We start from the raw sequence: 72,089 nt of genomic DNA, 5'->3' as shown, positions 1-72,089 counted from the left end.
CTTTGCTCGGAGACTAGTAACTAGAGACATACCGCCACTTGCAGGGCGTCTCCTGAGATGTAGTGAGTGCTGAGCGTTGCTCGGAGATTAGTAACTAGAGACATACCGCCACTTGCAGGACGTCTCCTGAGATGTAGTGAGTGCTGAGCGTTGCTCTGACATTAGTAACTAGAGACATACCGCCACTTGCAGGACGTCTCCTGAGATATAGTGAGTGTTGAGCGTTGCTCGGAGATTAGTAACTAGAGACATACCGCCACTTGCAGGACGTCTCCTGAGATGTAGTGAGTGCTGAGCGTTGCTCGGAGATTAGTAACTAGAGACATACAGCCACTTGCAGGACGTCTCCTGAGATGTAGTGAGTGCTGAGCGTTGCTCTGACATTAGTAATTAGAGACATACAGCCACTTGCAGGACGTCTCCTGAGATGTAGTGAGTGCTGAGCATTGCTCGGACATTAGTAACTAGAGACATACAGCCACTTGCAGGACGTCTCCTGAGATGTAGTGAGTGCTGAGCTTTGCTCGGACATTAGTAACTAGAGACATACCGCCACTTGCAGGATGTCTCCTGAGATGTAGTGAGTGCAGAGCGTTGCTCGGACATTAGTAACTAGAGACATACCGCCACTTGCAGGATGTCTCCTGAGATGTAGTGAGTGCTGAGCGTTGCTCGGACATTAGTAACTAGAGACATACAGCCACTTGCAGGACGTCTCCTGAGATGTAGTGAGTGCTGAGCGTTGCTCGGACATTAGTAACTAGAGACATACCGCCACTTGCAGGATGTCTCCTGAGATGTAGTGAGTGCTGAGTGTTGCTCTGACATTAGTAACTAGAGACATACAGCCACTTCCAGGACGTCTCCTGAGATGTAGTGAGTGCTGAGCGTTGCTCTGACATTAGTAACTAGAGACATACCGCCACTTGCAGGATGTCTCCTGAGATGTAGTGAGTGCTGAGCTTTGCTCGGACATTAGTAACTAGAGACATACCGCCACTTGCAGGATGTCTCCTGAGATGTAGTGAGTGCTGAGCGTTGCTCGGACATTAGTAACTAGAGACATACAGCCACTTGCAGGACGTCTCCTGAGATGTAGTGAGTGCTGAGCGTTGCTCGGACATTAGTAACTAGAGACATACCGCCACTTGCAGGACGTCTCCTGAGATGTAGTGAGTGCTGAGCGTTGCTCGGACATTAGTAACTAGAGACATACCGCCACTTGCAGGACGTCTCCTGAGATGTAGTGAGTGCTGAGCGTTGCTCGGACATTAGTAACTAGAGACATACCGCCACTTGCAGGACGTCTCCTGAGATGTAGTGAGTGCTGAGTGTTGCTCTGACATTAGTAACTAGAGACATACCGCCACTTGCAGGACGTCTCCTGAGATGTAGTGAGTGCTGAGCGTTGTTCGGACATTAGTAACTAGAGACATACCGCCACTTGCAGGACGTCTCCTGAGATGTAGTGAGTGCTGAGCTTTGCTCTGACATTAGTAACTAGAGACATACAGCCACTTGCAGGACGTCTCCTGAGATATAGTGAGTGTTGAGCGTTGTTCGGAGACTAGTAACTAGAGACATACAGCCACTTGCAGGACGTCTCCTGAGATGTAGTGAGTGCTGAGCGTTGCTCGGAGATTAGTAACTAGAGACATACCGCCACTTGCAGGACGTCTCCTGAGATGTAGTGAGTGCTGAGCGTTGCTCGGACATTAGTAACTAGAGACATACAGCCACTTGCAGGACGTCTCCTGAGATATAGTGAGTGCTGAGCTTTGCTCTGACATTAGTAACTAGAGACATACCGCCACTTGCAGGACGTCTCCTGAGATATAGTGAGTGCTGAGCGTTGCTCTGACATTAGTAACTAGAGACATACAGCCACTTGCAGGACGTCTCCTGAGATATAGTGAGTGCTGAGCTTTGCTCTGACATTAGTAACTAGAGACATACCGCCACTTGCAGGACGTCTCCTGAGATATAGTGAGTGCTGAGCGTTGCTCTGACATTAGTAACTAGAGACATACAGCCACTTGCAGGATGTCTACTGAGATATAGTGAGTGCGGATCGTTGCTCGGAGATTAGTAACTAGAGACATACCGCCACTTGCAGGATGTCTCCTGAGATATAGTGAGTGCTGAGCGTTGCTCTGACATTAGTAACTAGAGACATACCGCCACTTGCAGGATGTCTCCTGAGATGTAGTGAGTGTTGAGCGTTGCTCGGAGATTAGTAACTAGAGACATACAGCCACTTGCAGGATGTCTCCTGAGATATAGTGAGTGCTGAGCGTTACTCTGACATTAGTAACTAGAGACATACCGCCACTTGCAGGATGTCTCCTGAGATATAGTGAGTGCGGAGCGTTGCTCGGAGAATAGTAACTAGAGACATACCGCCACTTGCAGGATGTCTCCTGAGATGTAGTGAGTGTTGAGCGTTGCTCGGAGATTAGTAACTAGAGACATACCGCCACTTGCAGGACGTCTCCTGAGATATAATGAGTGCTGAGCATTGCTCGGACATTAGTAACTAGAGACATACCGCCACTTGCAGGACGTCTCCTGAGATGTAGTGAGTGCTGAGCGTTGCTCGGAGATTAGTAACTAGAGACATACCGCTACTTGCAGGACGTCTCCTGAGATATAGTGAGTGCTGAGCGTTGCTCGGACATTAGTAACTAGGGACATACCGCCACTTGCAGGACGTCTCCTGAGATGTAGTGAGTGTTGAGCGTTGCTCGGACATTAGTAACTAGAGACATACCGCCACTTGCAGGACGTCTCCTGAGATGTAGTGAGTGCTGAGCGTTGCTCGGACATTAGTAACTAGAGACATACCGCCACTTGCAGGATGTCTCCTGAGATATAGTGAGTGTTGAGCGTTGCTCGGAGATTAGTAACTAGAGACATACCGCCACTTGCAGGATGTCTCCTGAGATATAGTGAGTGCTGAGCATTGCTCTGACATTAGTAACTAGAGACATACCGCCACTTGCAGGACGTCTCCTGAGATGTAGTGAGTGCTGAGGGTTGCTCTGACATTAGTAACTAGAGACATACCGCCACTTGCAGGATGTCTCCTGAGATGTAGTGAGTGCTGAGCGTTGCTCTGACATTAGTAACTAGAGACATACCGCCACTTGCAGGACGTCTCCTGAGATGTAGTAAGTGCTGAGCGTTGCTCTGACATTAGTAACTAGAGACATACAGCCACTTGCAGGATGTCTCCTGAGATGTAGTGAGTGCTGAGCGTTGCTCGGAGATTAGTAACTAGAGACATACCGCCACTTGCAGGACGTCTCCTGAGATGTAGTGAGTGCTGAGCGTTGCTCGGAGATTAGTAACTAGAGACATACCGCCACTTGCAGGACGTCTCCTGAGATGTAGTGAGTGCTGAGCGTTGCTCGGAGATTAGTAACTAGAGACATACCGCCACTTGCAGGACGTCTCCTGAGATGTAGTGAGTGCTGAGGGTTGCTCTGACATTAGTAACTAGAGACATACCGCCACTTGCAGGATGTCTCCTGAGATATAGTAAGTGCTGAGCGTTGCTCTGACATTAGTAACTAGAGACATACAGCCACTTGCAGGATGTCTCCTGAGATGTAGTGAGTGCTGAGCGTTGCTCGGAGATTAGTAACTAGAGACATACAGCCACTTGCAGGACGTCTCCTGTGATGTAGTGAGTGCTGAGCGTTGCTCGGAGATTAGTAACTAGAGACATACCGCCACTTGCAGGACGTCTCCTGAGATGTAGTGAGTGCTGAGCGTTGCTCGGAGATTAGTAACTAGAGACATACCGCCACTTGCAGGACGTCTCCTGAGATGTAGTGAGTGCTGAGCGTTGCTCTGACATTAGTAACTAGAGACATACCGCCACTTGCAGGACGTCTCCTGAGATGTAGTGAGTGCTGAGCGTTGCTCGGAGATTAGTAACTAGAGACATACCGCCACTTGCAGGACGTCTCCTGAGATGTAGTGAGTGCTGAGCGTTGCTCTGACATTAGTAACTAGAGACATACCGCCACTTGCAGGACGTCTCCTGAGATGTAGTAAGTGCTGAGCGTTGCTCTGACATTAGTAACTAGAGACATACAGCCACTTGCAGGATGTCTCCTGAGATGTAGTGAGTGCTGAGCGTTGCTCGGAGATTAGTAACTAGAGACATACCGCCACTTGCAGGATGTCTCCTGAGATGTAGTGAGTGCTGAGCGTTGCTCTGAGATTAGTAACTAGAGACATACCGCCACTTGCAGGACGTCTCCTGAGATGTAGTGAGTGCTGAGCGTTGCTCGGAGATTAGTAACTAGAGTTGTGTTTTGGTGGTTCATGTGTTTGGATTGGATTTCTCTGATGTCTTTATAAAGGCAGTTTGCAGTATGTACCTCTATTGTGGCAGTGTCTACACTATATTGGACTTGGAACAGGTATTTTATTTGCACATAGGGGTCTCATCCTGTATATTAGATGGATGGCAGGTTGGGCACCTTTATATCATATGATGTATTCTTGGCTGATGGATTTCTCTGTATATTATGCCTTCAGTATAACATTGGATGTGAGTGTGAGGCTTCCCCAGTGATCTATATTATGAATACACATGATGGTGTTTTTTCATACAGGTATCTAAGTGTTTGTAGGGGGTGAGAGCACACGGACTACCTATAGGCACCCCATCTTTGCTTTTAGGGTGGCTGGTATTTTCGGGTTAGTGGAATTTTCCAGGGACCGGTGAGGGTTGTGCCGATAACTGTAACTATTGTCCATTACAGATGAAATTCTACTCACCTTTGACATGATTGAACATTTGTCTCGATGTGTCACCTGTCTTGAGAAAGGTCTGTGAACAGACCGAAACGTTGACAATAAAGCCCTGGTGACATGAAGTCTTCTTGAATTATTGACTAGGGGGACCCTTTTACCTCCTCCCCGTAGTAGCCACGCGAACCAGGAGAGCGTCTGCGACTGTGTGTCTAAGCCGGGACGTCTCCGTTGCAAGTACACGGGAACTGAGCCGCGGGAGTATGCGACGCCACTTGGGAGGTGATGGAGCTGCAGCGCGGAAGTGTCACCATGACATACAGCGCTGACAGTCCAGTCTTGAAGAAATTTTCTGTCAGAAAAAGGTTTTTCAGGGCCGCGCAGTGCAGCCCTCCTATCATGTGACCTGCTGCTGCAGCACCAACTGAAACTGAGCTCACAGTACCCGGAGGCGGGGTTATAGATGAGGCCCCAGTGCATCCTGGGACAGCCTAAAGCTTTAGCCTGTTGGTGCCTCTGGATCAAGATCCCACTCTACACCCCCGATGTTTCCCTGTGGAACCCAATGTGCCTCCCAGAAAGAGTGTTAACCATGGTAAGTCTACCATAACACCTTGTCTCTGTGTCTCTCCCTGTGTCATGATCCGGGTAATTCCTTATCAGTATTTACCTTCCAAATGCCTCCTGAGACTGTCCCAGCGTTCCAAGTCTGGATTCCATCTGCGCTGTCTGCGTGCAGCACGCTGCATCTCATTGTCTCAGGTCTCTTCATTGTGATTCTGGCAGCTTCATGGTTATTAAAACTCACATCCAAGTTACAAACAATCTTTCCCTCCAAATTCAAACATGGGCGCAGCCATGTTTGTTTACATTACATGTTACTTTTCAGCCTATCAGCTGCACTCTGCTCTCAGCCTGATTACCCAGCAGCTGCACTCTAGACTCTGCTTGATCAGCCAGCCAATCCCTGCTTCCCAGCAGGTATAAATATCCTGTTCCTGGGCTGGAAAGATGTCAGTGCTTCAGTTGTCAATCCCAGGGATACAGGTCTCCCTGCTTTGTGGTTGTTTGCTGTCACCAGGTATTCCAGCTCCTGTCTTCAACTCCACTAGAGACCCGCACCAGTTAAACATCCAGCGGTGCAGCCTGACTCTGCAGTGTTCTAACATTGCTCCCTGCGACTGGCAGTGTCTATCACCGGCTTTCCAGCCTCCAGCGGTGTCCTGTGTCCATTCACCATCGTTGTTCCGCCATCGATCTCCAGTTGCCATCGGTGCTCCGCCATCTATCTCCAGTTGCCATCGGTGCTCCGCCATCTATCTCCAGTTGCCATCGGTGCTCCGCCATCGATCTCCAGTTGCCATCGGTGCTCCGCCATCGATCTCCAGTCGCCATCGGTGCTCCGCCATCGATCTCCAGTCGCCATCGGTGCTCCGCCATCGATCTCCAGTCACCATTGGTGTTCTACCATCGATCTCCAATAACCTTCGATCTCCAGCATCACCAGTGTCGCTTCATCTACTCTCCTGCTACATTGGTGCACCAGCACTCTCTCACAGTTCACCCACGGTGCACCTGTCTTCAAACCATCACTCCATCTGGTGAGCTCCATTGCACCTCCACCATCTGCTCCGGTTTCCACCCGGCGTACCCGGCAGTTATCTTGTGCTCACCCAGAACCAGTGTTCAACAGTACCTTCAGCTTCTAGTGTGACATCTGCTGGTCAGTTCCTATTCTCATTTCATTAATCAGCGGATGGGTGCTGGTTAAGGACTTACCACCTCCAGGTCTCTCAAGACTGTATTGTGATATTACCGCACCCAAAGGCATCTTAACCACTGCTGCCTGCTAGGAACTGTTTTCTATTCCTGTTTGTTTTATCATATACCTGAGCACTGCTACTGCCGATGTACAACTTGAACTGTTCTTAAATAAAACTCATTAACTTATACGAAGTTGTCTAGGTCACGCCTTCGGGCATTTGTTCCTGTGGTACACAGCCTTCTAAGTTCTTCCACACCTCAGCCCCTACAACTGAGGCTTCCTCCAGTCAGCCTCAACCCTCAGTTGTGACCATAAGCACTGACCTAATGGATCCGGCCGGAGACCAGGCCCAAGCGTTTAACCCGATGCAACAACTTGCAGCCCGCTTAGAACATCAGGAGGCTGCACAGGGTAAAGTTATTTGCTGTCTCCAGGACCTTTCCACCCGGCTGGATGGAATCCAAGTAACCCTCCGTGGTTCAGGGGCGTCCACCTATTGAATGTGTTAGCCTTCCAGTTCAAGACAATGCATCTCCTCGCCAGTCAAAATTTTCTCTGGTTAACTCCATTTCTGTTGCTACGAGTGATTCCCAATCTTCAAGTACACAGAACTTATCCAAGGCTCCATCACCTGTCTACTTCGATGGAGATCTGGAACAATATCATGCGTTGGTGAATCAATACCTTGCCATCATGGAGTCTAATTTATCATCTGATATTACTCCTGTCAATATTGTGAAATACCTTTTCCTGTCTTTTAGTTGAGATGCTCTAGAATGGGCTAATTCACTTATTGAGTCAAAGAATCCTATACTTCAGGACTTGTTGACCTTCAGTGACGCTGTAGTTAAAAAAATTTACTCCAAAAATTTTGAATTCAACTTCTCCAAAGAGGTTCTCTAGTTCTCTACCCTCATCCAAGCACCATCCATCTCATTCTCCTGCGAACAATTCTAACGTTCTTACTCATTGGCATCAGAAGTTGAGAGCAATCCACAAATTACACCTGATACTCCTCTTCAGGTATCTGATTCAAGAGAACTTTCTGACATTCTTGTGAAAGACATTCCTGTTGAGGGGATGAGCTCCTCTGTTCATCATTCCCGTTCCTCACTGTTCCCGGTCACTTACAAATTTGAATATTTAAGGATTTTCAGTCAACTGTTGGGACAGTTACAAGACCTTCTCTCTAGCATCATTCCAAATATTTCAAAGTGTCTCAGGGATACTCCTAATATCTCTGCTCCCATCTCCATGAAAGCCTTCCCACAGTCTACTGAGAACAGAGATGCGACAGCTGCCAATCTCCGTATGTCTAAGTCGTTTCCCCTTGCACCAAGTAAAGATAAGTTCCTGAGTAAACCGCGGTCTAGACTTTTGTAAATACCAAATTGCTTTGTAACAAATATTAAAATGCCCACTCTAATATATACTGCAGACGCCAGGCGCATCTTATTACCATATACGATAAAAGTGCGCTGTACATCTCAAAACACTACATCCCTTAAGAGAAAAGAATACACCCACACATTATCTGAGTTCCAAAGCTCATTGATGTATATATTTGTTATTAAAAGGATATGGATTCAATATATTACAATGTACAGTATACATATAGTTTACAATTCATACAGTAAGCAGTTAATACATACAGTTACAGGGCAGCATACAATTACCATATCTTTCAATGCATCCTCCTCTTAATATATCTCTTTCAGCAAATAAATACAGGAACTGGTCTGGCAGCAACTCCATTATCGTCTGGTACAAAACAGCAACTCCCAACTGTGTGTCTCTGTAATGTGTTATCTAGTTTTGGGGGAGGGAACTTTCTCATTCATGATGAGTCACTAGTCTGTTCGTATGCTAAACAGGTTCAGCCTTGAAGACATCAAAAGGGGCTGGCCTGAGTTTCCTGTCCATTGCCTGTTTCTGTAAATGCCTATTGTCCTAATAAGAGTGATTTTAGCTTTCATACATTTAATCATAACTATTTGTTGCTATGTCCTACAACTTAATAAGTATCAAATGAATCTACACATTAATCTGCTTGCTTTAATACCAAATATGACAGGTCTATCTTGCTTCGTTCCAATAATACACATACATGACATTACTCCATTATATAATGTTACATCATTATGATGTCTGGCGCTTGATATTATTATAATTATGTACTGTATGAAATAAGTGTCGAATCCATCTCTGTGGCATGTCCGTGTAAATGCGTGTGTTACCATATATTGCTGTGCTCGCTGCGCGTATTTGCAAGTATAGCGACTTATATGTGTAGAGTTTGTATGTTCTTTCTATGTAATATTTTTGACTTGGACAGTCCAGCCTTTGGCAGTAAACATTAACTGCCATCAATTATTAACATAAGAAAAAAATATTTCAGACAATAATCGGTGACCTAGACACAAGTATGTATTCATTTCGCAAATCAGACACTTGACTATATTTGGGGAAGACAGGGAGGAGGAGGAGACATCCTCTATATGCACTCGGCGGTCACGGGACCACTGGTTGGGTGTGGAACAACATTCAACCTATAGAGTATGCTGGGACAGTGCTTCGGCCTATAATGTCTGATTTGCGACGAACATTTCACACATACATGTACCTACGTCTTTGTACACTGATGTTTGGATTCGATTGAGGTTCTGCTGGGTAGATGAAGAAGACACAAACAAATCGTGAAAGTGACATATAAAATTTTCATGATCTACATATTCCTATCATTTTCAGAACATTGTTTCCATTTCTGGAACGTATGCTAGGTCTGTTTACTAATTGAACAAGGGTTATAAGTAGTGTCCTTCCTAAATAATATAAACCTTCGGAGTTCGGGGAGAGCCACTCATAAACCTTTCTTCCACATATATTAATGAGCTCTTTATCTGCAATGTGTGAATAGCCATTGTCTGATTGTTCCTGATTACCTCTGAACTCCATAACTACTAGAACTTTGATTTTTCTATGACTTTAACAAACTGATCGGCTAATCCTGGGATCCTATAAGGAAATCACTCCTTCCTACAGAACCAGTTCCAGTCCCACACTCCACTCCTCATAAAAAAAACCTCGCCAAAATAGAATGTCCTGAAAAAAAATGTTTGTCAGCGGGAAAGAGAGAAAAGAGAAATAGAACAAAACAACTCTTGTTCATAACAAATCAATTACAATGACTGGTCTTTCTGCAATCCTTTAGTACGCTCAGGTAGTGTTCAACAGTGCCGCCTCTCAGTCTTCACGGAACAGAGTCTCTGGTGATACTTCTGCGATCTCACTCCATTTACGAGTTCCTTCCGGACTACCGACTTTCCTGCAATGGGAATCGTGGACCCAAGTCTCTCTCTCGGCTACTTTCACTGGGATAGTGCTGTCAACAAAACTTGGTATGGTCTTTCCCACCTGTCTGTTAGGCAACCTGAGCGTAAGAACAATCACACAGTCTCTTGGTTCACAATCAAGATAGTTAGCATTTGGCATACCAGCAATCAACAGTTTCAAGTTCTTTTGTCAAGTTCTCAAATGCTGGCTCATCTCAATAATGTACTGTACTGTCACCTCATTGGTGTATTTCTGATCATTGTGCGGATCAATCATTACATGAGGTTGTCTTCCAAAAACAACCCAAAAAAGACACAAATACCAAAACCAAACCAAAAACAAATTTCGAAGAGGGTCATTCGTTAAGTGAAGATCTGGGAGTGGTTCCGTTGCTACATAATACTAGTGGCAGTATCTATGATCACAATAGTACAATTTCAAGCTTTGCTCCTACTTCTAGGGGTACCATTATCTACACACAAATTTCTGCACAATTTTTCTTTGCGGTAAACACAGCAGCATCCGTGGCGGCAGGAAATGCCTCTACCCAGTTTGAGAAAACATAAGTGCACACCAATACATAACAATAATTCCTAAAGGGTGTTAACTGTACAAAGTCGATTTGTATTTCCTGAAAAGATCCATCTGCAGGAGGGATATGGGATGGCTCTGTTGGTATTGCCTTACCAATATTCTTCCTCAAGCAAGTAAGACAGGTCATTGCTCTCTTACCTGCATGAGAATAGAATCCTGGCGCACACCAGTAGGCTCTCATCAGCCTGCACATACCCTCTTTGCCTAGATGAGTCAGACCGTGTGCCACCTCAGCTAGACTTGGAAGGTATGCTGTGGGGGCTACTGGCTTACCGTGTCCACCTGTCCACCTGTCCACAGTCCTGAGGACTCCTGGCCATACCCCTTTGTCCTCCAGACTGCCTTTTCCTGTAGGGAACACAAATTTTTCATTTTAATTTACTATCGTGTGTTTGCAATGTAGAGTACCATGAGCATAACTCAAAAAAAAAAAAAAAAATCTCTAAAGGAGAGAAAGAAGAAGAAAATGAAAAAGAAAATGTCAGGTTTGCCATTCACCAACAGGCATATCAGTGTCTATACAAAATTTCCCTTCACCAGTATTCCCATTCTCCACCCTTTGTGCATGACAAGGCACACTGCAGTAATACTGGTGTCATCGTGCTGGTGAGATATACTGGGTTAGGGCAGAACTCTGAAGGACCTAGGCATGTGGAGTTTGAACTGTACTTGGGTTCATGTATTGTACCACCCTGTGTGAACGCAAAAGATGAAGAGAAAACTGTAGAGAAACAGAATAGAGGTTGGTGACAGATGAGTTTGTAGAAGATTTTATAAAAATTTGACAACTGGATTGGGCACTACGGAGAAGTGATTCTCTACTTGGTCTACTCCCCTTAAAAAAAATTCTGTGTTTGTCGTATCACTATTGGGACTATCCCAGCCATCAATCCAGTGTCCTGTCCATCCTAAGTTCATAGGGAACCCGGTATCTGTGAGATAATTTCCTCTACCTGTGATGGACATGCATCTAGAACAGTGAAATGTAACATTAGTCTTCGTGGGTGTCTAACATACTTTGTACTTCCTGGGCGGGAGCACAGTATATGTATAGCATATCTAACAAAATTAAGTTAATCAGGGGCCATTTCTGCTAGGAAAAAAAAGCAAAAGTTTAGAGGCCCCATCTTAACCCCAGCAAGTTTTGTCAAAGGGTAATGTATTTATTTTGTTCTTCCCATTAGCCGAATCTGTGTTTTTTATATGGCTTATGATTCCTTACTATATGTCCCTTGGTCCCGTCTATGTGTTTAATAATGTGGCTTGTGTTTTCTGTCTAGGGGGTCTATATTGACTATGTGTCCTACTACTCCTACAATCTCCGGCAAAATGCCCTTCCTTCCTACAAGTGTAACATATTATTGACCATTAGGGATCTGGGGTTTGGACTGATGGGTCTTTCCTGTATGTTCCAGTATAGTTACCGTCCTCAACCTCTCCACCTGTTGTTCTCTGCGCCTAGCACTATTCTTGTGATGTTCAATAGCACACTATCTAAGATTAGCTACTGTGACCCCTTTCCAATTTTGCAAAGAAGTCTGCACCCTACCCTCAATGCCTTATTGAGCCCATCCATTAGCACAGAGACGGCCACCTCCCATTTGCCGAATTAGTGTTTACCAGGGGTCTTATCCAGATGGAGAGTTTTCGATTACTGCAAAAGACAAAAAAAAAAAAAAAGTTTAATAAGCTTCTAGGTCATGCGAAGTATTTCATTCCATCCTTCTCATACCGTATTAAGGGTCTGTACGTGGTCCAACAAACATTTCCGAACTCATCTTGACTAGGGGCATTACTAGGAACGAATACTTCTTATATGGTAACTGAAAGAAATACCCTGGGGTTACCCTGTCTCTGTCCGCTTTCCTACTGGTAAATACTAATGTGTGGACAGGTTTTTTCTCCATTTCTGATGTTACTTTCTTGATTTTTTTGTTTTATGTTTGGGTTTTACTATATGTGTACACAAATGATACCATACTTACCAGTTCCACTGGTCTCAGCCACTTCCCCTGCAGGCTACTGCTCTTCTTTTACTGGTTGGATACTCCTCTGAGTGCATGAGAAATGGCTGAAAACGATCAGGTCACCTTCTCCTCCTAAATAAAACTTCAACATTCATTAGTACATATATGGGTTACAGTCATATTTTTTCATATTTTTATTATTTTCTATAGTTTGTATGCTGGCCGTAACTGCTTCCACATCTACATAAGGCGGTGTACTTGCATTCTCTTTTTTCTTCCTACTTTGTTTATTGTTGCTACAAGTTCAAACAGTTCTTATATTTACATTCTTGTCTTATATGACTTTGGTTAGACATACCACCTGCAATACCTTAGGATAAAACTCACCAACCCCTCTTGCTGCCACAGTTTTAAACAATTTGTATGTCTGACCATTTGTTTTCAGGATTTTATCAGACATATTTTAATACCTACATTCTGCAGTACCTCTGGTTCAAAGCTGCCCACCCTAGGGAATGGTTCCCTATCTTTGTCAGTCATACGTAACCATTCATTGCAAAAAGCCTCCGTGTGTGAACCATAAACCTTGCTGGCCCTCTCGGTCGCAATTCTGACCTTCTTGGTCCCGAGTCTGACCTTCTCGGTCCCAACTCTTCTGCCTGAACCCTGGCTACCATACGTCCCTTAGTTGAGCAACTGGCTCCCATATTTGTGGGTCTTTTTAATAACTAAAAAAAATTCCCACAAACGCCAAAATACTCAATGTAAGTAGACGGTGAAAGTATCTCAGAGCGCCTTCAACTCGCTCTCGTCCACATTGGCCGGTACTACCATACACTGTCGATAGCGAAGGCGATGTACCCAACGTAGGGCTTCTATCAGACCTTACAGCACCGTAATTTCTTTCGGTGGAAGTTCTGATGGAATATTTTCCTGAGAGAGGCAGCGAAAAATTCCTTTTTGGTATCTTTCAACTGGAATTGTTTGTAGGGTGAAAAACGGAGAAATTAGATAACTATCCTTCACCCTTTCCAGTGAAGCCCACCAGGGAGATTTCCTGACGTTATCAAAGAAAAACCCCTTTGTCTATACAATCACGTCTGCGTATGCTCTTCCACAGTGCATATGACACAATGGTATCACGTTGTGCTGTGCAGAACACACGGACATGCGATGCAATAGCACAGCCTATAGATACTAGTTATCTATATGCCTAGACCACTCCAGATCACCTAGTTGTATGGGACACCTAGACCACTTCAGATCACTAAGACCACTTAGTTCTAATCATGCATGATAGCGAACCCTACGCCACCGGGCCTCTACTAACCCAGTGTTACCACTCCAGCCACTTAGACCACTTCAGTTTCTGGATTCAGCTCCACTCACTCTGCTTTTGCTCACTCAGATATACTTTGTTTTTCTGTACAGAAAATTTTCACTCGTTCTGATTGGCAGCTTTACCCCCAGAGGCAATACAGTTTAAACAAAAGTTTTATACTAATCTGCTTTAGAAACCGGTTAGTTTTGTGCTATTGTAGCATGGCTACTATCCCACCTTAATTGAACAAATATCGTGTGGTTTTATTATGCGCACACAATCCTACGCAAGCTTGCGTAATTACGCAACCGTGCATACCCCTATGCCACGTGTGCGGCCTTGCTCCACGTGCACGTTTTTGTATGCTATCCTCACGTTCCGTACCACGTGTACCAATGCGCATACGCAATAAAACAAATCACACAACTCTATAAATGTGAGCAATACTAACTATAATCGCTCACTTAACACAACACCCAGTTTTTTTTTTAACAACTAGGTCAGAACTGCGTTTCATGTCTATAATTACTCCCTTAAATACATTTATTTCAAATTTACCTATATAGCAACAAATGTATCCGATTTTCACACAGATCTATAATGACTGCAATAATCTATAATTTAAATGATATGATTCAGATTGGACAGCTATCTTGCAGAACATACACTGATATAAATATACACATAATTATAATAATATTATATATATGTATCATTCACTGGTCTCCTATGAGACACCTTACCTCTTATTTGCATATCAAAGCTATTTGCTTTTCACTGCTAAAAAAAAAGCAGTTACACAGATTAATTTGCATTTCAATGGCTATCCTCCCTAGTAAGCAGATTCTACAAGTCTTGGAAGGAAAAAAAACCAAAACAAAACCTCTTTCCTTTTTCTATCTGTGTGCAACCCCCCACTTGATGTAAAGCAATTACGCACAGACAAGAGGGGGGAAAAAAAAAACTTATCTCACCATATACTCTCACTAGGCCCAATTGAAACTATTTGTAATTGACTATGGCATGGGTTAAATAAATGCATTGGTAACTCATAAATGGTGCTTGATGTGACAAAGGAAACGGATTGTTCTGAGCAGACTGAAAATCAGCTATTTGGAAAATGACCTTCCTAAAATGGCCACTGCGCCTCCCCCTTCCACATCCATGAGGTTAACACAAGATGGTGGACAGGCCATGTGGTTAGTCCAAAATGGAGGACAGACCATGCGGCTTCCTTTGTCACAAAGAAATCACACATTATACAAGCACCAGAAGTTATTTTAGGCCTGAGTTTAAAAAAAAAAAAACTATATCAAGGCTATGTAGCAACTTTTAAATGTACTTTTAAATCTACTTAACAGATAAACAATCCAATCTGAATCAAACACAATGGGGTATATTTACTAACATTCGTAATTCTCCCGATTTGGTGGGAGAATAATCACGAATGACATCGAAAGTGTAAAACTGCAACTTTTTGAATTTGTTACGACTAATTTACTAAGCTGCCGTATTCTGCATTTTCGGGTTTTCCGATGTCGGTCATTCGTTTTTTTAGGCAGTGTTTTACGTGAGTGACTTGTAAAACACTGCCGACTTTAATACAATGAATCTCGGCCGGATCTGAGAGATCCGTGCTGGCCTTCATTGTGCACTTTGTTAAAAAAAAAAAAAAGTTTAAATGTTAAAAAAAAATTGCGTGGGGTCCCCCCTCCTAAGGCAAACCAGCCTCGGGCTCTTTGAGCCGATCCTGGTTGCAGAAATATGGGAAAAAAATGGACAGGGGTTCCCCCATATTTAAGCAACCAGCATCGGGCTCTGCGCCTGGTCCTGGTTCCAAAAATACGGGGGACAAAAAGCGTAGGGGTCCCCCGTATTTTTAAAACCAGCACCGGGCTCCACTAGCTGGACAGATAATGCCACAGCCGGGGGTCACTTTTATACCGTGCCCTGCGGCCGTGGCATCAAATATCCAACTAGTCACCTCTGGCCGGGGTACCCTGGGGAGTGGGGACCCCTTCAATCAAGGGGTCCCCCCCCCAGCCACCCAAGTGCCAGGGTTGAAGCCCGAGGCTGTCCCCCCCCCCCCATCCAATGGGCTGCGGATGGGGGGCTGATAGCCTTTTTGTAAAAGTGATTGATATTGTTTTTAGTAGCAGTACTACAAGGCCCAGCAAGCCTCCCCCGCATGCTGGTACTTGGAGAACCACAAGTACCAGCATGCGGCGGAAAAACGGGCCCGCTGGTACCTGTAGTACTACTACTAAAAAAATACCCAAAAAAAGACAATACACACACACCTTGAAAGTAAAGTTTTATTACATCCATCCACACAAACATACATACATACTTACCTTATGTTCACACGAGGGTCGGTCCTCTTCTCCAGTAGAATCCATGGGGTACCTGTTGAATAAATTATACTCACCAGATCCAGGGTACCAGGCTCCTCGGATAATCCTTTTGTAATCCACGTACTTGATTAAAAAAATAAAACGGATACCCGAGCCACGCACTGAAAGGGGACCCATGTTTTCACATGGGTCCCCTTTCCCCGAATGCCAGAAACCCACTCTGACTGATGTCTAAGTGGGTTTCTTCAGCCAATCAGGGAGCGCCACGTTGTAGCACCCTCCTGATCGGCTGTGTGCTCCTGTACTGTCTGACAGGCGGCACACGGCAGTGTTACAATGTAGCGCCTATGCGCTCCATTGTAACCAATGGTGGGAACTTTGTGGTCAGCGGTGAGGTCACTTTCGGTCAACCGCTGAGCAGAAAGTTCCCACCATTGGTTACAATGGAGCGCATAGGCGCTACATTGTAACACTGCCGTGTGCCGCCTGTCAGACAGTACAGGAGCACACAGCTTATCAGGAGGGTGCTACAACGTGGCGCTCCCTGATTGGCTGAAGAAACCCACTTAGACATCAGTCAGAGTGGGTTTCTGGCATTCGGGGAAAGGGGACCCATGTGAAAACATGGGTCCCCTTTCAGTGCGTGGCTCGGGTATCCGTTTTATTTTTTTAATCAAGTACGTGGATTACAAAAGGATTATCCGAGGAGCCTGGTACCCTGGATCTGGTGAGTATAATTTATTCAACAGGTACACCATGGATTCTACTGGAGAAGAGGACCGACCCTCGTGTGAACATAAGGTAAGTATGTATGTATGTTTGTGTGGATGGATGTAATAAAACTTTACTTTCAAGGTGTGTGTGTGTATTGTCTTTTTTGGGGTATTTTTTTAGTAGTAGTACTACAGGTACCAGCGGGCCCGTTTTTCCGCTGCATGCTGGTACTTGTGGTTCTCCAAGTACCAGCATGCGGGGGAGGCTTGCTGGGCCTTGTAGTACTGCTACTAAAAACAATATCTTACACTTTGACAAAAAGGCTATCAGCCCCCCATCCGCAGCCCATTGGATGGGGGGGACAGCCTCGGGCTTCACCCCTGGCCCTTGGGTGGCTGGGGGGGGACCCCTTGATTGAAGGGGTCCCCACTCCCCCAGGGTACCCCGGCCAGGGGTGACTAGTTGGATATTTGATGCCACGGCCGCAGGGCACGGTATAAAAGTGACCCCCGGCTGTGGCATTATCTGTCCAGCTAGTGGAGCCCGGTGCTGGTTTTAAAAATACGGGGGACCCCTACGCTTTTTGTCCCCCGTATTTTTGGAACCAGGACCAGGCGCAGAGCCCGATGCTGGTTGCTTAAATATGGGGGAACCCCTGTCCATTTTTTCCCCATATTTCTGCAACCAGGATCGGCTCAAAGAGCCCGAGGCTGGTTTGCCTTAGGAGGGGGGACCCCACGCAATTTTTTTTCAAAAAATTAACACTTTCCCACCCCTTCCCACTGATATACATGCACGGATCTCATGGATCCGTGCATGCCTATCCAATCACGGCTCAAAAAAGCAGGTCTGTTTTTTTTTAGCACTTTTTTACGAGTTGTATTTTTTCACGGCAGTGTTTTTTTTTTTTTTTTGCTTTGCACTTCTTAGTAAATGACCGAGATTCATATCTAAACAGCCGCGTTTTGACCGATGGTGTATTCATTCGTATTTTTATTCTTGGACTTGCAAAAAAATACGAATGGCCTCATCACTGCCGTGATTTCTGCTTAGTAAATTCCCGAGATGACACTTTGAAGAAAAAACGGCATCTCGGTCAAAATCGGGACCTTAGTAAATATACCCCACTATGACTTATTTGAACTTTGTTTTGCAACAATAAAAATACATTTTAGCATCTTAAATATTGTGAGAAACACATTGTCCCTTAAATTTTCATATCATTGGCTTACTGATAACACAACAATACACGTGGATGTTATTCATCAGCGTCGCGATGCGTCCATCGGAGCCGGTCGATCACAGCCGCGTTTGTAATGTACAGTGCATCATTAAGACCTTGATATCGCGTAAGAGCCCTCATCTGTAAATACCAATTTGCTTTCTAACAAATATTTAAAATGCCCACTCTAATATATACTGCAGACGCCAGGCGCATCTTACTACCATATACGATAAAAGTGCGCTGTACATCTCAAAACACTACATCCCTTAAGAGAAAAGAATACACCCACACATGATCTGAGTTCCAAAGCTCATTGATGTATATATTTGTTATTAAAAGGATATGGATTCAATATATTACAATGTACAGTATACATATAGTTTACATGGTTACACTCACACAGTAAGCAGTTAATACATACAGTTACAGGCCAGCATACAATTACCATATCTTTCAATGCATCCTCCTCTTAATGTATCTCTTTCTCTCAGCAAATAAATACAGGAACTGGTCTGGCACCAACTCCATCATCGTTGCTGCCAGCGGCTAAAGTAGAAACTGAAAAACTAGTAGCAAAGGAAAGCAAAGCGAATCCCAAAAAATTATTTAAATACATTAATAGCAAGAGATTAAAGAAGGAGAGTATAGGACCTTTAAAAGACAAGTTGGGAGTCTTAAGCAAAAATGATAATGACATAGCGGACACACTAAATTAGTTTTTTTCAACAGTATTTACTAGAGAGGACCCAATACAGGGACTAACACATAATCTCAATAATGAGAATATCTCACTGATAGGTACTTATTTAAGCGAGGAAGTAGTCTGTGACCGATTAAAACATTTAAAGATTAATAAGTCACCAGGTCCCGATGGTATTCACCCAAGGGTTCTAATGGAGCTTCACTCTGAACTTGCAAAATTGCTATTTTTGATCTTTAAGGATTCAGTAATATCAGGTAGGGTTCCCAAAGACTGGCGTATAGCGGAAGTAGTGCCTATATTCAAAAAGGGAAGTAAAGCTGAACCAGGTAATTATAGACCAGTTAGTCTTACATCTATAGTGGGGAAAGTATTGGAAGGTATTCTAAGAGATAGTATTCAGAAGTTCCTTGAAGTCAATAAGGTCATTAAAAGGAATCAACATGGGTTTATGAAGGACAGATCCTGTCAAACCAACTTACTTGGCTTTTATGAAACAGTAAGCGCAAACCTAGATCAGGGTAAAGACGTGGATGTAATCTTTTTAGATTTTGCCAAAGCGTTCGATACTGTACCACACATGAGACTTATCTACAAGCTACAAGAATCAGGGCTGGGAAGCACAATATGCACTTGGGTCAAAAACTGGTTAGATAATAGGGAGCAGCGCGTTGTGGTTAATGGATCTTTTTCAACTTGGACTGAAGTGCTAAGTGGTGTGCCGCAAGGCTCAGTATTAGGACCGCTATTGTTCAATATTTTCATTAACGACCTAACAGAAGGTCTAGAGAGCATGGTGTCAATTTTTGCAGATGATACCAAATTGTGTAAAGTTATAAATGCGGAGGGGGATGCTGAGTCACTTCAGAATGACTTAGTTAAATTAGAAGCATGGGCAGCCAAATGGAGAATGCGCTTCAACACAGACAAGTGTAAGGTAATGCACTGTGGTAACAAGAACAAAAATTACACCTACCTACTAAATTGGGTAAAATTAGGGGATTCTGTATTGGAAAAAGACTGTATTTCTGTGAATGTTTTATTTGCAGCAAACTCTCCCACAATATTGAAAGGGACTTAATTATGTGTTCATGATTACTCGAATTTTATAACATTCTTACTGGAGATACAACAGAGGAGTCATGCCAATGTAATTATTAGATCTTAGTTATTTGAGCTGGGATTTAGAAGGATATACTAGTTTATGTGCAGATTTTCTTCAGCCACAGGATCTGACGAGCTATAATGTATTATGTATGCCGCCTGCTAGAACTTAGACAGATGGCTGTCTTTTGAGCTGTGTATGAATTATATGCTCAAGTTTTATGATTACATATGATTTTTGATAATTTTTGCCACAAGGACGAATTTTACGTCCAACATTATATTTCTAGGGGAATTCTTTAAATACTATTTGAATTATATTACCCCATGTATTTTATAGTCTGATGTTGAAAAATAAAAGTTACGTTTTAACTTTGAACAAACATTTCATCATCACATATATATTACCAAAAAAGAGTGCTCCAAACAGGAATTTTCTTTTATCGGTGAACTGTGGGTCCTACCACATACGTCGATTAACTGTGTACTTGTTACATTATTCCTGGAGCACCTCCAACATAACGGATAGCCATCCATTGGGGTCTATTTTGTGCTAGTTGGTTTTTTCTCTGACGTCCTAGTGGATGCTGGGAACTCCGTAAGGACCATGGGGAATAGACGGGCTCCGCAGGAGACTGGGCACTCTAAAAGAAAGATTAGGTACTATCTGGTGTGCACTGGCTCCTCCCTCTATGCCCCTCCTCCAGACCTCAGTTAGAATCTGTGCCCGGCCAGAGCTGGATGCACCCTAGGGGCTCTCCTGAGCTTCCTAGAAAAGAAAGTATTTATTAGGTTTTTTATTTTCAGTGAGATCTGCTGGCAACAGACTCACTGCAACGAGGGACTAAGGGGAGAAGAAGCGAACCTACCTGCTTGCAGCTAGCTTGGGCTTCTAAGGCTACTGGACACCATTAGCTCCAGAGGGATCGAACACAGGCCCAGTCCTCGGTCGTCCGGTCCCGGAGCCGCGCCGCCGTCCCCATTGCACAGCCAGAAGACAGAAGATGAAATCGGCAGCAGAAGACTCCTGTCTTCATTAACGTAGCGCACAGCACTGCAGCTGTGCGCCATTGCTCCCACAGCACACCACACACTCCGGTCACTGTAGGGTGCAGGGCGCTGGGGGATGGGGCGCCCTGGGCAGCAATTATATTACCTTTTGGCAAAAGAATACACATAATACAGTCAGTTAACTGTATATGTGTAAAAGCCCCCGCCATTAAGTTACAAAAAACGCGGGACAGAAGCCCGCCGCTGAGGGGGCGGGGCCTTCTTCCTCAGCACACCAGCGCCATTTTCCCTTCACAGCTCCGCTGGAAGCACGCTCCCCAGGCTCTCCCCTGCAGTATCCAGGTACAAGATGGGTTAAAAAGAGAGGGGGGGCACATAAATTTAGGCGCAAATCGATTAAAACAAGCAGCTATTGGGAAAATCACTTATTAGCAGTGTAAATCCCTGTGTAATATAGCGCTGTGGTGTGTGCTGGCATATTCTCTCTCTGTCTCCCCAAAGGACTTTGTGGGGTCCTGTCCTCAGTCTGAGCATTCCCTGTGTGTGTGCGGTGTGTCGGTACGGCTGTGTCGACATGTTTGATGAGGAGGGTTACGTGGAGGCGGAGCAAGGGCAGATAAGTGTGGTGTCGTCCCCGACGGGGCCGACACCTGACTGGATGGATATGTGGAAGGTCTTAACCGGCAGTGTCAACTCCTTACATAAAAGGTTTGATGAAGCAGCAGCCTTGGGACAGCCGGGGTCTCAGCCCGTGCCTGCCCAGGCGACTCAGAAGCCGTCAGGGGCTCATAAACGCCCGCTAGCTCTGATGGTAGACACAGATGTCGACACGGAGTCTGACTCCAGTGTAGATGAGGATGAGACAAATGTACAGTCTACAAAAGCCATCCGATGCATGATTACTGCAATGAAAGATGTATTACACATTTCTGATATTAACCCGGTTACCACCAAAAAGGGTATTATGTTTGGGGAGAAAAAGCAGCCAGTGACTTTTCCCCCATCTGATGAATTAAATGATTTGTGTGAAGAAGCGTGGAGTTCCCCCGATAAGAAACTAGTGATTTCTAAGAGGTTACTGACGGCGTACCCTTTCCCGCCAACGGATAGGTTACGTTAGGAAACATCCCCGAGGGTGGACACGGCGCTAACACGCTTATCTAAAAGGGTGGCACTGCCGTCTCAGGATACGGCCGCCCTAAAGGATCCTGCAGATAGAAAGCAGGAGGCTATCCTGAAGTCTGTGTATACACACTCTGGTACTCTACTGAGACCTGCTATTGCTTCAGCATGGATGTGTAGTGCTGCAGCAGCATGGACTGATACCCTGTCAGACAATATTGATTCCCTCGACAGGGATACTATTTTGCTAACCATCGAACATATAAAAGACGTCGTCTTATATATGCGGGATGCACAGAGGGACATTTGCCTGCTCGCATCTAGAATTAATGCAATGTCCATTTCTGCCAGGAGAGTATTATGGACTCGGCAGTGGACAGGTGATGCTGATTCTAAAAAACACATGGAGGTTTTGCCTTATAAAGGTGAGGAACTATTTGGGGACGGTCTCTCGGACCTCGTATCCACAGCAACTGCTGGGAAGTCGACTTTTTTGCCTCAGGTTCCCTCACAGCCTAAGAAAGCACCGTATTATCAAATGCAGTCCTTTCGGCCTCAGAAAGGCAAGCGGGTCAGAGGAGCATCCTTTCTGGCCAGAGGCAAGGGTAGAGGAAAGAAGCTGCACCAGGCAGCCAGTTCCCAGGAACAAAAATCCTCCCCTGCTTCCACTAAGTCGACCGCATGACGTTGGGGCTCCACAGGCGGAGCCAGGTGCGGTGGGGGCGCGTCTCCGAAACTTCAGCAACCAGTGGGTTCGCTCACAAGTGGATCTATGGGCTGTACAAATTGTATCTCAGGGATACAAGCTGGAGTTCGAGGCGACTCCCCCTCGCCGTTACCTCAAATCAGCCTTGCCAGCTGCTCCCAGGGAAAGGGAGGTAGTACTGGCGGCAATTCACAAGCTGTACCTCCAGCAGGTGATAATCAAGGTCCCCCTCCTTCAACAGGGTAGAGGTTACTATTCCACAATGTTTGTGGTACTGAAACCGGACGGTTCGGTGAGACCCATCCTGAATTTAAAATCCTTGAACACTTATATAAAGAAGTTCAAGTTCAAAATGGAATCGCTCAGGGCGGTTATTGCAAGCCTGGAAGAGGGGGATTTTATGGTGTCGCTGGACATCAAGGATGCTTACTTGCATGTCCCCATTTTCCCTCCTCACCAGGAGTACCTCAGATTTGTGGTACAGAACTGTCATTACCAATTCCAGACGTAGCCGTTTGGTCTCTCCACGGCTCCGAGAATATTTACCAAGGTAATGCCCGAAATGATGATACTCCTTCGAAGAAAGGGAGTTATAATTATCCCGTACTTGGACGATCTCCTCATAAAGGCGAGGTCCAAAGAGCAGTTGTTGGTCAGCGTAGCACTCTCTCAGGAAGTGTTGCAACAGCACGGCTGGATTCTGAATATCCCAAAGTCGCAGCTGATCCCTACGACGCATCTGCTTTTCCTGGGAATGATTCTGGACACAGAACAGAAGAAGGTGTTTCTCCCGGTGGAGAAGGCCCAGGAATTGTCATCTCTGGTCAGGGACCTCCTGAAACCAAAACAGGTGTCGGTGCATCACTGCACGCGAGTCCTGGGAAAGATGGTGGCTTCTTACGAAGCAATTCCCTTCGGCAGGTTCCATGCAAGGATCTTTCAGTGGGATCTGTTGGACAAATGGTCCGGATCGCATCTTCAGATGCATCGGTTGATCACACTGTCCCCAAGGGCCAGGGTGTCTCTGCTGTGGTGGCTGCAGAGTGCTCATCTCCTTGAGGGACGCAGGTTCGGCATACAGGACTGGATCCTGGTGACCACGGATGCAAGCCTCCGAGGATGGGGGGCAGTCACTCAGGGAAGAAACTTCCAAGGACAGTGGTCAAGTCTGGGGACTTCTCTACACATAAATATATTGGAACTAAGGGCCATCTACAACGCCCTGAGTCAAGCAGAGACCCTGCTTCAGAACAAATCTGTACTGATTCAGTCAGACAACATCACGGCGGTCGCCCATGTAAACCGCCAGGGCGGCACAAGAAGCAGGATGGCAATGGCAGAAGCCACAAGGATTCTTCGATGGGCGGAGAATCACGTGATAGCACTGTCAGCAGTGTTCATTCCGGGAGTGGACAACTGGGAAGCAGACTTCCTCAGCAGGCACGACCTCCACCCGGGAGAGTGGGGACTTCATCAAGAAGTCTTCACACAGATTGTAAATCGTTGGGAACTGCCACAGGTGGACATGATGGCGTCCCGCCTCAACAAAAAGCTAAAAAAATATTACGCCAGGTCACGGGACCCTCAGGCGATAGCTGTGGACGCACTAGTGACACCGTGGGTGTACCAGTCGGTTTATGTGTTCCCTCCTCTTCCTCTCATACCCAAGGTACTGAGGATAGTAAGAAAGAGAGGAGTAAGAACTATACTCATCGTTCCGGATTGGCCAAGAAGAACTTGGTACCCAGAACTACAACAAATGATCTCAGAGGACCCATGGCCTCTGCCTCTCAGACAGGACCTGTTACAGCAGGGGCCCTGTCTGTTCCAAGACTTACCGCGGCTGCGTTTGACGGCATGGCGGTTGAACGCCGGATCCTAGCGGAAAAGGGCATTCCGAATGAAGTTATTCCTACGCTGATAAAGGCTAGGAAAGACGTGACAGCAAAACATTATAACCGTATATGGCGAAAATATGTTGCTTGGTGTGAGGCCAGGAAGGCCCCTACAGAGGAATTCCAGCTGGGTCGATTCCTGCACTTCCTACAGTCAGGGGTGACTATGGGCCTAAAATTAGGATCCATAAAGGTCCAGATTTCGGCCCTATCTATTTTCTTTCAAAAAGAACTGGCTTCACTGCCTGAAGTTCAGACGTTTGTTAAGGTAGTGCTGCATATTCAGCCCCCTTTTGTGCCTCCAGTGGCACCTTGGGATCTTAACGTTGTGTTGGATTTCCTGAAATCACACTGGTTTGAGCCACTTAAGACCGTGGAGCTAAAGTATCTCACGTGGAAGGTGGTCATGCTGTTTGAATTGGCGGCTTTGTCATGTAAAAGCCTGTATCTGATCTTCCATATGGACAGGGCAGAATTGAGGACTCGTCCCCAATTTCTCCCAAAGGTGGTATCAGCGTTTCATTTGAACCAACCTATTGTGGTGCCTGCTGCTACTCGGGACTTGGAGGCTTCCAAGTTGCTGGACGTAGTCAGGGCTTTGAAAATCTATGTAGCCAGGACGGCTGGAGTCAGAAAAACAGACTCGCTGTTTATCCTGCATGCACCCAACAAACTGGGTGCTCCGGCTTCAAAGCAAACTATTGCGCGCTGGATCTGTAACACGATTCAGCAAGCTCATTCTGCGGCAGGGCTACCGCATCCTAAATCGGTAAAAGCCCATTCCACAAGGAAGGTGGGCTCTTCTTGGGCGGCTGCCCGAGGGGTCTCGGCTTTACAGCTTTGCCGAGCTGCTACTTGGTCGGGTTCAAACACATTTGCTAAGTTCTACAAGTTTGATACCCTGGCTGAGGAGGACCTTGCCTTTGCTCATTCGGTGCTGCAGAGTCATCCGCACTCTCCCGCCCGTTTGGGAGCTTTGGTATAATCCCCATGGTCCTTACGGAGTTCCCAGCATCCACTAGGACGTCAGAGAAAATAAGAATTTACTCACCGGTAATTCTATTTCTCGTAGTCCGTAGTGGATGCTGGGCGCCCATCCCAAGTGCGGACTCTCTGCAATACATGTATATAGTTATTGCTTAACTAAAGGGTTATTGTTATGAGCCATCTGTTGAGAGGCTCAGTTGTTGTTGTTCATACTGTTAACTGGGTATAGTTATCACGAGTTGTACGGTGTGATTGGTGTGGCTGGTATGAGTCTTACCCTGGATTCCAAATCCTTTCCTTGTTGTGTCAGCTCTTCCGGGCACAGTTTCCTAAACTGAGGTCTGGAGGAGGGGCATAGAGAAAGGAGCCAGTGCACACCAGATAAAGTACCTAATCTTTCTTTTAGAGTGCCCAGTCTCCTGCGGAGCCCGTCTATTCCCCATGGTCCTTATGGAGTTCCCAGCATCCACTACGGACTACGAGAAATAGAATTACCGGTGAGTAAATGCTTATTTTTCTAATTAATCTTTATATTTCAGTCTGGTGCGGGATAATTTCTAGTTTATTTACTTGTGTCCTCATAGATAGCAAGCTAAGCAGTAGTACCCAAAGTAGGACTGCAGCAAAGAAGGCTAATAAGATATTAGCATGCATAAAACGGGGAATTGATGCTAGGGACGAGAGTATTATACTCCCGTTATATAAATTACTAGTGAGGCCACACCTTGAATACTGTGTGCAATTCTGGGCGTACTACAAAAAGGATATCCTGGAGCTAGAAAAGGTTCAAAGGCGGGCGACCAAACTAATTAAGTGTATGGAGACGCTGGAATACGAGGAAAGGCTTGCAAGACTAGGCATGTTTACACCGGAAAATATGAGATTAAGAGGGGACATGATCAACATTTAAAAATATATAAGGGGACAATATACAGATCTTGCGCAGGGCCTGTTTTTGGTTAGATCAACACAGGGAACTCGTGGACACTCGCTCAGGTTAGAGGAGATGAGATTCCGCACAATACGGCGTAAAGGCTTTTTTACGGTAAGGACGATACGTGTTTGGAATTCCCTGCCTGAGGGAGTTGTAATGGCGGAATCTGTCAACACCTTTAAGAATAGGTTAGATAAATTCCTAATGAATAAGGATATCCAGGGTTACGGGCCATAGTCACGCACTATGGTTATTATAAAAAAGAGGGGTAAAACGTAACGGCAGTCATCAACTTCAGTCAAAATTTTATACAAAATAATCGTGCATAGGAGACCACAAATAGGTTGAACTCGATGGACAATTGTCTTTTTTCAACCTTAGATACTATGTTACTATGTCTGGTACAAAACAGCAACTCCCAACTGTGTGTCTCTGTAATGTGTTATCTAGTTTTGGGGGAGGGAACTTTCTCATTCATGATGAGTCACTAGTCTGTTCGTATGCTAAACAGGTTCAGCCTTGAAGACATCAAAAGGGGCTGGCCTGAGTTTCCTGTCCATTGCCTGTTTCTGTAAATGCCTATTGTCCTAATAAGAGTGATTTTAGCTTTCATACATTTAATCATAACTATTTGTTGCAATGTCCTACAACTTAATAACAAGTATCAAATGAATCTACACATTAATCTGCTTGCTTTAATACCAAATATGACAGGTCTATCTTGCTTCGTTCCAATAATACACATACATGACATTACTCCATTATATAATGTTAAATCATCATGATGTCTGGCGCTTGATATTATTATAATTATGTACTGTATGAAATAAGTGTCGAATCCATCTCTGTGGCATGTCCGTGTAAATGCGTGTGTTACCATATATTGCTGTGTTCGCTGCACGTATTTGCAAGTATAGCGACTTATATGTGTAGAGTTTGTATGTTCTTTCTATGTAATATTTTTTACTTCGACACTTTCTGAATGTTATGCACACCAGTGCCAGCAGGAAAGTACTGGTGTCAGAACTGTTATGCACTCCAGTGTCTGCAGGAATGTACTGGTGTTTGAACTGTTATGCAAAACAGATGGACTCACAGACAAACTGGGGGATATGACATAACGTACACAGAAGGTGATAGGGTAACAAAATACACACAAAGTGAACAGAGAAGCCCAGAGGCTAAGGAACTGGGTATCTCCCTTGTATTAGAACTGCTAAGATGGAAAAAGCAAGATGTTGTGTTTTAATACGTAGAGTACCCGAAATGCTGTTGCTAAGGGCAACAGCAAAACCCTAAAGGGTTACAAACGGGTGTGGCAGTAAACTCCTTGGTCAGAGATGGAATGATAGACACAAGGAGATTCTCCACAATCCTAATTCTCACTTGCAGTGCACAGGTTCGGTTTACTGCCACTAAACTGACCCCTGACACCTAGCACAGTGAGACAGGATTAGACAGGCAAGTCTTAGAATACAGCCGCAAACTTGCTAAGTTCACAGAGTAGTAACAGAACCCCAGCAAGCTAAACGACTGACTCCAGTCTTACTGCTAGGTCTGGATTGGCAGAGTGTAATACCAAATCCCCAGGCCTATTTGCAGTAAGCAACAAACAAATACAAAGCTACACAGTACTGGCTAACTTTCATGAACTGACTAACCAACAAAGATTCAGCAGCATCTGCTTACCCTGAAAAGAGGCCTTATAAAGCAGGTGCTGTCCACGCCCCACTCAGACCTCACAGACTGTGAGCACAAAAACCAGCACCGGATCCCCTGCCGTGCACAGAGCCTATAACCACTGCACAGCAAAAGACCCGAACCGGAGTATCAGCTGCGCTCAGGTTACTCCACTAGCACTTGTCTACCGGTTGCCATGACGACGTGGCAGCACAGGGCAGGAGACCCTAACACTGAAGAGGAACGCAGGCGTCGCATGCAGTTTCAACTCTGTTCTACTGTGGGGGTTCTGATCACTTTATTAAAGACTGTTCTCTCCGTAAACCAAGGGAGTATGTTAGATCTCCACATCACAGCATTCATAGTTACAAACCTTCCTATGTGGAATCTTCAGCTCCTTCTGATCCGGTCAAGAACAATAAGAAGGTTGATCAAAGAAAAACCCAATTCTACAATTGGGGTCATGTGACCAGGAGCCCCATTTCCAATTCTGGGAAACAAAAGTCAAAGAACCCCTACCACCGGGTTTATCGGGGAACTGCGAGAAGAAAGAGCGTAACAGTCTGGGGGCATGAAGATCACAACTGCGCACCCACGACCGCTCCTCCGGGCCATACCCCTTCCAGTGCACCAAAAATGACAGCCGACCCCGAACCACCTTGGAGTCAAGAATCCTTTCAACAACAAACTCCCTCTGGCCACGTATCAGAAGAGGGGAAGGTCTTCCACTGGAAGAAGGATTACTAATCGCCCGTTTTAAAAGGGAACAATGAAATGTTTTATTGATACCCAAAGAACGGGGTAGATCTAACTGAAATGCCACCGGATTGATAACCCTAGTGATCTTATAAGGACCGATGAACCAGGGGCCTAACTTATGAGATGGCTGTCTCAACTTCAAATTCTTGGTAGACAACCAGACGAAGTCTCCTAATTTGAAGCTGCAGGGTCTTTTCCGCTTATCAAAAACCCTTTTGGTCACTAATGACACAGACACAAGGGCTTTCTTCGCTTTCCGCCAAATACCTCTAAGGACCGAAACCACAGAGGAACCACCAGGCGTGGAGTCCACGGGGTCAAAAGAATTGGCCTTAGGATGATGCCCATACACACAAAGGAAGGGAGAGATCCCTGTAGCAGAGTGAGCCGCGTTGTTATAGGCAAACTCCGCCATGGACAGATGAGCAACCCAGTCAGTCTGACACTTGGAGACATAACACCTGAGGAACTGCTCCAAGGACTGGTTCACCCTTTCAGTCTGCCCATTAGACTGCGGATGGTAGCCTGACGACAAGCTGACAGAAATCTGGAGATCGGAACAAAATGCCCTCCAGAATTTGGCCACAAACTGGGATCCGCGGTCAGAGACCACATCAAGTGGCAACCCGTGGAGACGCACAACATGCAGCATAAATAATTCAGACAGGCGTCTGGCTGATGGCAGCCCAACCAGTGGAACGAAGTGCGCCATCTTCGAAAACCTGTCAACGACAACCCAGATGGCTGTCATCCCCGAGGATTTGGGCAAGTCCACCACAAAATCCATTGAAATGTGGGTCCATGGCTTAGATGGGATAGAGAGTGGATGTAATGGGCCAACAGGAACCCCTCTAGGAGTCTTATTTCGGGCACAGATGTCACATGCCCGAACCCACTGATCCACATCCTTAGCCACCGAGGGCCACCACACCGCCCTAGATAGCAACTCCCGAGTTCTGGCAATACCCGGGTGACCTGCCGACTTCTTGGCATGGAATTCCAGGAACACTCGCTGTCTTAACCTAGGAGGCACAAACAAAAGACCTACCGGAAGGTCTGGAGGAGCCTGCTCCTGTGCTCTAAGGACTAATGATAAGAGGTCCTGGGTAATGCCCACTTTAATACATGATGGGGAAACAATGGGCAACGGCTCCTCGGTGGTCTCCTGGATTGGAGCAAAACTCCGCGAGAGCGCATCAGCCTTGATGTTTTTTGACCCAGGGCGATATGTTATCAAAAAATTAAAGCGAGCAAAAAACAAAGCCCATCGTGCCTGCCTGGCATTGAGACGCTTCGCTGACTCTAAATATGCCAGATTCTTATGGTCAGTGAGAACTGAGACCACAAACTTAGCCCCCTCAAGCCAGTGTCTCCACTCCTCGAGTGCATCCTTAATAGCCAACAATTCCCGGTTACCCACGTCATAATTCATCTCGGCAGGCGAAAATTTACGGGAAAAGTAAGCACAGGGATGAAGGCGATTATCAGACACTCCCATCTGAGAAAGCACTGCCCCAATACCCATCTCAGAGGCATCCACCTCCACCACAAAAGGACGCTCTGGATCTGGGTGTCGCAGCACCTTGGCCGAAACAAATGCCCTTTTGAGACGGGCAAAAGCCGCTTTAGCCTCACAAGACCAGTGAGCAACATCTGCCCCTTTCTTAGTGAGTGCCACCAAGGGCGCCACTATAGACGAAAATCCAGCGATAAATCGTCTATAAAAATTCGCAAAGCCCAGGAAACGCTGAAGCGCCTTCAAACTAGTGGGCTGCACCCAATCCAGGACTGCCTGTACCTTGGAACCCTCCATTTGGAAACCTTCTGGGGAGATAATATATCCTAGAAATGCGATTTGCTGAACTTCAAATTCGCACTTCTCCAGCTTTGCCCCAAGCCGGTGGTCTCTGAGTTTCTGGAGGACTAAGCGTACATGCTTCCGATGTTCCTCCAGGGAATGGGAGAAGATTAGGATGTCATCTAAGTATACAACTAAGAATCTATCCAAATATTCCCTGAGCACATCATTCATGAAATCCTGGAAGACTGCCGGGGCATTACAGAGCCCAAAAGGCATCACCAAATATTCATAATGCCCTGAGTGGGTATTAAAGGCAGTCTTCCATTCATCCCCCTCTCTTATTCGGATTAGATTGTACGCACCGCGTAGGTCAATCTTAGAAAAAATGGTGGCAGTACGAAGCTGGTCAAACAAGACCGAAATGAGAGGCAGTGGGTATGAGTTTTTAATCGTGATACGGTTCAATTCCCTGAAGTCGATGCAGGGTCGCAACGAACCGTCCTTTTTACCCACGAAGAAGAACCCCGACCCAACTGGAGACTGTGAAGGTCTGATAAATCCCTTAGCCAAGTTCTCCTGAATGTACTCTGCCATAGCCTGAGTCTCAGGACGTGACAGGGAGTACAACCTGCTCTTGGGAAGCTTAGCATTTGGCAACAAATCAATGGCACAGTCATAGGGGCGATGGGGAGGTAGTACCTCTGCAACTTTTTGGGAGAACACGTCCGCAAAATCTGCATAACACCCTGGCAATCCTGGCAAATTTAGCTGCGAGAGCCTGACTGGAAGGCTCAAGCAACTCCTGAAACAATCAGTACCCCAACTAAGAATCTCCCCAGAGACCCAGTCAAATTGAGGATTGTGGGCCCTTAACCAGGGTAACCCCAACACCAATGGGGCAAAAGTACAGACAGTCACATAAAAGGACAATTTTTCAGAGTGTGTGGCTCCAATAAACAAAGAAATCTGGCTAGTGCAAGAGGTAATTTTACCTTGGGATAATGGTTCCCCGTTTAACCCACAAATCTCAATTTCCGATGCCAAGGGTACTAAGGGAACAGAGTGTTTCAGGGCGAATTGGCGGTCCATAAAAACCCCGTCGGCCCCACTGTCCACAAAGGCCTCAGTCTTGACAGTTTGACCGAGGATCTTCAAGGTCACCGGAATGATAAAAGTCTTCTTGGGAAATTCTGACTTCTGGCCTGACAGGATATTTCCCATCACCCTCAGGCCCTGAAGTTTTCCGGCTTTTCTGGGCATGATACTACCACATGACCTTTATTCCCACAGTACAAACACAACCCCTGCTGTCTCCTCCGCGTCTTCTCACGCGAGGAGAGGCGGGTAGCCCCAATCTGCATAGGCTCCTCAGAAAATTCCTCAGAGTCTGAGGTTCCCTTGGGAAGGAAGGAAATCTCAGTCTCCCTTTCAAGCCTACGCTCTCTCAGCCGTCTATCCACCCGGATGGATAACTGCATGAGCTGATCCAAGCTATCAGGCAAGGGATATTGTACCAGTTGGTCCTTTATCTGGTTAGAAAGACCTCTTCGGTACTGGTGTCTCAGGGCTGGGTCATTCCACTGGGTATCATGGGCCAACCTCCGAAACTCCGTACAGTAAACCTCAACTGGCCTGCGCCCTTGCTTAAGGATCGAAATCTGAGCCTCGGCTGAGGCCGTCTTGTCAGGGTCATCATACAACATGCCCAGTGCCGTAAAAAAAGCATCAACACTTTTAAGCGACGGACAGTCAGGCTGCAACCCATATGCCCAGACCTGTGGGTCTCCTTGTAGCAAGGAAATCACTATGCCCACCCGCTGAATCTCCGACCCAGAAGACTGAGGCCTAAGCCGGAAGTATAGCTTGCAGCTCTCCTTGAAACAAAAGAACTGCGAGCGATCTCCAGAAAAACGATCCGGGAGATTTACTTTCGGCTCCTTAACCCCTGCAGGTGCTGCTGCTGCGGGAGCTCCGCCAGCAGCCTGGGAGGTGTGCATTTTAATGGACAAATCATTAAATTGTCGAGTCAGGACCTGCACCTGATCGACCACCTGTTGCAACGTATTTTGAGGGGTATGCTCCATATTCCCACAAAATTTCAACAGGAGTATTAGGCTGCTGAATATGTTATGCACACCAGTGCCAGCAGGAAAGTACTGGTGTCAGAACTGTTATGCACTCCAGTGTCTGCAGGAATGTACTGGTGTTTGAACTGTTATGCAAAACAGATGGACTCACAGACAAACTGGGGGATATGACATAACGTACACAGAAGGTGATAGGGTAACAAAATACACACAAAGTGAACAGAGAAGCCCAGAGGCTAAGGAACTGGGTATCTCCCTTGTATTAGAACTGCTAAGATGGAAAAAGCAAGATGTTGTGTTTTAATACGTAGAGTACCCGAAATGCTGTTGCTAAGGGCAACAGCAAAACCCTAAAGGGTTACCAACGGGTGTGGCAGTAAACTCCTTGGTCAGAGATGGAATGATAGACACAAGGAGAATCTCCACAATCCAAATTCTCACTTGCAGTGCACAGGTTTTAGCTTACTGCCACTAAACTGACCCCTGACACCTAGCACAGTGAGACAGGATTAGACAGGCAAGTCTTAGAATACAGCCGCAAACTTGCTAAGTTCACAGAGTGGTAACAGAACCCCAGCAAGCTAAACGACTGACTCCAGTCTTACTGCTAGGTCTGGATTGGCAGAGTGTAATACCAAATCCCCAGGCCTATTTGCAGTAAGCAACAAACAAATACAAAGCTACACAGTACTGGCTAACTTTCATGAACTGACTAACCAACAGAGATTCAGCAGCATCTGCTTACCCTGAAAAGAGGCCTTATAAAGCAGGTGCTGTCCACGCCCCACTCAGACCTCACAGACTGTGAGCACAAAAACCAGCACCGGATCCCCTGCCGTGCACAGAGCCTATAACCACTGCACAGCAAAAGACCCGAACCGGAGTATCAGCTACGCTCAGGTTACTCCACTAGCACTTGTCTCCCGGTTGCCATGACGACGTGGCAGCACAGGGCAGGAGACCCTAACACTGAAGAGGAACGCAGGCGTCGCATGCAGTTTCAACTCTGTTCTACTGTGGGGGTTCTGATCACTTTATTAATGACTGTTCTCTCTGTAAACCAAGGGAGTATGTTAGATCTCCACATCACAGCATTCATAGTTACAAACCTTCCTATGTGGAATCTTCAGCTCCTTCTGATCCGGTCAAGAACAATAAGAAGGTTGATCAAAGAAAAACCCAATTCTACAATTGGGGTCATGTGACCAGGAGCCCCATTTCCAATTCTGGGAAACAAAAGTGATTAAGACCGTCTTCACCACAGGGAAGTCAAACTCTGCAGCCCAAGGAGGGGCCTCTGTTTCTGCAGCCCAAGGAGGGGCCTCTGTTCCTGCAGCCCAAGGAGGGGCCTCTGTTTCTGCAGCCCAAGGAGGGGCTTCTGTTTCTGCAGCCCAAGGAGGGGGCCTCTGTTTCTGCAGCCCAAGGAGGGGCCTCTGTTTCTGCAGCCCAAGGAGGGGCCTCTGTTTCTGCAGCCCAAGGAGGGGCGTCTGTTCCTGCAGCCCAAGGAGGGGCCTCTGTTTCTGCAGCCCAAGGAGGGGCCTCTGTTTCTGCAGCCCAAGGAGGGGCCTCTGTTCCTGCAGCCCAAGGAGGGGCCTCTGTTTCTGCAGCCCAAGGAGGAGCGTCTGTTTCTGCAGCCCAAGGAGGGGCGTCTGTTCCTGCAGCCCAAGGAGGGGCGTCTGTTCCTGCAGCCCAAGGAGGGGCCTCTGTTTCTGCAGCCCAAGGAGGGGCCTCTGTTCCTGCAGCCCAAGGAGGGGCGTCTGTTTCTGCAGCCCAAGGAGGGGCCTCTGTTTCTGCAGCCCAAGGAGGAGCGTCTGTTCCTGCAGCCCAAGGAGGGACCTCTGTTCCTGCAGCCCAAGGAGGGGCGTCTGTTCCTGCAGCCCAAGGAGGGGCGTCTGTTCCTGCAGCCCAAGGAGGGGCGTCTGTTTCTGCAGCCCAAGGAGGGGCATCTGTTTCTGCAGCCCAAGGAGGGGCGTTTGTTTCTGCAGCCCAAGGAGGGGCCTCTGTTTCTGCAGCCCAAGGAGGAGCGTCTGTTCCTGCAGCCCAAGGAGGGGCGTCTGTTCCTGCAGCCCAAGGAGGGGCGTCTGTTCCTGCAGCCCAAGGAGGGGCGTCTGTTCCTGCAGCCCAAGGAGGGGCCTCTGTTTCTGCAGCCCAAGGAGGGGCCTCTGTTCCTGCAGCCCAAGGAGGGGCGTCTGTTTCTGCAGCCCAAGGAGGGGCCTCTGTTTCTGCAGCCCAAGGAGGGGCCTCTGTTTCTGCAGCCCAAGGAGGGGCCTCTGTTTCTGCAGCCCAAGGATTGGCCTCTGTTTCTGCAGCCCAAGGAGGGGCCTCTGTTCCTGCAGCCCAAGGAGGGGCGTCTGTTTCTGCAGCCCAAGGAGGGGCGTTTGTTTCTGCAGCCTAAGGAGGGGCCTCTGTTCCTGCAGCCCAAGGAGGGGCCTCTGTTCCTGCAGCCCAAGGAGGGGCGTCTGTTCCTGCAGCCCAAGGAGGGGCCTCTGTTTCTGCAGCCCAAGGAGGGGCCTCTGTTTCTGCAGCCCAAGGAGGGGCCTCTGTTCCTGCAGCCTAAGGAGGGGCCTCTGTTTCTGCAGCCCAAGGAGGGGCCTCTGTTTCTGCAGCCCAAGGAGGGGCCTCTGTTTCTGCAGCCCAAGGAGGGGCCTCTGTTTCTGCAGCCCAAGGAGGGGCCTCTGTTCCTGCAGCCCAAGGAGGGGCCTCTGTTCCTGCAGCCCAAGGAGGGGCGTCTGTTCCTGCAGCCCAAGGAGGGGCGTCTGTTCCTGCAGCCCAAGGAGGGGCGTCTGTTTCTGCAGCCCAAGGAGGGGCGTCTGTTTCTGCAGCCCAAGGAGGGGCCTCTGTTCCTGCAGCCCAAGGAGAGCCATCTGTTCCTGCAGCCCAAGGAGGGGCCTCTGTTTCTGCAGCCCAAGGAGGGGCGTCTGTTCCTGCAGCCCAAGGAGAGGCCTCTGTTCCTGCAGCCCAAGGAGGGGCGTCTGTTTCTGCAGCCCAAGGAGGGGCCTCTGTACCTGCAGCCCAAGGAGGGGCCTCTGTTTCTGCAGCCCAAGGAGGGGCCTCTGTTCCTGCAGCCCAAGGAGGGGCCTCTGTTTCTGCAGCCCAAGGAGGGGCCTCTGTTCCTGCAGCCCAAGGAGGGGCGTTTGTTTCTGCAGCCCAAGGAGGGGCTTCTGTTTCTGCAGCCCAAGGAGGGGCTTCTGTTTCTGCAGCCCAAGGAGGGGCCTCTGTTCCTGCAGCCCAAGGAGGGGCGTTTTTTTCTGCAGCCCAAGGAGGGGCGTTTGTTTCTGCAGCCCAAGGAGGGGCCTCTGTTCCTGCAGCCCAAGGAGGGGCCTCTGTTCCTGCAGCCCAAGGAGGGGCCTCTGTTCCTGCAGCCCAAGGAGGGGCCTCTGTTCCTGCAGCCCAAGGAGGGGCATCTGTTCCTGCAGCCCAAGGAGGGGCCTCTGTTTCTGCAACCCAAAGAGGGGCGTCTGTTCCTGCAGCCCAAGGAGGGGCGTCTGTTTCTGCAGCCCAGGGAGGGGCGTCTGTTTCTGCAGCCCAAGGAGGGGCCTCTGTTTCTGCAGCCCAGGGAGGGGTATCCGATGTTTAGGCTCTAGAAGTGGCATATGAGTCTTCTACCCAAAGAGGAATTTCTGATCTATTAACCCCAGAAGGGGCGCTGGAATTATCAACCCTAAGAGAAGTGTCTGATTCGTCAACCCCAGGTGGGGTCTCCAGACTTTCAGCGTCAAGGGAAGTATCCAGGGCCAAGATCCCAGGTGGAGTTCTTAGGGCTACAGATACAGATATAGATTCCTGTTTGCTGCCTTCTGAGAGTGTTACCATGTTGGCATCCAGCATGACCCAGGTCCGGGAAGGACTAACTGAACACTTGGATTCCATTCATTCTGGTTCTAACCGGATTCTGACTCCTTCAGTTCCAGCTGATTCAACTGTCTCCAGACTCAATCCGGTTCCATCCGTCTGAAGATTCCTTCGGTTCCAGCCGATTCCAATATCTCTGGACCCAATCCGGTTCACAGGTCCAAAGACTCCTTCAGTTACAGCTGATTTAACTGTCTCCAGACTCAATCCGGTTCCATCCGTCTGAAGATTCCTTCGGTTCCAGCCGATTCAAATATCTCTGGACCCAATCCGGTTCCATCCGTAGGTCCAAAGTCTCCACCGGTCTTAGCCGGTTCAAGTTTGTCTGGACTCAATCTGGTCTCGTCCATAGGTCCGGCACAGTCTCCTCTTGTTCCAGCCAGTTCAAGTTCATCAGGATTCAATCCAGATCCTTCCGTTTGTTCAGGTAAAGAACTTATGTCATGTCAGCCTGTCCCAATAAAGGACTTCCATCCTCCAGACTCAAGAATAGACTTCCGTCTGTCTCCGTGTCTATTCGCTCATCAACAAGTCCGGGGTCTCCAGCTACCAATCTAATCAAGAGTCTAAGTCTTTGTCTACTGATCTGTCTGCCAAGTGGTCATCTGAAGTTTCTCCATCTGTTTCCTTCGAGGGAGATTTAATCCAATTTCGTGCTCTTGCACGTCAGTACCTTTCGGATATTGAGTCAAAATCAACTGATGACATCACTCCATCTAATGCTATAAAGTATTTCCTTCAAGCTTTCAGGGGAAATCTTTGGAGTGGGCTACTCCTCTTATTGACTCCAACGATCCAATACTAACTGATCTCTCTGCTTTCATTAAAGCCGTTCAGGAGAAATTTGCCCCAAAGACTGACTGTCCGAATCCGTCCATTGCGAACTCATCCGCAGCATCATTACCTGTGCAAACCAAGATATCAAAGACTTCCAAGTTGCCGAGGAAGGAAATACAGCAAAACCAGTTCAAGAACAACGGTCTGCTGATTTAAGACTTGGTTATGTTTCCTTTTGATTCTGGTTCGTCATGTAATTCGAAATTCTGTGAAGTGCAGACTGGCGTAGCACTTCTCTCCACTAATATAAATGTTCCCATGCTCACTCTGGACTTAGACTCAGATTTCAAAGGTGAGTTTGTTGATGACTCAAGCTACATTATAGGTGGAACTATTTTTCCTAGCCATGTCTTCTCCCAGGAAGATAATTCTATTTCAGTGACGGTCAATGGTTCACTTGTTCGGATGACAAAAGTCTGCCCTCTGAAGAGGAAGATTGGGAGGACTTCTAGGAATCCAGTTAAGTTGCCTCTGACTTTGTCCATTATTGTCCATGACTCCATGTCGCACCTTGTTCCTCTCAAGCCTAAGAAGTGTCCTGGGGCCACTCCTAAAGGGCGGGTGGGTGGGGGGGTGCTGTCACGATCCGGGTAATTTCTCGTCTGTATTTACCGTCCAAATGCCTCCTGAGACTGTCCCAGCGTTCCAAGTCAGGATTCCATCTGCGCTGTCTGTGTGCAGCACGCTGCATCCCATTGCCTCAAGTCTCTTCATTGTGATTCTGGCAGCTTCATGGTTATTAAAACTCACATCCAAGTTACAAACAGTCTTTCCCTCCAAATTCAAACATGGGCGCAGCCATGTTTGTTTTCATCACATGTTACTTTTCAGCCTATCAGCTGCACTCTAGACTAATTATCCAGCAGCTGCTCTCTAGACTCTGCTTAATCAGCCAGCCAATCCCTGCTTCCCAGCAGGTATAAATATCCTGTTCCTGGGCTGGAAAGATGTCAGTGCTTCAGTTGTCAATCCCAGTGATACAGGTCTCCCTGCTTTGTGGTTATTTGCTCTCTTCAGGTATTCCAGCTCCTGTCTTCAACTCCACTAGAGACCCGCACCAGTTAAACATCCAGCGGTGCAGCCTGACTCTGCAGTGTTCTAACATTGCTCCCTGCGACTGGCAGTGTCTTATCACCGGCTTCCAGAATCCAGCTTCCAGCGGTGTCTGATCTCCAGTCACCATCGGTGCTCCGCCATCGATCTACAGTCACCATCGGTGCTCCGCCATCGATCTACAGTCACCATCGATCTCCAGCATCACCAGTGTCGCTTCATCTACTTCTGCTACATTGGTGCACCAGCACTCTCTCACAGTTCACCCACGGTGCACCTTTCTTCAAACCATCACTCCATCTGGTGAGCTCCGTTGCACCTCCACCATCTGCTCCGGTTCCACTTGGCGTACCCGGCAGTTATCTTGTGCTCACCCAGAACCAGTGTTCAACAGTACCTCCAGCTTCCAGTGTTACATCTGCTGGTCAGTTCCTGTTCTCATTTCATTACTCAGCGGATGGGTGCTGGTTAAGGACTTACCACCTCCAGGTCTCTCAAGACTGTATTACAATATTACCGCACCCAAAAGGCATCTTAACAACTGCTGCATTCTAGGAACTGTCTACTTTGTTTGTTTGTTCATATACCTGAGCACTGCTACTTTTCCTTCAACTGCCGATGTACAACTTGAACTGTGCTTAAATAAAACTCATTAACTTTTACGAAGTTGTCTTGGTCACGCCTTCGGGCATTTGTTCCTGTGGTAAACAGCCTGCTAAGTTCTTCCACACCTCAGCCCCTACAACTGAGGCTTCCTCCAGTCAGCCTCAACCCTCAGTTGTGATACCTTGGTACTGTCCGTGACTCCATGTCTCTCCTTGTTATTGTCCATGACTCCATGTTGCACCTTGTTATTGTCCATGACTCCATGTGGTAAATTTACTAAGATGGGAGTTCTATTTAAGATGGAATGTTGCCAATAGCAACCAATCAGATTCCTGGTATTATCTTCTAGAAGGTGCTAGATAAATGAGAAGTAGAATCTGATTGGTTGCTATGGGCAACATCCCATCTTGAATAGAACTCCCATCTTAGTAAATATACCCCCATGTCTCTCCTTGTTAATGTCCATGTCTCCATGCCTCGCATTGTTATTGTCCATGACTCCATGTCTCGCCTTGTTATTGTCCATGTCTCCATGTCTCTCCTTGTTATTGTCCATGACTCCATGTCTCACCTTGTTATTGTCCATGACTCCATGTCGCACCTTGTTATTGTCCATGTCTCCATGTCTCTCCTTGTTATTGTCCATGACTCCATGTCGCACCTTGTTAATGTCCATGTCTCACCTTGTTATTGTCCATGACTCCATGTCTCTCCTTGTTATTGTCCATGACTCCATGTCGCACCTTGTTATTGTCCATGACTCCATGTCTCTCCTTGTTAATGTCCATGACTACATGTCTCACCTTGTTATTGTCCATGACTCCATGTCTCTCCTTGTTATTGTCCATGACTCCATGTCGCACCTTGTTATTGTCCATGACTCCATGTCTCTCCTTGTTATTGTCCATGACTCAATGTCTTGCCTTGTTATTGTCCATGACTCCATGTCTCTCCTTGTTAATGTCCATGACTCCATGTCTCTCCGTGTCATTGTCCATGACTCCATGTTGCACCTTGTTATTGTCCATGACTCCATGTCTTGCTAATGTCCATGACTCCATGTCTCTCTTTGTTATTGTCCATGACTCCATGTCTCTCCTTGTTATTGTTCATGACTCCATGTCTCTCTTTGATAAGGTCCATGACTCCATGTCTCCCCTTGTTATTGTCCATGACTCCATGTCTCTCCTTGTTATTGTCCATGACTCCATGTTGCACCTTGTTATTGTCCATGACTCCATGTTGCACCTTGTTATTGTCCATGACTCCATGTTGCACCTTGTTATTGTCCTTGACTCCATGTTGCACCTTGTTATTGTCCATGACTCCATGTCTTGCTAATGTCCATGACTCCATGTCTCTCTTTGTTATTGTCCATGACTCCATGTCTCTCCTTGTTATTGTTCATGACTCCATGTCTCTCTTTGATAAGGTCCATGACTCCATGTCTCCCCTTGTTATTGTCCATGACTCCATGTCTCTCCTTGTTATTGTCCATGACTCCATGTTGCACCTTGTTATTGTCCATGACTCCATGTTGCACCTTGTTATTGTCCATGACTCCATGTTGCACCTTGTTATTGTCCTTGACTCCATGTTGCACCTTGTTATTGTCCATGACTCCATGTTGCACCTTGTTATTGTCCATGACTCCATGTTTCTCCTTGTTATTGTCCATGACTCCATGTCTCGCCTTGTTATTGTCCATGACTCCATGTCTCGCCTTGTTATTGTCCATGACTCTGTTTCTCCTTGTTATTGTCCATGACGCCATGTCTCTCCTTGTTATTGTCCATGACTCCATGTCTCTCCTTGTTATTGTCCATGACTCCATGTCGCACCTTGTTATTGTCCATGATTCCATGTCTCTCCTTGTTATTGTCCATGATTCCATGTCTCTCCTTGTTATTGTCCATGTCTCCATGTCTCACCTTGTTATTGTCCATGACTCCATGTCGCACCTTGTTATTGTCCATGACTCCATGTCTCTCCTTGTTATTGTCCATGACTCCATGTTGCACCTTGTTATTGTCCATGACTCCATGTTGCACCTTGTTATTGTCCATGACTCCATGTTGCACCTTGTTATTGTCCTTGACTCCATGTTGCACCTTGTTATTGTCCATGACTCCATGTCTTGCTAATGTCCATGACTCCATGTCTCTCTTTGTTATTGTCCATGACTCCATGTCTCTCCTTGTTATTGTTCATGACTCCATGTCTCTCTTTGATAAGGTCCATGACTCCATGTCTCCCCTTGTTATTGTCCATGACTCCATGTCTCTCCTTGTTATTGTCCATGACTCCATGTCTCTCCTTGTTATTGTCCATGACTCCATGTTGCACCTTGTTATTGTCCATGACTCCATGTTGCACCTTGTTATTGTCCATGACTCCATGTTGCACCTTGTTATTGTCCTTGACTCCATGTTGCACCTTGTTATTGTCCATGACTCCATGTTGCACCTTGTTATTGTCCATGACTCCATGTTTCTCCTTGTTATTGTCCATGACTCCATGTCTCGCCTTGTTATTGTCCATGACTCCATGTCTCGCCTTGTTATTGTCCATGACTCTGTTTCTCCTTGTTATTGTCCATGACGCCATGTCTCTCCTTGTTATTGTCCATGACTCCATGTCTCTCCTTGTTATTGTCCATGACTCCATGTCTCTCCTTGTTATTGTCCATGACTCCATGTCGCACCTTGTTAATGTCCATGATTCCATGTCTCTCCTTGTTATTGTCCATGATTCCATGTCTCTCCTTGTTATTGTCCATGACTCTGTTTCTCCTTGCTATTGTCCATGATTCCATGTCTCTCCTTGTTATTGTCCATGACTCCATGCCTCTCCTTGTTATTGTCCATGACTCCATGTTTCTCCTTGTTATTGTCCATGACTCCATGTTTCTCCTTGTTATTGTCCATGACTCCATGTCTCTCCTTGTTATTGTCCATGACTCCATGTTTCTCCTTGTTATTGTCCATGACTCAATGTCTCTCCTTGTTAATGTTCATGACTCCATGTTTCTCCTTGTTATTGTCCATGACTCCATGCGTCGCCTTGTTATTGTCCATGACTCCATGCCTCGCCTTGTTAATGTCCATGATTCCATGTCTCGCCTTGTTATTGTCCATAACTCCATGTCTTTCCTTGCTATTGTCCATGACTCCATGTCTCGCCCTTTTATTGTCCATGATTCTGTGTTGATGAAGCCTATAAGTTGGAGATTCGGATGGGATCCATGAAAGAAGTAGGGTCAGTGAGTGTGGACCTAATGGTTTATTAAGTGTATATAGATTTTTGTTTGTCTACTATCACTTGAATTATTAGGACATTTTTTTTTTTGTAGAAACCGAACTTTGTGTCATCCGGGCCTCTCCGCCAGATCCTGGAATCTCACTGTCCTGTTATAATGGAGAAGTTCTGCCCAACGTTCTGGTGTCCTGGTGGGCGATTACAGACCATTGCTCGAGTTCTGTTGGTTTCAAGACCTCATGTGTCGTACAGAAAGTAAGTCCTATGGCCTGGAGTCACTGGGCACAATAGTGAATAAAGTCTCGGAAATCAGGATAACCATTGTATGAGACAATCTCAGTCTAATGTAAAGTAGTCATGTAAGAGTTATTCCCATTATCCTGTCAGGGACTCAGAATCCCACCAAACCGCAACGAAAGTATGAAAGAGTTGAGAGAGATAAAGTACCCACCTACCAGCTCCTAACTATCATTAATCAAACACAGCCTGTAATATGGCAGTTAGGTGCTGATTGGCTGGCACTTTATCTCTCTCCAGCTGTGATACATATATCCCTCGGTCATATTATGGGCATCAGATGGTGGTAGCGGCTGCCTCGCTCCATACCTTGCCGTATGCATCTCATTAGGTCATTGCTTTCTCTGATAACAATTCCACCATTCCCTGTAATGCTAGGTCACATTCATTATACACTTGATGCACCTGCCAGGTTGCTGGCCTATGCCTACCAGAGATGGATCGAGAACGAGTATCAGCCCAGATGCGAGGAGCTGCATCTCCATAACGTTGCGTCCGCCAGCCTGGAGAGCCTGATGATGTGAGAGGGATCCAGACTTTCGTGCTGGTGGATTGGGTCCCATCTGCGTGGTGGAGCTGATAATGGGACCCAATCATTTACTTGTCCCGTTCCTGAGCACACTGACGATGTCTCACCCAGCAGATAGCAACGGGGTACGGACAGGCCTTCTGTAGCCCATACCATGCAGTGTGTGGCATACTGACAGACCATATCTGCCCACACACCCAGAGATTTACCACCTACTGCCCTCCATCCAGGAACCACTTCTGCCCACACACCCAGAGATTTACCACCTACCGCCCTCCATCCAGGAACCACTTCTGCCCACACACCCATAGATTTACCACCTACCACCCTCCGTTCCAGCATCCAGGAACCACTTCTGCCCACACACCCAGAGATGTACCACCTACTGCCCTCCGTCCAGGAACCACTTCTGCCCACACACCCAGAGATTTACCACCTACCGCCCTCCATCCAGGAACCACTTTTTCCCACACACCCAGAGATTTACCACCTACCGCCCTCCATCCAGGAACCACTTCCGTCCACACACCCATAGATTTACCACCTACCGCCCTCCGTTCCAGCATCCAGGAACCACTTCTCCCACACACCCAGAGATTTACCACCTACTGCCCTCCATCCAGGAACCACTTCTGCCCACACACCCATAGATTTACCACCTACCACCCTCCGTTCCAGCATCCAGGAACCACTTCTGCCCACACACCCAGAGATGTACCACCTACTGCCCTCCGTCCAGGAACCACTTCTGCCCACACACCCAGAGATTTACCACCTACCGCCCTCCATCCAGGAACCACTTTTTCCCACACACCCAGAGATTTACCACCTACCGCCCTCCATCCAGGAACCACTTCCGTCCACACACCCATAGATTTACCACCTACCGCCCTCCGTTCCAGCATCCAGGAACCACTTCTCCCACACACCCAGAGATTTACCACCTACTGCCCTCCATCCAGGAACCACTTCTGCCCACACACCGGGAGATTTACCACCTACCGCCCTCCATCCAGGAACCACTTCTTCCCACACACCCAGAGATTTACCACCTATCGCCCTCCGTTCCAGCATCCAGGAACCACTTCTGCCCACACACCCAGAGATTTACCACCTACTGCCCTCCATCCAGGAACCACTTCTGCCCACACACCGGGAGATTTACCACCTACCGCCCTCCATCCAGGAACCACTTCTTCCCACACACCCAGAGATTTACCACCTATCGCCCTCCGTTCCAGCATCCAGGAACCACTTCTGCCCACATACCCAGAGATTTACCACCTACTGCCCTCCATCCAGGAACCACTTCTGCCCACACACCGGGAGATTTACCACCTACCGCCCTCCATCCAGGAACCACTTCTTCCCACACACCCAGAGATTTACCACCTATCGCCCTCCGTTCCAGCATCCAGGAACCACTTCTGCCCACACACCCAGCGATTTATCACCTACTGCCCTCCATCCAGGAACCACTTCTGCCCACACACCCAGAGATTTACCACCTACTGCCCTCCATCCAGCATCCAGGAACCACTTCCGCCCACACACCCAGCGATTTACCACCTGCCGCCCTCCATCCAGGAACCACTTCCGCCCACACACCCAGAGATTTACCACCTACCGCCCTCCATCCAGCATCCAGGAACCACTTCTGCCCACACACCCAGAGATTTACCACCTACCGCCCTCCATCCAGGAACCACTTCCGCCCACACACCCAGAGATTTACCACCTACCGCCCTCCATCCAGCATCCAGGAACCACTTCTGCCCACACACCCAGAGATTTACCACCTACCGCCCTCCATCCAGGAACCACTTCCGCCCACACACCCAGAGATTTACCACCTACCGCCCTCCATTCAGCATCCAGGAACCACTTCTGCCCACACACCCAGAGATTTACCACCTACTGCCCTCCGTTCCAGCATCCAGGAACCACTTCTACCCACACACCCAGAGATTTACAACCTACTGCCCTCCATCCAGGAACCACTTCTGCCCACACACCCAGAGATTTACCACCTACCGCCCTCCATCCAGCATCCAGGAACCACTTCCGCCCACACACCCAGCAATTTACCACCTGCCGCCCTCCATCCAGCATCCAGGAACCACTTCTGCCCACACACCCAGAGATTTACCACCTACTGCCCTCCATCCAGCATCCAGGAACCACTTCTGCCCACACACCCAGAGATTTACCACCTACTGCCCTCCATCCAGGAACCACTTCTGCCCACACACCCATTGATTTACCACCTACCTCCCTCCATCCAGCATCCAGGAACCACTTCCGCCCACACACCCAGAGATTTACCACCTACTGCCCTCCATCCAGGAACCACTTCTGCCCACACACCCAGAGATTTATCACCTACTGCCTTCCATCCAGGAACCACTTCTGCCCACACACCCAGAGATTTACCACCTACCGCCCTCCATCCAGGAACCACTTCCGCCCACACACCCAGAGGAGATTTACCACCTACCGCCCTCCGTTCCAGCATCCAGGAACCACTTCTGCCCACACACCCAGAGATTTACCACCTACTGCCCCCCATCCAGGAACCACTTCTGCCCACACACCCAGAGATTTACCACCTACCGCCCTCCATCCAGCATCCGGGAACCACTTCCGCCCACACACCCAGCGATTTACCACCTGCCGCCTTCCATCCAGCATCCAGGAACCACTTTTGCCCACACACCCAGAGATTTACCACCTACTGCCCTCCATCCAGCATCCAGGAACCACTTCTGCCCACACACCAAGAGATTTACCACCTTCTGCCCTCCATCCAGGAACCACTTCTTCCCACACACCCAGAGATTTACCACCTACCGTCCTCCATCCAGGAACCACTTCTTCCCACACACCCAGAGATTTACCACCTACCGCCCTCCATCCAGCATCCAGGAACCACTTCTGCCCACACACCCAGAGATTTACCACCTACCGCCCTCCATCCAGCATCCAGGAACCACTTCTGCCCACACACCCAGCGATTTGCCACCTACTGCCCTCCATCCAGGAACCACTTCTGCCCACACACCCAGCGATTTACCACCTACCGCCCTCCAACCAGGAACCACTTCTGCCCACACACCCAGAGATTTACCACCTACCGCCCTCCATCCAGGAACCACTTTTTCCCACACACCCAGAGATTTACCACCTACCGCCCTCCATCCAGGAACCACTTCCGTCCACACACCCATAGATTTACCACCTACCGCCCTCCGTTCCAGCATCCAGGAACCACTTCTCCCACACACCCAGAGATTTACCACCTACTGCCCTCCATCCAGGAACCACTTCTGCCCACACACCGGGAGATTTACCACCTACCGCCCTCCATCCAGGAACCACTTCTTCCCACACACCCAGAGATTTACCACCTATCGCCCTCCGTTCCAGCATCCAGGAACCACTTCTGCCCACACACCCAGAGATTTACCACCTACTGCCCTCCATCCAGGAACCACTTCTGCCCACACACCGGGGGATTTACCACCTACCGCCCTCCATCCAGGAACCACTTCTTCCCACACACCCAGAGATTTACCACCTATCGCCCTCCGTTCCAGCATCCAGGAACCACTTCTGCCCACATACCCAGAGATTTACCACCTACTGCCCTCCATCCAGGAACCACTTCTGCCCACACACCGGGAGATTTACCACCTACCGCCCTCCATCCAGGAACCACTTCTTCCCACACACCCAGAGATTTACCACCTATCGCCCTCCGTTCCAGCATCCAGGAACCACTTCTGCCCACACACCCAGCGATTTATCACCTACTGCCCTCCATCCAGGAACCACTTCTGCCCACACACCCAGAGATTTACCACCTACCGCCCTCCATCCAGCATCCAGGAACCACTTCCGCCCACACACCCAGCGATTTACCACCTGCCGCCCTCCATCCAGGAACCACTTCCGCCCACACACCCAGAGATTTACCACCTACCGCCCTCCATCCAGCATCCAGGAACCACTTCTGCCCACACACCCAGAGATTTACCACCTACCGCCCTCCATCCAGGAACCACTTCCGCCCACACACCCAGAGATTTACCACCTACCGCCCTCCATCCAGCATCCAGGAACCACTTCTGCCCACACACCCAGAGATTTACCACCTACCGCCCTCCATCCAGGAACCACTTCCGCCCACACACCCAGAGATTTACCACCTACCGCCCTCCATTCAGCATCCAGGAACCACTTCTGCCCACACACCCAGAGATTTACCACCTACTGCCCTCCGTTCCAGCATCCAGGAACCACTTCTACCCACACACCCAGAGATTTACAACCTACTGCCCTCCATCCAGGAACCACTTCTGCCCACACACCCAGAGATTTACCACCTACCGCCCTCCATCCAGCATCCAGGAACCACTTCCGCCCACACACCCAGCAATTTACCACCTGCCGCCCTCCATCCAGCATCCAGGAACCACTTCTGCCCACACACCCAGAGATTTACCACCTACTGCCCTCCATCCAGCATCCAGGAACCACTTCTGCCCACACACCCAGAGATTTACCACCTACTGCCCTCCATCCAGGAACCACTTCTGCCCACACACCCATTGATTTACCACCTACCTCCCTCCATCCAGCATCCAGAAACCACTTCCGCCCACACACCCAGAGATTTACCACCTACTGCCCTCCATCCAGGAACCACTTCTGCCCACACACCCAGAGATTTATCACCTACTGCCTTCCATCCAGGAACCACTTCTGCCCACACACCCAGAGATTTACCACCTACCGCCCTCCATCCAGGAACCACTTCCGCCCACACACCCAGAGGAGATTTACCACCTACCGCCCTCCGTTCCAGCATCCAGGAACCACTTCTGCCCACACACCCAGAGATTTACCACCTACTGCCCCCCATCCAGGAACCACTTCTGCCCACACACCCAGAGATTTACCACCTACCGCCCTCCATCCAGCATCCGGGAACCACTTCCGCCCACACACCCAGCGATTTACCACCTGCCGCCTTCCATCCAGCATCCAGGAACCACTTTTGCCCACACACCCAGAGATTTACCACCTACTGCCCTCCATCCAGCATCCAGGAACCACTTCTGCCCACACACCAAGAGATTTACCACCTTCTGCCCTCCATCCAGGAACCACTTCTTCCCACACACCCAGAGATTTACCACCTACCGTCCTCCATCCAGGAACCACTTCTTCCCACACACCCAGAGATTTACCACCTACCGCCCTCCATCCAGCATCCAGGAACCACTTCTGCCCACACACCCAGAGATTTACCACCTACCGCCCTCCATCCAGCATCCAGGAACCACTTCTGCCCACACACCCAGCGATTTGCCACCTACTGCCCTCCATCCAGGAACCACTTCTGCCCACACACCCAGCGATTTACCACCTACCGCCCTCCAACCAGGAACCACTTCTGCCCACACACCCAGAGATTTACCACCTACCGCCCTCCATCCAGCATCCAGGAACCACTTCTGCCCACACACCCAGAGATTTACCACCTACCGCCCTCCATCCAGCATCCAGGAACCACTTCTGCCCACACACCCAGCGATTTACCACCTACCGCCCTCCATCCAGCATCCAGGAACCACTTCCGCCCACACACCCAGAGATTTACCACCTACCGCCCTCCGTTCCAGCATCCAGGAACCACTTCTGCCCACACACCCAGAGATTTACCACCTACTGCCCCCCATCCAGGAACCACTTCTGCCCACACACCCAGAGATTTACCACCTACCGCCCTCCATCCAGCATCCAGGAACCACTTCCGCCCACACACCCAGCGATTTACCACCTGCCGCCCTCCATCCAGCATCCAGGAACCACTTCTGCCCACACACCCAGAGATTTACCACCTACTGCCCTCCATCCAGCATCCAGGAACCACTTCTGCCCACACACCAAGAGATTTACCACCTTCTGCCCTCCATCCAGGAACCACTTCTTCCCACACACCCAGAGATTTACCACCTACCGTCCTCCATCCAGGAACCACTTCTTCCCACACACCCAGAGATTTACCACCTACCGCCCTCCATCCAGGAACCACTTCTGCCCACACACCCAGAGATTTACCACCTACCGCCCTCCATCCAGGAACCACTTCTGCCCACACACCCAGAGATTTACCACCTATCGCCCTCCATCCAGCATCCAGGAACCACTTCTGCCCACACACCCAGAGATTTACCACCTACTGCCCTCCATCCAGCATCCAGGAACCACTTCTGCCCACACACCCAGATATTTACCACCTACTGCCCTCCATCCAGGAACCACTTCTGCCCACACACCCAATGATTTACCACCTACCGCCCTCCATCCAGCATCCAGGAACCACTTCCGCCCACACACCCAGAGATTTACCACCTACTGCCCTCCATCCAGGAACCACTTCCGCCCACACACCCAGAGATTTACCACCTACTGCCCTCCATCCAGGAACCACTTCTGCCCACACACCCAGAGATTTATCACCTACTGCCCTCCATCCAGGAACCACTTCTGCCCACACACCCAGAGATTTACCACCTACCGCCCTCCATCCAGGAACCACTTCCGCCCACACACCCAGAGATTTACCACCTACCGCCCTCCGTTCCAGCATCCAGGAACCACTTCTGCCCACACACCCAGAGATTTACAACCTAATGCCCTCCATCCAGGAACCACTTCTGCCCACACACCCAGAGATTTACCACCTACCGCCCTCCATCCAGGAACCACTTCTGCCCACACACCCAGAGATTTACCACCTATCGCCCTCCATCCAGCATCCAGGAACCACTTCTGCCCACACACCCAGAGATTTACCACCTACTGCCCTCCATCCAGCATCCAGGAACCACTTCTGCCCACACACCCAGAGATTTACCACCTACTGCCCTCCATCCAGGAACCACTTCTGCCCACACACCCAATGATTTACCACCTACCGCCCTCCATCCAGCATCCAGGAACCACTTCTGCCCACACACCCAGAGATTTACCACCTACTGCCCCTCATCCAGGAACCACTTCTGCCCACACACCCAGAGATTTACCACCTACCGCCCTCCATCCAGCATCCAGGAACCACTTCCGCCCACACTCCCAGCGATTTACCACCTGCCGCCATCCATCCAGCATCCAGGAACCACTTCTGCCCACACACCTAGAGATTTACCACTAACTGCCCTCCATCCAGCATCCAGGAACCACTTCTGCCCACACACCAAGAGATTTACCACCTTCTGCCCTCCATCCAGGAACCACTTCGCACACACCCAGAGATTTACCACCTACCGTCCTCCATCCAGGAACCACTTCTTCCCACACACCCAGAGATTTATCACCTACCGCCCTCCATCCAGCATCCAGGAACCAATTCTGCCCACACACCCAGAGATTTACCACCTACCGCCCTCCATCCAGCATCCAGGAACCACTTCTGCCCACACACCCAGCGATTTGCCACCTACTGCCCTCCATCCAGGAACCACTTCTGCCCACACACCCAGCGATTTACCACCTACCGCCCTCCATCCAGGAACCACTTCTGCCCACACACCCAGAGATTTACCACCTACCGCCCTCCATCCAGCATCCAGGAACCACTTCTGCCCACACACCCAGAGATTTACCACCTACCGCCCTCCATCCAGGAACCACTTCCGCCTACACACCCAGAGATTTACCACCTACCGCCCTCCATCCAGGAACCACTTCCGCCCACACACCCAGAGATTTACCACCTACCGCCCTCCATCCAGGAACCACTTCTGCCCACACACCCAGAGATTTACCACCTACCGCCCTCCATCCAGGAACCACTTCTGCCCACACACCCAGAGATTTACCACCTTTCACCCTCCATCCAGCATCCAGGAATCACTTCCGCCCACACACCCAGAGATTTACCACCTGCCGCCCTCCATCCAGCATCCAGGAACCACGTCTGCCCACACACCCAGCGATTTGCCACCTACTGCCCTCCATCCAGGAACCACTTCTGCCCACACACCCAGCGATTTACCACCTACCGCCCTCCATCCAGGAACCACTTCTGCCCACACACCCAGAGATTTACCACCTACCGCCCTCCATCCAGCATCCAGGAACCACTTCTGCCCACACACCCAGAGATTTACCACCTACCGCCCTCCATCCAGGAACCACTTCCGCCTACACACCCAGAGATTTACCACCTACCGCCCTCCATCCAGGAACCACTTCCGCCCACACACCCAGAGATTTACCACCTACCGCCCTCCATCCAGGAACCACTTCTGCCCACACACCCAGAGATTTACCACCTACCGCCCTCCATCCAGGAACCACTTCTGCCCACACACCCAGAGATTTACCACCTTTCACCCTCCATCCAGCATCCAGGAATCACTTCCGCCCACACACCCAGAGATTTACCACCTGCCGCCCTCTAAGAATTCCCCTGTGCTGCTGATTTGCTAATTCTCACACTGCTGCTGCTCTGCTTCCTGGCGCTCTGCACGGCACTCATAGACAGAGGCTGGCGGAGCAGCTCCGCTTCCTTGCGCTCTGCACGGCACTCATAGACAGAGGCTGGCGGAGCTGCTCTGCTTCCTGGCGCTCTGCACGGCACATAGAGACAGAGGCTGGCGGAGCAGCTCCGCTTCCTGGCGCTCTGCACGGCACTCACAGACGGAGGCTGGCGGAGCAGCTCCGCTTCCTGGCGCTCTGCACGGCATACAGAGACAGAGGCTGGCGGAGCAGCTCCGCTTCCTGGCGCTCTGCACGGCATACAGAGACAGAGGCTGGCGGAGCAGCTCCGCTTCCTGGCGCTCTGCACGGCATACAGAGACAGAGCTTGGCGGAGCAGCTCCGCTTCCTGGCGCTCTGCACGGCATACAGAGGCTGGCGGAGCAGCTCCGCTTCCTGGCGCTCTGCACGGCATACAGAGACAGAGGCTGGCGGAGCAGCTCCGCTTCCTGGCGCTCTGCACGGCATACAGAGACAGAGGCTGGCGGAGCAGCTCCGCTTCCTGGTGCTCTGCACGGCATACAGAAAGACAGTGAAGTGCCGTGAGGGCCGGCCCCTGTGACTCTTGGCATGCCCGCATGAGGTGTGACCACGCCCCCTCTTGTTACGGAATGGCAGGGCTGTCCCTGGACATACGTCATCATACAGTCAGCATCCTATGTCAGCATTATCTGTGGAATCATTACTCTGCATATAATAGCCTGGCCGATATAATAATGAGGTCTGTAATATAATATAATAATGAGGTCTGTAATATAATATAATAATGAGGTCTGTAATATAATATAATAATGAGGTCTGTAATATAATAATGAGGTCTGTAATATAATAATGAGGTCTGTAATATAATATAATAATGAGGTCTGTAATATAATATAATAATGAGGTCTGTAATATAATAATGAGGTCTGTAATATAATATAATAATGAGGTCTGTAATATAATAATGAGGTCTGTAATATAATATAATAATGAGGTCTGTAATATAATAATGAGGTCTGTAATCTAATATAATAATGAGGTCTGTAATATAATAATGAGGTCTGTAATATAATACAATAATGAGGTCTGTAATATAATAATGAGGTCTGTAATATAATAATGAGGTCTGTAATATAATAATGAGGTCTGTAATCTAATATAATAATGAGGTCTGTAATATAATAATGAGGTCTGTAATATAATAATGAGGTCTGTAATATAATACAATAATGAGGTCTGTAATATAATAATGAGGTCTGTAATATAATATAATAATGAGGTCTGTAATATAATAATGAGGTCTGTAATATAATATAATAATGAGGTCTGTAATATAATAATGAGGTCTGTAATATAATATAATAATGAGGTCTGTAATATAATAATGAGGTCTGTAATATAATATAATAATGAGTTCTGTATTCCTGTGTTCCACACAGTGAGATTATCCGGACTGATGACGGAGGACAGGTATCGCTGGACTGGACAGACGACGCTGACAGTGCCCAGTTCCCAGACGCTGCCTCTCGCCCCACTGTCTTATTTCTACCGGGACTTACCGGGAACAGTCAGCAATCCTATGTACTGCACTTAGTGCGGCAGGCCAGCCGTGACGGCTACAGGTGAGAGTGCGTGTTATGGGCACAAGTAGCACATGTTACACACTATCTGTAATGGGCACAAGTAGTACATGGTACACGCTGTATGTAATGCGTACAAGTAGCACATGTTACATGTTACATACTGTCTGTAATGGGCACAAGTAGCACATGTTACACGCTATCTATAATGGACACAAGTAGTACATGGTACACGCTGTATGTAATGCGTACAAGTAGCACATGTTACACGCTATCTGTAATGGACACAAGTAATACATGTTACACACTATCTGTAATGGGCACAAGTAGCACAAGTTACACACTATCTGTAATGGGCACAAGTAGTACATGGTACACGCTGTATGTAATGCGTACAAGTAGCACATGTTACATGTTACATGCTATCTGTAATGGGCACAAGTAGCACATGTTACACGCTATCTATAATGGACACAAGTAGTACATGGTACACGCTGTATGTAATGCGTACAAGTAGCACATGTTACACACTATCTGTAATGGACACAAGTAATACATGTTACACACTATCTGTAATGGGCACAAGTAGCACATGTTACACGCTATCTATAATGGACACAAGTAGTACATGGTACACGCTGTATGTAATGCGTACAAGTAGCACATGTTACACGCTATCTGTAATGGACACAAGTAATACATGTTACACGCTATCTGTAATGGGCACAAGTAGCACATGTTACATGCCATCTATAATGGACACAAGTAATACATGTTACACGTTATCTGTAATGGGCACAAGTAGCACATGTTACATGCTATCTGTAATGGACACAAGTAATACATGTTACACGCTATCTGTAATGGGCACAAGTAGCACATGTTACACACTATCTGTAATGGGCACAAGTAGCACATGTTACACGCTATCTGTAATGGGCACAAGTAGCACATGTTACACGCTATCTGTAATGGGAACAAGTAGCACATGTTACACGCTATCTATAATGAACACAAGTAGTACATGGTACACGCTGTATGTAATGCGTACAAGTAGCACATGTTACACGCTATCTGTAAGGACACAAGTAATACATGTTACACGCTATCTGTAATGGGCACAAGTAGCACATGTTACATGCCATCTATAATGGACACAAATAGCACATGTTACAGGCTATCTGTAATGGACACAAGTAATACATGTTACACGCTATCTGTAATGGGCACAAGTAGCACATGTTACACACTATCTGTAATGGGCACAAGTAGCACATGTTACACGCTATCTGTAATGGGCACAAGTAGCACATGTTACACGCTATCTGTAATGGGAACAAGTAGCACATGTTACATGCTATCTGTAATGGACACAAGTAATACATGTTACACGCTGTCTGTAATGGGCACAAGTAGCACATGTTACACGCTATCTATAATGAACACAACTAGTACATGGTACATGCTGTATGTAATGCGTACAAGTAGCACATGTTACATGTTACACGCTGTCTGTAATGGGCACAAGTAGCACATGTTACACGCTATCTATAATGGACACAAGTAGTACATGGTACACGCTGTATGTAATGCGTACAAGTAGCACATGTTACACGCTATCTGTAATGGACACAAGTAATACATGTTACACACTATCTGTAATGGGCACAAGTAGCACAAGTTACACACTATCTGTAATGGGCACAAGTAGTACATGGTACACGCTGTATGTAATGCGTACAAGTAGCACATGTTACACGCTATCTGTAAGGACACAAGTAATACATGTTACACGCTATCTGTAATGGGCACAAGTAGCACATGTTACATGCCATCTATAATGGACACAAATAGCACATGTTACATGCTATCTGTAATGGACACAAGTAATACATGTTACACGCTATCTGTAATGGGCACAAGTAGCACATGTTACACACTATCTGTAATGGGCACAAGTAGCACATGTTACACGCTATCTGTAATGGGCACAAGTAGCACATGTTACACGCTATCTGTAATGGGAACAAGTAGCACATGTTACATGCTATCTGTAATGGACACAAGTAATACATGTTACACGCTGTCTGTAATGGGCACAAGTAGCACATGTTACACGCTATCTATAATGAACACAACTAGTACATGGTACATGCTGTATGTAATGCGTACAAGTAGCACATGTTACATGTTACACGCTGTCTGTAATGGGCACAAGTAGCACATGTTACACGCTATCTATAATGGACACAAGTAGTACATGGTACACGCTGTATGTAATGCGTACAAGTAGCACATGTTACACGCTATCTGTAATGGACACAAGTAATACATGTTACACACTATCTGTAATGGGCACAAGTAGCACAAGTTACACACTATCTGTAATGGGCACAAGTAGTACATGGTACACGCTGTATGTAATGCGTACAAGTAGCACATGTTACACGCTATCTGTAATGGGCACAAGTAGCACATGTTACATGCCATCTATAATGGACACAAGTAATACATGTTACACGTTATCTGTAATGGGCACAAGTAGAACATGTTACATGCTATCTGTAATGGACACAAGTAATACATGTTACACGCTATCTGTAATGGGCACAAGTAGCACATGTTACACACTATCTGTAATGGGCACAAGTAGCACATGTTACACGCTATCTGTAATGGGCACAAGTAGCACATGTTACACGCTATCTGTAATGGGAACAAGTAGCACATGTTACACGCTATCTATAATGAACACAAGTAGTACATGGTACACGCTGTATGTAATGCGTACAAGTAGCACATGTTACACGCTATCTGTAATGGACACAAGTAATACATGTTACACGCTATCTGTAATGGGCACAAGTAGCACATGTTACATGCCATCTATAATGGACACAAGTAATACATGTTACACGCTATCTGTAATGGGCACAAGTAGCACATGTTACATGCTATCTGTAATGGACACAAGTAATACATGTTACACGCTATCTGTAATGGGCACAAGTAGCACATGTTACACACTATCTGTAATGGGCACAAGTAGCACATGTTACACGCTATCTGTAATGGGCACAAGTAGCACATGTTACACGCTATCTGTAATGGGAACAAGTAGCACATGTTACATGCTATCTGTAATGGACACAAGTAATACATGTTACACGCTGTCTGTAATGGGCACAAGTAGCACATGTTACACGCTATCTATAATGAACACAACTAGTACATGGTACATGCTGTATGTAATGCGTACAAGTAGCACATGTTACATGTTACACGCTGTCTGTAATGGGCACAAGTAGCACATGTTACACGCTATCTATAATGAACACAAGTAGTACATGGTACATGCTGTATGTAATGCGTACAAGTAGCACATGTTACACGCTATCTGTAATGGACACAAGTGATACATGTTACACGCTATCTGTAATGGGCACAAGTAGCACATGTTACATGCTATCTGTAATGGGCACAAGTAACACATGTTACACGCTATCTGTAATGGACACAAGTAGTACATGGTACACGCTGTATGTAATGCGTACAAGTAGCACATGTTACACGCTATCTGTAATGGACACAAGTGATACATGTTACACGCTATCTGTAATGGGCACAAGTAGCACATGTTACATGCTATCTGTAATGGGCACAAGTAATACATGTTACACGCTATCTGTAATGGGCACAAGTAGCACATGTTACACACTATCTGTAAATGGCACAAGTAGCACATGTTACACGCTATCTGTAATGGACATAAGTAATACATGTTACACGCTATCTGTAATGGGCACAAGTAGCACATGTTACATGCTATCTGTAATGGACACAAGTAATGCATGTTACACGCTATCTGTAATGGGCACAAGTAGCACATGTTACACGCTATATGTAATGGGAACAAGTAGCACATGTTACACGCTATCTGTAATGGACACAAGTAATACATGTTACACGCTATCTGTAATGGGCACAAGTAGCACATGTTACATACTATCTGTAATGGACACAAGTAGCACATGTTACACGCTATCTATAATGAATACAAGTAGTACATGTTACACGCTGTATGTAATGCATACAAGTAGCACATGTTACATGTTACACGCTGTCTGTAATGGACACAAGTAGCACATGTTACACGCTGTCTGTAATAGGCACAAGTAGCATGTTACATGCTATCTGTAATGGACACAAGTAATACATGTTACACGCTATCTGTAATGGGCACAAGTAGTACATGTTACACGCTGTCTGTAATAGGCACAAGTAGCACATTACATGTTACACGCTATCTGTAATGGACACAAGTAGTACATGTTACACGCTATGTGTAATGGACACAAGTAGCACATGTTACACGCTATGTGTAATTGGCACAGGTAGCACATGTTACACGCTATGTGTAATTGGCACAGGTAGCACATGTTACACGCTATGTGTAATTGGCACAAGTAGCACATGTTACACGCTATGTGTAATTGGCACAAGTAGCACATGTTACACGCTATGTGTAATTGGCACAGGTAGCACATGTTACACGCTATGTGTAATTGGCACAAGTAGCACATGTTACACGCTATGTGTAATTGGCACAAGTAGCACATGTTACACGCTGTCTGTAATAGGCACAAGTAGCATGTTACATGCTATCTGTAATGGACACAAGTAATACATGTTACACGCTATCTGTAATGGGCACAAGTAGTACATGTTACACGCTGTCTGTAATAGGCACAAGTAGCACATTACATGTTACACGCTATCTGTAATGGACACAAGTAGTACATGTTACACGCTATGTGTAATGGACACAAGTAGCACATGTTACACGCTATGTGTAATTGGCACAGGTAGCACATGTTACACGCTATGTGTAATTGGCACAGGTAGCACATGTTACACGCTATGTGTAATTGGCACAAGTAGCACATGTTACACGCTATGTGTAATTGGCACAAGTAGCACATGTTACACGCTATGTGTAATTGGCACAGGTAGCACATGTTACACGCTATGTGTAATTGGCACAAGTAGCACATGTTACACGCTATGTGTAATTGGCACAAGTAGCACATGTTACATACTATGTGTAATTGGCACAAGTAGCACATGTTACACGCTATGTGTAATTGGCACAAGTAGCACATGTTACACGCTATGTGTAATTGGCACAAGTAGCACATGTTACATGCTATGTGTAATGGACACAAGTAGCACATGTTACACGCTAACTGTAATGAGCAAATGTTGCACATGTTACATGCTATGTGCAGTGGGCACAAGTAGCACATGTTACACGCTGTGTGTAATGGGCACAAGTAGCACGTTACACGCTATGTGTTGGATACATATAAGACCGTGTTCTACTCTTTGGCTGACGGAGAGATGCCGCTGGATACAGACATGTAATATATGTACATTCTCACAAGCCGCATTATTACCTGATGTAAGAGTGATACAGTTATCATGGTGACCAGTAGATTTATTTATTTTATTTATTACCAGTTATTTATATAGCGCACACATATTCCGCAGCGCTTTACAGAGAATATTTTCTCATTCACATCAGTCCCTGCCCCAGTGGAGCTTACAATCTATGTTCCCTATCACATGTACAGTTACACACATACACAATCACACTAGGGTTAATTTTTGTTGGGAGCCAATTAACCTACCAGTATATTTTTGGATTGTGGGAGGAAACCGGAGTACCCGGAGGAAACCCACGCAAGCACGGGGAGAATATACAAACTCCGCACAGTTAGGGCCATGGTGGGAATCGAACCCATGACCTCAGTGCTGTGAGGCAGTAATGCTAACCATTACACCATCCGTACTGCCCTAGTAGATGGCAGTAAGGTCACATCGTTACACAGACCAGAGGCGACAGGGGCAAAGACTCAGTGATGTCATCAGCCACATTCAGCCGACTTACTGCCAAACTCAGGCGCTTGTCATAAATCTGCTGAGATTGTGCGTGTCACTGACATCAGCTGTAGCACATACATGTACAGTGTATGTGTATATACATATTCTATATATACACACACTGCGCTTTACATGATCCATAATACAGAGGATATGGAATTACAGCACATACAAACCACACAGACACCCGGAGAGCACAGTACGCAGAATACGCGGGTAACCCCACCCATTAGTTGTGTATTCTACCCACACAAGGTGTCAGGTGAGGCAGCCGTCCTGGGCGCACTGCGCAGGATGACCCTGGGTGGAATAGCCTAGAAGAATTTATACTGAACGGGTGGTTGCAGCGTCCTGACGCCAAAAGCAGGGCCCCGACATAACTAAATATATATGTGTGTGTGTGTATGTGGGTGTGTGTGTACATATGTGTGTGTGTGTATGTGGGTGTGTGTGTACATATGTGTGTGGGTGTATATATGGGTGTGTGTGTACATGTGTGTGTGGGTGGGTGTGTATGTGTGTGTATGTATGTGTATGTATGTGTATGTATATATATATATATATATATATACTACAAGTCACTATTCTAATATCAATGCAGCACTTCAATACATGCAGTTATTCACTATCTATAGGGACAGACACATGCAGTACATATATAGGGAATATAACCAGTACATATAACATGATACAGTACATACATCGGGGGCACACTCGGTACATGTAATATGCAGTGCATACATACGGGACATGCCCTGTACATGTAACTTGCAGTACATACATAGGGAGCACGCCCAGTGCATATAACATACAGGACATACATAGAGGGATAAAATGGAGGGCGCTGTCAATAGCCGCTGGTGTAGGGGGTGGTAATCCCCAATATGTGGAAACACAGAAAAAACAAAAAACACCTGCGCTCTGTTGCTGATAAAAGGGGTATATCCCTCTAATAGATAAAATAAAAATTGATTAATAATTAATAAGGACGGTAGGTTTAAGTTGAGAATTAATATATAATCAGTTTAATTAGAATAATGTCTAGAAACATATAAGATGTCTTACATATAAAATCATCTCAATAAATAAATTTATAGGTCAAGGAACATTCACCAATCCCCTTAGGAGAAATATATCATACCCCAGGCTAGGATTCTCTCTGGAATATAGTCCACAAGTATAATTGCAAGTGAGTGGTAGATTCGATAGGTCCCTTTTAAGCACAAAGTGCAAGCTTTTCCATGCAGGTAGGGATGTCTCCAATCTCACCGTAAGTGGTAGTGTCCAAAGGAGAGAGTCCAATTGGTGCCGTCCGGGTAAAATTTAAGAGAAAGTTCTCCAGTTCCAAAGAGGGGATATTTGTGAAATGTCCAGCAATATCGTCTCAACGCGTTTCGCTGGTGTTGACAGCCAGCTTCCTCAGGAGTGAATGATGGAGTCTGACCCAGGACTCCTTATATACCCTATACAATTAATAAAACTGCTGACACCTGTAAATCAATTAATTCAACAACCTAACCGTCCTAATAAAATAGTAAAAGGTGTATCACATTAACCTATGATCTGGTCTTACATATGGATGCTTACATTCTTAATCAAAAACGAAATCTGAGAGATGGTAAAAAACTGATATGTTTAATCTAGTGAAATACACACAGTCCAGTCATGTGATTCCTCCTCATCACATGACCGTATTCTATTCAGCCCATTGGATTATACAGGTCAGATGACCAATCTGACCTGAAGTCTATAAGGAATAGGGCGGAAGCGCCGGCGCCAGCCACAGGCAGGATGGCGCCATGGAGATGCACCCATAGCCACGCCCCCTGACGTGCGGTCCACGGCGTCGATCAGCGTCACCTGACGTATGACCGGCGTCTGGATGTTACGTCACCGCGCGGCCCGTGATGCCGATACACGTGAAACGACACGTGATCGGCTCGCAGACGTCACACCATGGCAACGCGGCCTGGGGCATAGCAACGGCACAGTCAGCCTCCGGCCGGCGCATGCGCATCGGCCATAGAGCCCGTAAATGGAGAAATCACCTTATGGTCTTGTATGTGTATTACTGAATCTGATCAGTGCATAGTTAGTCATAATTTCACATGATGAGCATTTTCCAATCAATCTTAATGCACAGAAAGGAAACATTGAGAATTAGATAAACATTGGTACAAACTCCATTATATATGGGAAACACATTCTTCTTATATAAATTCCTGTGTGTTGATAAACAACATATTCTATATTAAAGAGAGAGATTTTGTTTAGAAATATATAGAATATGGAGAGGATAAAAACCGTGAAAACAAAGTTAAAATGTCTTAGAGAGGTATTTCTTAAGGGGTCGCCCAAAGGAAAGGGGGAAGGAAAGAATGGGGGGGGGGGGGAACGAGAGGAAACATACATAGAGGGCACGCCCAGTACATGTAACATGCAGTACATATATAGGGAATATAACCAGTACATGTAACATGCAGTACATACATAGGGGCCAAGTCCAGTACATGTAACATGCAGTACATACATAGTGGCCAAGTCCAGTACATGTAACATACAGTACACACATAGTGGCCAAGTCCAGTACATGTAACGTGCAGTACATACATAGGGGCCAAGTCCAGTACATGTAACGTGCAGTACATACATAGGGGCCAAGTCCAGTACATGTAACGTGCAGTACATACATAGGGGCCAAGTCCAGTACATGTAACATACAGTACACACATAGGGGCCAAGTCCAGTACATGTAACGTGCAGTACATACATAGGGGCCAAGTTCAGTACATGTAACATGCAGTACATACATAGGGGCCAAGTCCAGTACATGTAACATACAGTACACACATAGTGGCCAAGTCCAGTATATGTAACATGCAGTACATACATAGGGGCCAAGTCCAGTACATGTAACATGCAGTACATACATAGGGGCCAAGTCCAGTACATGTAACATACAGTACACACATAGTGGCCAAGTCCAGTACATGTAACGTGCAGTACATACATAGGGGCCAAGTCCAGTACATGTAACATACAGTACACACATAGTGGCCAAGTCCAGTACATGTAACATGCAGTACATACATAGGGGCCAAGTCCAGTACATGTAACATACAGTACACACATAGTGGCCAAGTCCAGTACATGTAACGTGTAGTACATACATAGGGACCAAGTCCAGTACATGTAACATACAGTACACACATAGGGGCCAAGTCCAGTACATGTAACGTGCAGTACATACATAGTGGCCAAGTCCAGTACATGTAACGTGCAGTACATACATAGGGGCCAAGTCCAGTACATGTAACATGCAGTACATACATAGGGGGGAAGCACAGTACTTATAAAGGGGCCATGCCCATTACATGTAACATACTGTAAATACATAGTGGGCACAGCCAGTACATGTAACATGCAGTACATACATAGGGGACACGCTCAGTACATGTAACATGCAGTACATACATAGAGGCCAAGTCCAGTACATGTAACATGCAGTACATACATAGGGGCCAAGTCCAGTACATGTAACGTGTAGTACATACATAGGGACCAAGTCCAGTACATGTAACATACAGTACACACATAGTGGCCAAGTCCAGTACATGTAACATGCAGTACATACATAGGGGCCAAGTCCAGTACATGTAACATGCAGTACATACATAGGGGCCAAGTCCAGTACATGTAACGTGCAGTACATACATAGGGGCCAAGTCCAGTACATGTAATGTGCAGTACATACATAGTGGCCAAGTCCAGTACATGTAACATGCAGTACATACATAGGGACCAAGTCCAGTACATGTAACATACAGTACACACATAGTGGCCAAGTCCAGTACATGTAACGTGCAGTACATACATAGGGACCAAGTCCAGTACATGTAACATACAGTACACACATAGTGGCCAAGTCCAGTACATGTAACGTGCAGTACATACATAGGGACCAAGTCCAGTACATGTAACATACAGTACACACATAGTGGCCAAGTCCAGTACATGTAACATACAGTACATACATAGGGACCAAGTCCAGTACATGTAACATACAGTACACACATAGTGGCCAAGTCCAGTACATGTAACATACAGTACATACATAGGGACCAAGTCCAGTACATGTAACATACAGTACACACATAGTGGCCAAGTCCAGTACATGTAACGTGCAGTACATACATAGCGGCCAAGTCCAGTACATACATAGGGGACACGCTCAGTACATGTAACATACAGTACACATGTAGGGGACACACACAGTACATGTAACATGGAGTATATATGTAGAGGGCAGGCCCAGCACATGTAACATGCAGTATATATGTAGAGGGCAGGCCCAGCACATGTAACATGCAGTATATATGTAGAGGGCAGGCCCAGCACATGTAACATGCAGTATATATGTAGAGGGCAGGCCCAGCACATGTAACATGCAGTATATATGTAGAGGGCAGGCCCAGCACATGTAACATGCAGTATATATGTAGAGGGCAGGCCCAGCACATGTAACATGCAGTATATATGTAGAGGGCAGGCCCAGCACATGTAACATGCAGTATATATGTAGAGGGCAGGCCCAGCACATGTAACATGCAGTGCACATGATGTACCGGTGACATGTCCTACTCTCGGCAGGAGTGTGGTGTTCAATAACCGCGGCTTTGGTGGAGAGCAGTTACTGGTGAGTATCAGACCATGGTGCGGTCACTGGACGTCACGCCGTCCCTCATCTTCTCCATCTCTCATCAGACACATCAGACGTTCTGTGCAGCCAACACAGAGGACCTAGCCCTGGTGGTCAACCATGTCTCCAGCCAGCACCCAACGTCCCCTCTGCTGGCCGTGGGGGTGTCCCTGGGTGGGTGAGTGTCACTTCTGTGGTGGGTGAGTGGGTAAGTGTCACTTCTCTGCTGGCTGGGGTGGGTGAGTGTCACTTCTGTGGTGGGTGGGTGGGTAAGTGTCACTTCTCTGCTGGCTGAGGTGGGCGAGTGTCACTTCTCTGCTGGCTGGGGTGGGCGAGTGTCACTTCTGGGGTGAGTTGGGTGGGCGAGTGTCACTTCTCTGCTGGCTGGGGTGGGCGAGTGTCACTTCTGGGGTGAGTTGGGTGGGTGAGTGTCACTTCTCTGCTGGCTGGGTGGGTGAGTGTCACTTATGGGGTGGCTGGGGTGGGTGAGTGTCACTTCTCTGCTGGCTGGGTGGGTGAGTGTCACTTCTGGGGTGGCTGGGGTGGGCGAGTGTCACTTCTGGGGTGAGTTGGGTGGGTGAGTGTCACTTCTCTGCTGGCTGGGTGGGTGAGTGTCACTTCTCTGCTGGCTGGGATGGGCGAGTGTCACTTCTGTGGTGGCTGGGTGGGTGAGTGTCACTTATGGGGTGGCTGGGGTGGGTGAGTGTCACTTCTGTGGTGGCTGGGTGGGCGAGTGTCACTTCTCTGCTGGCTGGGGTGGGCGAGTGTCACTTCTGTGGTGGCTGGGGTGGGTGAGTGTCACTTCTGTGGTGGCTGGGGTGGGTGAGTGTCACTTCTGGGGTGAGTTGGGTGGGTGAGTGTCACTTCTCTGCTGGGTGGGTGAGTGTCACTTCTCTGCTGGCTGGGTGGGTGAGTGTCACTTCTGTGGTGGCTGGGTGGGCGAGTGTCACTTCTCTGCTGGCTGGGGTGGGCGAGTGTCACTTCTGTGGTGGCTGGGGTGGGCGAGTGTCACTTCTGTGGTGGCTGGGTGGGTGAGTGTCACTTCTGTGGTGGCTGGGTGGGTGAGTGTCACTTCTGTGGTGGCTGGGGTGGGTGAGTGTCACTTCTGGGGTGGCTGGGTGGGTGAGTGTCACTTCTGTGGTGGCTGGGGTGGGTGAGTGTCACTTCTGGGGTGAGTTGGGTGGGTGAGTGTCACTTCTCTGCTGGCTGGGGTGGGTGAGTGTCACTTCTGTGGTGGCTGGGGTGGGTGAGTGTCACTTCTGGGGTGAGTTGGGTGGGTGAGTGTCACTTCTCTGCTGGCTGGGGTGGGTGAGTGTCACTTCTGGGGTGAGTTGGGTGGGTGAGTGTCACTTCTCTGCTGGCTGGGGTGGGTGAGTGTCACTTCTGTGGTGGCTGGGTGGGTGAGTGTCACTTCTGTGGTGGCTGGGGTGGGTGAGTGTCACTTCTGGGGTGGCTGGGGTGGGTGAGTGTCACTTCTGTGGTGGCTGGGGTGGGTGAGTGTCACTTCTCTGCTGGCTGGGGTGGGTGAGTGTCACTTCTGGGGTGAGTTGGGTGGGTGAGTGTCACTTCTCTGCTGGCTGGGGTGGGTGAGTGTCACTTCTGTGGTGGCTGGGTGGGTGAGTGTCACTTCTGTGGTGGCTGGGGTGGGTGAGTGTCACTTCTGTGGTGGCTATGGTGGGTGAGTGTCACTTCTGTGGTGGCTGGGTGGGTGAGTGTCACTTCTGTGGTGGCTGGGGTGGGTGAGTGTCACTTCTGGGGTGGCTGGGGTGGGTGAGTGTCACTTCTCTGCTGGCTGGGGTGGGTGAGTGTCACTTCTGGGGTGAGTTGGGTGGGTGAGTGTCACTTCTCTGCTGGGTGGGTGAGTGTCACTTCTCTGCTGGCTGGGTGGGCGAGTGTCACTTCTCTGCTGGCTGGGTGGGCGAGTGTCACTTCTGTGGTGGCTGGGGTGGGTGAGTGTCACTTCTGGGGTGGCTGGGGTGGGTGAGTGTCACTTCTGTGCTGGCTGGGGTGGGCGAGTGTCACTTCTGGGGTGGCTGGGGTGGGCGAGTGTCACTTCTGGGGTGGCTGGGGTGGGCGAGTGTCACTTCTGGGGTGGGCGAGTGTCACTTCTCTGCTGGCTGGGGTGGGTGAGTGTCACTTCTGGGGTGGCTGGGGTGGGCGAGTGTCACTTCTGGGGTGGCTGGGGTGGGCGAGTGTCACTTCTGGGGTGGGCGAGTTTCACTTCTCTGCTGGCTGGGGTGGGCGAGTGTCACTTCTCTGCTGGCTGGGGTGGGCGAGTGTCACTTCTCTGCTGGCTGGGGTGGGCGAGTGTCACTTCTGGGGTGGCTGGGGTGGGTGAGTGTCACTTCTGGGGTGGGCGAGTGTCACTTCTCTGCTGGCTGGGGTGGGCGAGTGTCACTTCTGGGGTGGCTGGGGTGGGCGAGTGTCATTTCTGTGGTGGCTGGGTGGGCGAGTGTCACTTCTCTGCTGGCTGGGGTGGGCGAGTGTCACTTCTGGGGTGGCTGGGGTGGGCGAGTGTCACTTCTGGGGTGGGCGAGTGTCACTTCTGGGGTGGCTGGGGTGGGCGAGTGTCACTTCTGGGGTGGCTGGGGTGGGCGAGTGTCACTTCTGGGGTGGCTGGGGTGGGCGAGTGTCACTTCTGGGGTGGCTGGGGTGGGCGAGTGTCACTTCTGGGGTGGCTGGGTGGGTGAGTGTCACTTCTGTGGTGGCTGGGGTGGGCGAGTTTCACTTCTCTGCTGGCTGGGGTGGGCGAGTGTCACTTCTGTGGTGGCTGGGGTGGGTGAGTGTCACTTCTGGGGTGGCTGGGGTGGGTGAGTGTCACTTCTGTGGTGGCTGGGTGGGTGAGTGTCACTTCTGTGGTGGCTGGGGTGGGCGAGTTTCACTTCTCTGCTGGCTGGGGTGGGCGAGTGTCACTTCTGGGGTGGCTGGGGTGGGTGAGTGTCACTTCTGTGGTGGCTGGGGTGGGCGAGTGTCACTTCTGGGGTGGCTGGGGTGGGTGAGTGTCACTTCTCTGCTGGCTGGGGTGGGTGAGTGTCACTTCTGTGGTGGCTGGGGTGGGCGAGTGTCACTTCTGGGGTGGCTGGGGTGGGTGAGTGTCACTTCTGTGGTGGCTGGGGTGGGCGAGTTTCACTTCTCTGCTGGCTGGGGTGGGCGAGTTTCACTTCTCTGCTGGCTGGGGTGGGCGAGTGTCACTTCTGGGGTGGCTGGGGTGGGTGAGTGTCACTTCTCTGCTGGCTGGGGTGGGTGAGTGTCACTTCTGGGGTGGCTGGGGTGGGTGAGTGTCACTTCTGTGGTGGCTGGGTGGGTGAGTGTCACTTCTCTGCTGGCTGGGGTGGGTGAGTGTCACTTCTGTGGTGGCTGGGGTGGGTGAGTGTCACTTCTGGGGTGGCTGGGGTGGGTGAGTGTCACTTCTGGGGTGGGCGAGTGTCACTTCTCTGCTGGGTGGGGTGGGCGAGTGTCACTTCTGGGGTGGCTGGGGTGGGTGAGTGTCACTTCTGGGGTGGGCGAGTGTCACTTCTCTGCTGGGTGGGGTGGGTGACTGTCACTTCTGGGGTGGCTGGGGTGGGCGAGTGTCACTTCTGGGGTGGCTGGGGTGGGCGAGTGTCACTTCTGGGGTGGGCGAGTGTCACTTCTGGGGTGGCTGGGGTGGGCGAGTGTCACTTCTGGGGTGGCTGGGGTGGGCGAGTGTCACTTCTGGGGTGGCTGGGGTGGGCGAGTGTCACTTCTGGGGTGGCTGGGGTGGGCGAGTGTCACTTCTGGGGTGGCTGGGGTGGGCGAGTGTCACTTCTGGGGTGGCTGGGTGGGTGAGTGTCACTTCTGTGGTGGCTGGGGTGGGCGAGTGTCACTTATGGGGTGGCTGGGTGGGTGAGTGTCACTTCTGTGGTGGCTGGGGTGGGTGAGTGTCACTTCTGTGGTGGCTGGGGTGGGTGAGTGTCACTTATGGGGTGGCTGGGTGGGTGAGTGTCACTTCTGTGGTGGCTGGGGTGGGTGAGTGTCACTTCTCTGCTGGCTGGGATGGGTGAGTGTCACTTCTGGGGTGGCTGGGATGGGTGAGTGTCACTTCTCTGCTGGCTGGGGTGGGTGAGTGTCACTTCTGTGGTGGCTGGGGTGGGTGAGTGTCACTTCTCTGCTGGCTGGGGTGGGTGAGTGTCACTTATGGGGTGGCTGGGTGGGTGAGTGTCACTTCTCTGCTGGCTGGGGTGGGTGAGTGTCACTTATGGGGTGGCTGGGTGGGTGAGTGTCACTTCTCTGCTGGCTGGGGTGGGTGAGTGTCACTTATGGGGTGGCTGGGTGGGTGAGTGTCACTTCTCTGCTGGCTGGGGTGGGTGAGTGTCACTTATGGGGTGGCTGGGGTGGGTGAGTGTCACTTCTGGGGTGGGTGAGTGTCACTTCTGTGGTGGCTGGGGTGGGTGAGTGTCACTTCTGTGGTGGCTGGGGTGGGTGAGTGTCACTTCTGTGGTGGCTGGGGTGGGTGAGTGTCACTTCTCTGCTGGCTGGGGTGGGCGAGTGTCACTTCTGGGGTGGCTGGGGTGGGCGAGTGTCACTTCTGGGGTGGCTGGGTGGGTGAGTGTCACTTCTGTGCTGGCTGGGGTGGGTGAGTGTCACTTCTCTGCTGGGTGGGTGAGTGTCACTTCTCTGCTGGCTGGGGTGGGTGAGTGTCACTTCTGGGGTGGCTGGGGTGGGTGAGTGTCACTTCTGTGCTGGCTGGGGTGGGTGAGTGTCACTTCTCTGCTGGGTGAGTGAGTGTCACTTCTCTGCTGGGTGGGGTGGGCGAGTGTCACTTCTCTGCTGGGTGGGTGAGTGTCACTTCTGTGGTGGCTGGGGTGGGCGAGTGTCACTTCTGGGGTGGCTGGGGTGGGCGAGTGTCACTTCTGGGGTGGCTGGGGTGGGCGAGTGTCACTTCTGGTGTGGGTGAGTGTCACTTCTGTGCTGGCTGGGGTGGGCGAGTGTCACTTCTCTGCTGGGTGAGTGAGTGTCACTTCTCTGCTGGGTGGGGTGGGCGAGTGTCACTTCTGGGGTGGCTGGGGTGGGCGAGTGTCACTTCTCTGCTGGCTGGGGTGGGCGAGTGTCACTTCTGGGGTGGCTGGGGTGGGCGAGTGTCACTTCTGGGGTGGCTGGGGTGGGCGAGTGTCACTTCTGGGGTGGCTGGGGTGGGCGAGTGTCACTTCTGGGGTGGCTGGGGTGGGCGAGTGTCACTTCTGGGGTGGGCGAGTGTCACTTCTGGGGTGGCTGGGGTGGGCGAGTGTCACTTCTGGGGTGGGCGAGTGTCACTTCTCTGCTGGCTGGGGTGGGCGAGTCACTTCTGTGGTGGCTGGGGTGATGGTGAGTGTCACTTCTGTGGTGGCTGGGGTGATGGTGAGTGTCACTTCTGTGGTGGCTGGTGTGATGGTGAGTGTCACTTCTGTGGTGGCTGGGGTGATGGTGAGTGTCACTTCTGTGGTGGGAGGGGTGATGGTGAGTGTCACTTCTGTAGTGGCTGGTGTGATGGTGAGTGTCACTTCTGTGGTGGCTGGGGTGATGGTGAGTGTCACTTCTGTAGTGGCTGGTGTGATGGTGAGTGTCACTTCTCTGCTGGCTGGGGTGATGGTGAGTGTCACTTCTGTGCTGGCTGGGGTGGGTGAGTGTCACTTCTGTGGTGGCTGGGGTGATGGTGAGTGTCACTTCTGTGGTGGCTGGTGTGATGGTGAGTGTCACTTCTCTGCTGGCTGGGGTGATGGTGAGTGTCACTTCTGTGCTGGCTGGGGTGGGTGAGTGTCACTTCTGTGGTGGCTGGTGTGATGGTGAGTGTCACTTCTGTGGTGGCTGGGGTGATGGTGAGTGTCACTTCTGTGGTGGCTGGTGTGATGGTGAGTGTCACTTCTGTGGTGGGAGGGTGTGATGGTGAGTGTCACTTCTGTGGTGGCTGGGGTGATGGTGAGTGTCACTTCTGTAGTGGCTGGTGTGATGGTGAGTGTCACTTCTCTGCTGGCTGGGGTGATGGTGAGTGTCACTTCTGTGCTGGCTGGGGTGGGTGAGTGTCACTTCTGTGGTGGCTGGGGTGATGGTGAGTGTCACTTCTGTGCTGGCTGGGGTGGGTGAGTGTCACTTCTCTGCTGGCTGGGGTGGGTGAGTGTCACTTTTGTGGTGGCTGGGTGGGTGAGTGTCACTTCTGTGGTGGCTGGGGTGGGTGAGTGTCACTTCTCTGCTGGCTGGGATGGGTGAGTGTCACTTCTCTGCTGGCTGGGGTGGGTGAGTGTCACTTCTGTGCTGGGTGGGTGAGTGTCACTTCTGTGCTGGGTGGGTGAGTGTCACTTCTCTGCTGGGTGGGTGAGTGTCACTTCTGTGGTGGCTGGGGTGGGTGAGTGTCACTTCTCTGCTGGCTGGGGTGGGTGAGTGTCACTTCTCTGCTGGGTGGGTGAGTGTCACTTCTGTGCTGGGTGGGTGAGTGTCACTTCTGGGGTGGCTGGGGTGGTGAGTGTCACTTCTGGGGTGGCTGGGATGGGTGAGTGTCACTTCTGGGGTGGCTGGGGTGGGTGAGTGTCACTTCTCTGCTGGCTGGGGTGGGTGAGTGTCACTTTTGTGGTGGCTGGGTGGGTGAGTGTCACTTCTGTGGTGGCTGGGGTGGGTGAGTGTCACTTCTCTGCTGGCTGGGATGGGTGAGTGTCACTTCTCTGCTGGCTGGGGTGGGTGAGTGTCACTTCTGTGCTGGGTGGGTGAGTGTCACTTCTGTGCTGGGTGGGTGAGTGTCACTTCTGGGGTGGCTGGGGTGGGTGAGTGTCACTTCTCTGCTGGCTGGGGTGGGTGAGTGTCACTTCTCTGCTGGCTGGGGTGGGTGAGTGTCACTTCTCTGCTGGCTGGGGTGGGTGAGTGCCACTTCTGTGGTGGCTGGAGTGGGTGAGTGTCACTTCTCTGCTGGCTGGGTGGGTGAGTGTCACTTCTGTGCTGGCTGGGGTGGGTGAGTGTCACTTCTGGGGTGAGTTGGGTGGGTGAGTGTCACTTCTTTGCTGGCTTGGGTGGGTGAGTTTCACTTCTCTGCTGGCTGGGTGGGTGAGTGTCACTTCTGTGGTGGCTGGGTGGGTGAGTGTCACTTCTGTGGTGGCTGGGGTGGGTGAGTGTCACTTCTGTGGTGGCTGGGGTGGGTGAGTGTCACTTCTGTGGTGGCTGGGGTGGGTGAGTGTCACTTCTCTGCTGGCTGGGGTGGGTGAGTGTCACTTCTGTGGTGGCTGGAGTGGGTGAGTGTCACTTCTGTGGTGGCTGGGGTGGGTGAGTGTCACTTCTGTGGTGGCTGGGGTGGGTGAGTGTCACTTCTCTGCTGGCTGGGGTGGGTGAGTGTCACTACTCTGCTGGCTGGGGTGGGTGAGTGTCACTTCTTTGCTGGGTGGGTGAGTGTCACTTCTGTGGTGGCTGGGGTGGGTGAGTGTCACTTCTCTGCTGGCTGGGTGGGTAAGTGTCACTTCTCTGCTGGCTGGGGTGGGTGAGTGTCACTTCTGTGGTGGCTGGGGTGGGTGAGTGTCACTTCTGTGGTGGCTGGGGTGGGTGAGTGTCACTTCTGTGGTGGCTGGGGTGGGTGAGTGTCACTTCTGTGGTGGCTGGGTGAGTGTCACTTCTCTGCTGGGTGGGTGAGTGTCACTTCTGTGGTGGCTGGGTGGGTGAGTGTCACTTCTCTGCTGGCTGGGGTGGGTGAGTGTCACTTCTGTGATGGCTGGGGTGGGTGAGTGTCACTTCTGTGGTGGCTGGGGTGGGTGAGTGTCACTTCTCTGCTGGCTGGGGTGGGTGAGTGTCACTTCTGTGCTGGCTGGGGTGGGTGAGTGTCACTTCTGTGGTGGCTGGGGTGGGTGAGTGTCACTTCTGTGGTGGCTGGGGTGGGTGAGTGTCACTTCTGTGGTGGCTGGGGTGGGTGAGTGTCACTTCTGTGGTGGCTGGGGTGGGTGAGTGTCACTTCTCTGCTGGCTGGGGTGGGTGAGTGTCACTTCTGTGCTGGCTGGGGTGGGTGAGTGTCACTTCTGTGGTGGCTGGGGTGGGTGAGTGTCACTTCTCTGCTGGCTGGGGTGGGTGAGTGTCACTTCTGTGCTGGCTGGGGTGGGTGAGTGTCACTTCT

The 72,089-nt window shown here is 48.7% G+C and overlaps 1 protein-coding gene across 1 annotated transcript; it reads left to right on the top strand.

The window, feature by feature from the left end:
- The first annotated feature begins 42,507 nt into the window (after positions 1-42,507).
- LOC135000623 (protein ABHD1-like) lies at positions 42,508-64,194 on the top strand. Its single transcript, XM_063951520.1, has 4 exons — positions 42,508-42,687; positions 53,230-53,412; positions 63,964-64,009; positions 64,078-64,194. The coding sequence occupies exons 1-4, from the start codon at positions 42,590-42,592 to the stop codon at positions 64,192-64,194; spliced, it is 444 nt and encodes a 147-aa protein (XP_063807590.1). The 5' UTR covers positions 42,508-42,589.
- Positions 64,195-72,089: the final 7,895 nt, after the last annotated feature.

This window comes from Pseudophryne corroboree, unplaced genomic scaffold (genome assembly GCF_028390025.1).
Source record: "Pseudophryne corroboree isolate aPseCor3 unplaced genomic scaffold, aPseCor3.hap2 scaffold_1556, whole genome shotgun sequence".
Classification (NCBI taxonomy): domain Eukaryota; kingdom Metazoa; phylum Chordata; class Amphibia; order Anura; family Myobatrachidae; genus Pseudophryne; species Pseudophryne corroboree.
This window is presented reverse-complemented; position numbering and strand designations above follow the sequence as displayed.

Excerpts from the sequence above, each read along its gene's own strand:
- LOC135000623 (XM_063951520.1), top strand. The coding sequence starts at position 42,590 with ATGGAGAAGTTCTGCCCAACGTTCTGGTGTCCTGGTGGGCGATTACAG. Across the intron at positions 42,688-53,229 it reads CCTCATGTGTCGTACAGAAA|TGAGATTATCCGGACTGATG; the intron begins GTAAGTCCTATG and ends TGTTCCACACAG. Across the intron at positions 53,413-63,963 it reads GCCAGCCGTGACGGCTACAG|GAGTGTGGTGTTCAATAACC; the intron begins GTGAGAGTGCGT and ends TACTCTCGGCAG.